The following is a 58,846-nucleotide window of genomic DNA, read 5'->3' as shown; positions in this document are numbered from 1 at the left end:
GGTTAATTGTCATACTTGAAAGGTCAGCTACTTCACAACGCCATCTCCATTTAAGAAATCAACAATTCAAACATTAGAGTGCTCTGCCAACTGACAAAGTTAGGCAAGCATAAGAGTCATCCAAACAAGCAGTAAGTTATGTGAACATCATCTTCATTTCCAAATCTGACAAACTAGTTTATTGCCTAGAGGGGACAATTTCCACATAAGAAAATGCTTTCATTATGTTGGTGAGAAAATAAATTTGTGTAAGGGAATACTGTGTCTTAAATGAAGACCAAAGGTACTTATTCCACTGATTAGCTGATCTGCTTCAATACAACTAAAACCCCCTTGCGATTTACTTAGTGTTAGCTAACATTTTGCTAATCATTGCTAAGTGCTAATGACTAAGGTACCATTAATGTCAGTAACAGGTCATTTGAAAAGCCAGCTCCTTGTCAGTCACTACAACACAGCATTGTATTTTAAACCTGCTTTATATCAAGTGGGTTGTTGATCGACTTAATGTATGACTCCTCTTTTCAAAGATTGAGGGAAGACTGACCAGTGAAGGAGAAGGAATTCCCTGTTGGGGAAGAAAAAAAAAAAGTTACTTGATCATGTATTAGCCAATGTCAATAGTGCAGTAGTTCTTTCTCAACCTTGATACATAGTATAAGGAATGTAACAATACAGAAGATATTTAAGATTGGCAGCATTTGAAATTAATGATTCAGCATTCCTAGAGTTTGAACAGCAAAGGTAAACAGCACCAAACGAGTAGAATGCATATATTTTAAAAAAATTCAGAAGAAAATTTTCCTTGTTACCAGCCTTGAGAGATTCAGAATGCAAGAACATGTTTTTGAAGAGTAGCTGTTAACCAAGTATTAGCATACATCTTGCATCACACTTTTTGCAATAATAATCTCCCTCCAAATTAAAGGCAAGACACATTATGATAAACTTGGAGAAATGGAGCTCCCCTCAGATCCTACAACTTTCTGTGTTCTTAGCAGCTCCGAGCCCCAAATTAGAGGCTGAGCACAAGCCTTCTTGGCTATAGAAGGCAACAGACACCACAATGATTTGTCAAAGCTTGCTTTAGCTGTGTCTGGATGGCCACAGCCTAGGCAAAAAGCTCACTTTCCTGGTGCTAGGAGCATAGGCTGCTTCTGGGATTAAAATTACAGTGAAACCAACACATCAATATGTAGCACTAGAAGTTAGCCTCTTTGGATCAGCTGAGATTTTATATTCTTTTTACATTAGACCTCAAGATACTTTCACAAGCAGTCTTCTGTTGCTCTTTATAGCACAGCCAAGCTTTTCAGCATATAAACAGGTCATGGTAGTTAGGCAGCTCGCTACACCTGCATGCTTCAAGAATCTTTTAAATAGGGATATTTTGAGCAGGTAAGGATCTAACACTTCACTGAAGTCTAATGCCTGTTTATGGCACATGTTCTGTTTGCAATCATAGGCAATATTTGAAAATTAAATCCTCAACTCCTTTTTATATAGCAGCTCTTATTAGATTCTAAAGTATTTTAGACAGGATTTTTTTTTTTTTTCTATTTACAGATGGGGGGGCAGCAAAAAAAACCTTAAAACCATAGGTAAAATCAGCTCAAGACTTCCCTGCAACCAAGTTATTAAAGGCCTCAGAACTCTGGCCAGTGAGTAACACTGCCACTTGGACAACTGAACTGAAACAAGAAGTAAATTAATTTCCATACAATTGAATAAGAAAAACAGTCAGAAAAATTAAAGTTAAAAGGATTTGTGAAAGAATTAACTTTGCACGCAGAAGCAGAAATAGAACTAGACCACACGCGAGTGTTGACTCCAGCCCCATGCATTAGCACAAGCCAAAGAAAAACCCAACACCATTTATAACACTTTGTGGATTCTAGGGTTTTATATAGTTATACCATGTGGTCTTAGCTTAGAGGAATCAATATTTTTTGCTCACTTCATGCAAGATGGGCATTAACAGTCAGGATTAGATGTACAGAATTTTTCAGCACCACACTGGTTATTATCTCCAGCATCACCACAAGTGGTAGTAATAATAGGAATAGGACATGATATGTCCAAGGCATGACCATTTAAGCTTTCCAAGGTGGAAGAGGTTTTTTCTTCTACAGGATTTGAAAGACGAATATTTGCAGAGCCAGGACACAGCACAGGTCGAGGCCTGGAATTTTGAGAGCTCCAGTCAACAGAATTGGAGCGATGAACGTTAACAACACATTTGACAGATCCATTTAGGCTGCACGTAGAAGATGAACAAGCAATCTACAATTAGGAAGGGGTTCAAGAGTTAGTCCAAACAAGAAAAACACCTAAATATCCAAGCTTCGTTGATATTTTTAGTCTATAGTTTTTTCACACCAAAAAAATCCCCACAAAAGCACAGGCCAGTATTTTATTTCAGTACAACAATATGCCTGAATAACAGCTTTGACTCTCTCAGTGGACTCCAGACAGGTTTCCTGCAGCTTTAGTTTCCTACTCAAGAACTGCACTTGAGGGGCTGGAATCCAAACCTCTCTTTTCCCCTCAACCTTATGATTCAACCAAAAAAGGCTTTATGCAAGTTCAGTGGTGTGTGGGATTGGTTAAAAAAACCACACAATCACACACAACATATGCTCTGCTGCCAAGCTGTAGCTTACTACCTCAGAGGTCCAAGAACTCTGGGAAGAATTTGAAATAGGAAAATAGTTTTTACTACTGTAAGCTCCTAGCATTTCGTGGAGAAAAGTGTTTTTGTATGGGGTAGACATACACAGAGAAAAGTGCATGACTTGCGTTTTCATGAGAAGTGAGATACAGTGCTGTATCAAAATGAAGACAGAATATTAGAATTCGAGAACAATTGTTGGGGTAATCGTAACTGAAGGAAGAAAATCTCTACAGAGAACTGGGGTATAGCCACACTGGTAGATTTTTTTTTTAACTATTATTTCTTTCCTCTAAAGAAAGGGAGTCGACTATGATACTTCCTCCCTTATTAATTCATATTTTCTCATGCCCATTTTCTCATGTGGGAGAACAGGGCAATATCTTTATGTTGTACAATTTAATGGCCACTCGAACACACTGAATTACCTCTATATTAAGGTACTGGCATATCAGACAGGATACATGGGAAATCCTCTTCTTGGCCTTCTGTCCTACAAACTACAGACTTTAAAGTAGATGTTTACTCAGCATACAGATTCATTTTTATTCTAGTGTTTGAGTAAAGATGATGAAAAAATTCCTCCAAATCTAGTCTGCTTTACTAGACTGTACTAGGAAATTCAGTTTGCCCTAATGGCAACAGGTAGCCAGGCTTAGCAGAAGAGCTGCAGGATGTAGAACAACATATTGTTTTACCAAGTTTTCTTAAACATGTATAAGGAGATCGTGCTCTTGCCTTTTTAAAATCTCTCAGGCTGCAGCATCTGTATTTCTCTACCCTTCCTTCCCAGTTTATTTCACAGGATGTGGATCATCTCACTACTTTCACCGATACTTTTACCACACTATTCAGGGTTGTACATCACATTTGTATATATTGTCTAAAATCAAAAGCATGAGCCAACATAGGATAGTGTGTTGCAAGTTTCTCACTCTCAGAAGAGGATACATATTCCATCTCTGGCAAAAGAGGTTTCCCCCCCCCCCCCCCCCAACTTAATTGTACAAGGTAACTCCTGGTTTCTAGTACACAGAGCAGACTTTTCTGTATTTTCAGCAAGTAAGCCATCTCATTAAACAACTCTTGCTCAGAAAGTAACACATCTATGAATGCAGTTAAAAATAAGTTTTTCCACTGTGGATCTTGAAATTTTTAAAGTAAGATCAGCACCAGACATTAAAACAACTGCGATCTTAAAAAGGTTACTTATTTGGCCTGCACAGCCAAATCACTTACCGCTAATGACGAGGTACTAGTCAGTCGGCTGCCTATATAACTCTCATTAGCTGAGCTGGGACTTCTTCCTTCTGTTGCGCTATGCGACATTAAAGCCCTTCGAAGAGCTCTCTTTGGTGTTTTTGAGAAAGAAAATGCTCTTGTAACCTGAGGAGTTTGACAAGCAGTTATACACTGACAAAAAAAAAAATCAGGCTGTAGTAACTACTACAATATAGGCTGCCATTCAAATTTTGAACAACTGTAGGATGGATCTCAAATGTTAACATGACTGTATCAAAACTAGCCAAACACACCCAACAAGGTGATCTGACTTTTAAGGCTCCCCATCACCTCTGCTCTTCTCACTCTGTGCAAATATGAAGACAGCATGGTGGGGCAAGAGGGCAGAGATCAGGGAGAAGTCAAAATAGGGTCTAGTCAGCTAGGCTTCCCAACATCCTTTGGGTTCTGCAAATTCAGGCCCCTCTCCTTTAAGTTGCTCTCAATTTAGCCTTCAGCAGCCTCTACAGTTTTCTCTAAGAAACAGTATTATCATTGTGAATATAGTAAGCCTGCTGCAAGGCTGCTGAGAATGGGGAACAGATTCCTCCTTGCTGCATCATTCTGTCACCCCTTCTCACACACCACAGACTGTGGCAGAACTGAATCCAGTACACAGCCAACATGACAGAACAGGCAGGCAGCCTTCCTCCTGCCTCCCAGCCAGGTCCTCTTTGCAGAATAGGGCACAGTTCCTCAGTGCATTAGTTGAGAGCAGCTAAGCCACGCACAAAGGAAAGCGTACACAGGCAGACACCAGCATTCAGCACTTACCTCCTTGCCTTTTCAAAGTCTATTTTATTATCAGGACATGCATACTGTACACCCATCCTATTTTTGAAGGTACTTTAATTTAGATAATTGCATGCAGCTTTAAAACGCCATTCAATATGCTAAAAATAGTTACAGCTGAGGGTTGGGGTTTTTTGTCATGTATTTAAAAGATTCAAAATATTAAACTAAGAATAAGTTCCGTAACAGACTCAAAAATGAGTACATAATACTTAAGACTATACACAGATACTCCAAAAATACTCAGTCAAAACCTCAAACATTCCCCACCTTCTTTCTTTAGAGCTTATACTTAAGAGTTTTAGTTGAGATTAAGTTTTTCCTGTCACTACTGTAAGTACTACAAAACACCTGAAACAGGAATACTAGCACAATTCCCTGACTAAAGTGGGGTTTACTGTAAAGCACTGGTAGTATCTTACCTTTTTTGATGTTTTCTTTATTGCCCTGGATGCTCTGCTTAAAGTACTGTCCATATCTTTAGTATTTATTTCAACTGAATCAGGATCAGCAGTATAAATGAGATTTTCCTGTAGACAAAAATAGCCTTAATAATGGTCAAACATCAGCACTTGTCAAAATATCATTCTCTACTTCATTAGGTCATATTTAGAGTTTAATTGCCATATTACTCCATGTTTAACTCAATATACAGTTAATCAGCTACTTTCTTTCATGCCATTTCATAAGATTAACTGCTGGTGCAATCAGTTTATGAAACCACTTCATCAGTAGTTTGACATTTGGTTTGCTTGCTTCAGTTTCAAGTTCAGGGTTGACCAAAGTAAAGGCAGTAGTTCTGAAGTATACCTGGGGAGCTTCACAACATATACACCCCTTTGTTTCACTGACATTTAGCACTCTTCTGAAATGAAATCTTGATAGCTCCAGCTGTCAAACATTAAGACTAAACTTTTCAGCTTAAGCCCAATAGATGTTTCAGAATAGCCACAGGTTTAGGGGGTTGTGGGGTTTTTTTGGTTGGTTTTTTTTTTTTTGGTTGGGTTTTTTTGGTGGTGGTGGTTCCCCCCCCATGCCTCATTCGTAAACTCTAGCATGTGAAAAGCAATCTCCGACTACCTACTTAGAAAACTTGGCAAAATGTGGGGGCAGGGGGGCAATGCATAGAAGTGGGAAGTTGCTGCGGTTTTGTTGTTGCTGCTGTTGGGGTTTTTATTTTGAGAAAATGTAGTTTACTTAATTTTTTTTTTTTTTTTTTTAAAAAACAATCCTAAGGAGACCAGACAGCAAGCTGTATGGCTATTCCTAGTGCCTACCAAAGAGTAGTTAAAGCCTTTGCTGCCACCATGTGGCAGAGTCAACGCTATCTCATTCTCACACGATGCTACAGAGTTCTTGAAAAGCACGGAAAAGGGGAAGTGTGCTTAAATTGAAGCTCAATTTGACATTTAAGTCAGCAAGAAGAAAGTATTATATAGTTGGTACAAAGCAGTAGTTACAGAAATTATAACTGATGGGGCTCAGCACAGTAGGTTATAATTTGTCAGTGTATGATTCTGAATGTCCTGGGGGCAAGAGGGAATGATCCATTTGTTTTACAAAGATTTAATTTCTATTAAAAAACCCAACATTTTTCCTTCCCTGTGTGTTATACATAACACAAGAGACTGAAGATAGGCAACAGACAGATTAAATTAACACTTCTGAATTGGTACTTTTCCTACTCAGTACCTAAAAAGGAAGGAAAAGCACAAAGCCAAGTCTCTTGTTCATAAGTCCCTAGATGACAAGCCAAACAAAATAAAACTAAGATGCTATTTTGATTACTTAACTACCTCTTCTGAAACAAGCATGTCTAAAAAAAAAAAAAACATAGACAATCAAAGTAAGAGTGCAATGCAGAACATAAAACATTTCTATCTTAAACCCAAGTTGTTTCAGCTATATGTACCGCACACTTTCAGCAAATTTGGGTGACTGATATGCATGCGCTCTTACATAATTAAAACATTAGCTAAAAGTCTCTTGCCCTAATGGAGAGGATCTACTCTTTAAATTAGTAGATTTCTGGCTGTGGAAAGCCCACACATTGAACTTTTAAAAATGAAAGGGAGGCACTGGCCTCCTCAATTTCATTGTTTTCTTTATTTCCTTGATTTACGGTTTTAAGCTTCTGCCTGTAGGAGAAAGATGCTTCATGTCTCTCACATTATGGTGCCCATGCAGATAAGGTGTAGAACAAAGAATTCAACTTAACACAGAGTTAAACCAAAACACATGATTCATAATGCTGGTGTTGTAAACCAAAACAGAGCTGTGAAAGAAGCAAGCCAAAGACAATTCTGTTTAGATCTGCAGTGCAGAGCTTAAATTATAATTAATTAATTAGTGATGGGGGAAGGGCATGATTCTTGATTTTTAAGTACTTATTAGCTTCTGTAGAAGCTAACTTCCAGGCTGTTTCCTTTTCCACCTTTTAACCACTCACTTGCAGACATGCTAGCACAAATGTTTTCTGCTCTATTTCACCTCAAGCACGTCCACTATTAACAAGTTATTTAGCTTCACACGCTTCAAGCCAAAAAGAGAGAAATATTTCCAGTCAGCAACATGGTTCCAGAGTACTTACTGCATCTGCTTTACAAATAGTGTTAGCCACGTGCCGACACAACATCTTCAACCAATCTTCTTTAGGAGGTTCTTCAGTTGTCATCTGGAAACTGAGTAGTTTGTTGTTGAGTTCTGTAGGTGGCCGCACAACTAAGGCAAAAGCTTTATGGCAATCTACAGTTTATAAAAAAAGAGGCAAGGAGTTAAGACAAAGAATAACGATTTTTCATATAATTCAGGGGGGAGTTTTCAGAAAAAGCTAACCCTCCCTCTGCCAGGAGCTAGAGTTAGGAACAATATGATTCGGTGCAAGGATTTTATCTTTATTTGCACAATAGCTGTTGTTACACTTGCAAGAGCACCGAGTTCCATCCACATCCTTCATCAAGAGGCTGCAATCAGCTGTCCATGCAACAGTTGTTTATCCACCAAATAATCTGCATACTATAGTCTGCAGACTAGTCAGTCTTTACTGGATATAGCAGTAAGCATCAATTTCATTCTCTAACTCAACGAATGTTGGACAGATCATTTCTTTATCAAAAGAGAACAAGGAAAACAACATTTACCACACTTCGTAAAGCAGGAAAAAGCAACAAAGACATCAGTACTATATATGACACATTAAAATAGTCAAGTTACAATGGTTTTAACTGTTTAAACTTGACAAAGATTGCTCACTTGATAGCAGAAAATTAATCCATTGCTGATACTCCTTTACAGCAGACACAGCTGAAGCACGCTAAACACAGTTGAGGGGGAAAAAGAAAAAAACTACCCATCGCCAATTCAGAAAAGCAGTCCTGTAAGAGGGTGTAGACAAGAGAGAGTAGCTGACCTCTCCCAAAATCTGCATACTAAAGTTCTTAGCAAATATTAAATGGTATGCTTACAAACAGCTCCCATTGCCCAAGTCCCAAAGTAAACTTGAGCATTGCACAGTAATTCAGAGAGAATTCTTAAAAGAGAAACCCCAAAGTACCTTTTAAAAATGCAGGTAGGCATCATGTTTACTACCTATCCTCTTTGCCATTTCTGGTTTTTATTGATTTTTACTGGGTTTCTATGTTCAGGTGCTTCAGAGAACATAAAGCAGAACAAGTATGATGTGCATACCATCACCTACAGCAAAGTATCAAACCTATCTTTCTAGGGTATAGATCTAGAAACTAGTCTGACTAGACTTCTTTAGAAGTCATTATCAAGGCTGGAACAGCATTGTTGCATGAGTTCTGCAATGCATGACTTCAGTGAAACCCCTACAGTCTCAGTATGGCAAAGCAGCCACAGAAATTAAATCATCTAAATCTTTCTTTTAAGATGCTAAGCACAGCTCCTCCTGAGCATCATTATCACCAGTTAAATGAAGATTTAGTTTCACAGCAACAGCTCTTGCCCCTGGTCAGTCTAATGCTCTGAAGTTTGATTTTTTTTGGTTTTGTTTTGTAAATCCAGAGCTGTCAAGTGTACTCCTCTGTTTAACTTGCACTGCCATTTGGTTGGCTTATGCTAATGCCATCTAGTAGTTCTGCCAAATTCAGCATCCTGCAGCTATTCTTGAAAAGCCAAAAGGTGTCAATGCAAGGAATTCTCAGGCTCGTACAGAGCTTCAAACAGAAGCTTATACTAAAATCACATACCATACAACAAATATACCTTAGCATTCTATCCCACAACAGCAGACCTTCATCCTTTATACTATGAACGACAGATTTCATTAGCTATCACAGCACTTCAAAACATACAGACCTTCTGTCTCCCTGATGTCTAGGACTTTCTTGATCTGGGAGAGAGGCATGAGAACAACATGCTTGAGAGACGCAGGCGGCCTTGTGTGGCCATGCGGACTCTTGAAAGCACCAATAACTTTATGCCGCTTCCTCGCAATCTGCAGTTAAATAGAAGACAAAGAGGTTACAGGTAGAAGCTATTGCCATTGTTTTGTTTCTCTTCTATTCTTTTACCTTCTACTATACAGGAAGGCACAGAAAAATACTCTAAGGAATATTTTACTCTACTTACTCTATCACATAAACCTTTAACAAACACATTTATCTCACTATTCACTGTCTACAGTTCAAGTGGCCCAGCAACACTTGTTACTTAGCATCAACATACTCACCTCAAAAATAAAATGTATTAAAAAAATCAAAAGGGGAAGTAATTTTGCAGTATAGACCTCAGTTCTACCCTGCATAACAAGCAAGAGCCCTTTGAAACCTAGCACAAGGTAGTCTAGATTTAAACAGAAAAGACAACATTTATATGTGTGAACCAACTGTGGTATGTTATGTCCTAGAAATATCACTTGCTGTTGCTTGTGCATGCAGCCATCGAGTGGGTTTTGGCAGTGCAGGTTGGTCAGTCAGTTTTTACTTTACATTAACACATGGGTATCTTACAAGCAAGAAGATACCTTAATTAAAAAAACATGTATCCTGTACAAGAGATAAGCCAAGAAGCTTTAATAAAAAAGTGTTTTCATTTTCCTTTCCTTCCTTTACAAGATGTGATGAAGCAGAGTCAACTTAACTCCCAGGAAGAGTTCATCACTAGTCACAATAGGCTTTTGTCTCCAAGTGCTGCTTAAGACAGCACTAGTTTTGCATTATTTTGGAGTTGGCCTTCTATGAAGACCATGTTCTTTACTGCTGTAGACAGTAACAAGTACTTTCATAAAGTTTCCTTTACAACCTCAGTTTCTCCACATAAGCCTCCAAAACCCAATTAGATTACTTTCCCCTCCTAGTTCTTCCTAACATACTGTTAGTCTAAGGCATCTAATATCTGAAAAATTTTATTTTTTTGTAGCCTAAGCACAGACAGACCTACCCCAGAGGCCCACTATTTACTCACATTAAATATGACTAAACTTTAAAAGGACAAACATCCTGCCAAGCCAAGGACTCCAGCACCTCTTCATCCACTGGTACTACTCAAAGTGCAATTCAGATAAATGCTTATTTCTTAACATATTAAGCTGCTTTTAAATTTGATCCAGCTGCAAGACACTAAAGGGTACATTAACACCTCTCAACCATCCAGAATTGACTAGCTACTTGCATCAGCTTACACAATAGCTAGAAGAAAGGCAACATCAGCATGTGTTGAGCCACCAGCTTTCTGTGACTTAGAATTCTGCCTCAAGGTTTTTAGATTTTACTTGTTTATATTCATATGTAGTGTCAAACCTTTTATAATTCAGTTCATGAGATGTACTTACACAGTCATCTTACCTCTAGGCAATCATTGAACAGAAAGAGTGTGACCTGTTCTCCCCTGTCACAGAGGTCATCACCAAGGGCCACAGTTTCCAAACGCTGAACTAAGCTTCGGTGAGAGGACAAGAGATTGGCCTAAGTGACAGAAGCAAAAAGCTCATGACGCATTTAGTTCAAGGGCTGGATTACCGCTTGCTTACAACTTAACACTGGAAATCTGTTTAAACCAGCACCATTGCATTTTAACCTCACATACTTTTGCAAAGGGAACAAACTAGTGCACAGTCTTTTTACTGGTCTGCAGCTTCAGAGAAATTACTTACTGGGCATCCATCAACTTCATAGACAACGTCAAAGAACTGCCTTTGTGCCTCTGTTTTTCTTTTGTCTTCATTAATATGTCTGAGGGAAGCATATTATATTTATTTTCAATATCAAGCAACAGTAAATGAATGCACTGCATTTAAGACACACAAAAATAATGACGCTAAACATTCAGAGATACAGTTTACACAGCAGCACTGGAAAATACAAAAATCAACCACACTTGCTCATTGAAGTATCCAAATACCATATGCTAAGCACACAGGAAACTTCAGACCATATTCTTGTCATGTTATCAGTAGTTGACACACCATTCAGTTTATATATAATTCCCCTCCCCTGCCTGGTAAGACTTTGAACTAGGGACCAACCAAAATGCAGGCTGTAAAGAACTGCATTGATCCCCCCAAGTCAGGACTGCAGCTCACCAAGAAGCAGATGCAAGAATAATTACAATTTAAAAGTTGTTGTTGTTAAAACTGGACAAACATTTAGACAATTAATACAGGAGGTCTCATTGCTGGAAACATATGCTACACTTCAAAAGAGGTGAGACTTGCAATGTAAACAGCTTCAGCTTTAAGCTAATTAACTTGCAGAATGGTGCCAAGAATAGCTAATACAGGACCAGAAGAGAAACTAATCGTCCACCAATAGCATGTTCTTTCAGTGGATATATGCACGGAAGTAAGATCTAAAGACAAAACACATCTCTCTCCTTCTGGACGGAATAGACAGGAATAAGAGTTGGAACAGAACAGAGGACTCGGCAGGTTCAGCTTCATGCCGAGGCAGAGAGTCAGCAGAGGTTCAGGTAGAAGTGCTGGGTAACACCACCACAGACTCTTTCAAGAGCTCTGGCACAGAATGCCAAAGTGAAAACAGTGGCCAAAGGGAGACTGAAGAACACATACAATTATGTATACTTACATGGAGACTAAAGTTATAGCAATAACACACTAAGAGCAATTTAGACAGAACAGAGAGATCTAAACGTCTAACAGTATGTTTCATAGAACGAGCATCACTTACGTCATCACTTCCTTTAATGATTCAATAGCTCTCTCTAGAGTTATTTTATCTGGGTTCTCTTCTGCTGTATGCTTCTTAATATCTACAATTTAAAAAAAAACCCACATACATTACAGGTGCGTGAAAATAAATATGAAAAATTCAAGTTTAAACTGTAAGTCAGATAAGACGACTGAAGAAATCACAGCTACCCTGGAGTACAAATAGCCTTGATTAAGTGGGGAAGTAGGCTGAGCAGCAATTGTCCATGCATCTCATTAAGAAAAAAACCACCTACAATACAAAACCAAACGCTCAAACTATTAAAAAAAAAATCAACAAGACCATGTGCCATTTTTGTTGAAGTGCAGAGACAAACATCGAAGTCTTTTTCAAACTGAAGCAGAGAGTGGTGGTGTGGGTTTTTTATTAACATAATCATTATTACAGCAAGTGGTTGATACCAGGTAGAACACATGAAGCTGTAAGCCTTATCAATATGAATTGCTCTCTAGTTTATGCTAGCTGCATTTGAATCTCAATTATATTTCTATCTGAAGAGACAAAACTGTTGTCAGAGCAAAGTTTTCCTCTACTTGTATCCTGCAGACAAATACATGAACAAATTAAATTCAGCCAAAAGTATGCTTTCTTCAGTAACTGGTCTTGCTGACTGTCATCAAGCATCATTAACTCCCAGAATGAGGCTTGTTTTATATGAGAAAAGCCGTTGCTAATTAGGACAAAAAGCAGGCACCTTCACAGACAAATTAATAAAAAGATACATCACTAGATTACCATTTAGTAATAGAGCAACACTAGGCAGCCTTTGAACAGGACGGATAAGGAGTTCAGCTAGGCTTTGGCGGCCACATTCAGGTTTAGCTTGGTTTATCTGGGGAAAAGAAAGGGGAGAAAGGAAACAACTCTTACTTTTTTCCACACCCACACACAAAAAAAACCCCATCAAAATCACAAATCAGAAGAAAAAATGTCTTCCTTGAAACTAGCATTGCAGTAAGTTTGAGAATCATTTACCACAGATACTCAGTCATGAACAGTTCATGTTAAAAAACACGTTATATTCAAAGCTGTGCAGTATTTATCACATGATTTACGTTCTCAGAATGTCTGGTTTTAAACTGTCTTTATTACCAACCTCTCAGTCCTTGTTTCAGATGTTAATGCTAATGTGGAGTGGGACAGGGGATAGCCTGTTCTCTTACTCATTTCCCTATTTTTAGATATCAATACTTGCATATAATTCCTGGTACCTCAGAAAACACGAGCTGAAAATTGTCAGTTTGATTACTCCGCTATTTGAGAGACACTTGTTGGATATAGGAGTTCAAGCTATGCTGCACTATTAATCAACTATATACCTTTATCTGAAGAGCTCAAGAGTCTTAAGACTCATCTTCAGATAACTCTTTCTTTGAAGATCATCTTCCTGTTAGATCTCCACCGTTATGCTCCTATTCATTAGTCACAAGAATGTTGAGAGATTCTACCTCCCTGGAACTTCACAGCTGCCGAAAGTGAGTTAAAAGCTATTTCAGAAATACAAGTCTTTTAAACGCAGGGGGGGGACACCAATAAAAAGCAGCAGCTCTAGTTATCTTTACAGAAAAGAGAAGACATGTATTTGGGATAAAGTAATCAGAATGCACTTTTTCCAGCAACAAATGCATATAATAAGCTCCCTTGAAAGCTGTATAACAGAGGAGGAACCTGGACCTCTTTTGAAGAGCTTAAGGGATTGAAGTTCAAATCCTTCCTATTCCTGTCTCACCCAGAGATGTTCACATTCCTCCAAGCTTCCAAAATTCCACATTCTTCCATCTACCGCATTAAGTAGTTTACTTGGTAAAGGTCTCCATTACCTCTCTACTCAAAGACTTAGTTCTGCAGACACTTACCTTTAGGAAGGCATGAAACCTTGGCTTCTGTTTTTCACATCTAGTAATAGTCTCCTTGCTCATTTCGAAGAAATTCACGAATGGAGGGTATGTTTTCAACAAGTCTTTTGACTGAAAGAAACAACTGTTACAGCTCTGCTTCACATATTATGCAGCATTATACATATGTTCATACGCCCTGAGCCATACAAAGCTGCTCAAAGGCACATTTCAATAAAGAATAATAAAAAATGTGTTGTAAACCCATGCATGTTCACAGAACAAGTTAAGACATTTTTGCATGCCAGATGCCCAAGATTCAATGCTGCTGATTAAATGCAGACTGCTCTAAGAAACATCAAGTACACATGTGACAATCTTAGAAGCTGCTGAGCAGCTCAAGTAGAAGGCAGATTCTCACCTAGCAAGATGCTTTTAGTGAGAATTTTGGAAGTTCCAGACACGTATTTTCTCCAGTTACTGCAATCACCTTTAAAAGACACTAAACCACCAGAAGCAATACCTTAGACTGAAAACTTCTGAAAGCCAAACAGTATTTGCCTCAAAATGATCAAGTCAGCAAAAGCACAAGATACCTAACAGACTACTTATGTTAAAATGCATTGAAGTCCCAGACCCAGCTTTCCTGTTCTGTAAGCATTCTGTACATGGGAAAACAAGGAGTCCTTATTCACTTACACATTTCAAGTCTGGAAGAAAGAACACAAGAAGCTTCTGTGAAAAGTTACTTTCCTAGTTATTTACTATTGGTCAGAGGCAACAGATAGCTAAGGTTACAGGAAGAGCCCCTTTTAATGTCCAAGTGAAAAGCACATCTGTAGTGTTGCAAATTACAGTTCTCAAACCGTATCTATTTGGAGTTTTACCCCCTCATACAAGTGGGCAGACACATAAACTTGACATGGATTACCTGTACAAAGTATATCATCTAACTCAACTCAAAAGTCTGAACAGAAAATAGTGATACACGTTAGTGTTCTTTCTCACTCAGTAGCCTTTTGCTTGTGTTTGCTAGCTCCTAAAAATGGATTATTTTTAAGGCAAGATAACAGCTCATAATAGGTCTAATGCATAAAAAAGAAACAGAATCTTACATATTTAAGAATGATATCACCAATACTTTTGCTTTCAGTCCAATTCATCATAAGATCTTCCAGGTCTTCCTAGAATACATGCAGGGATGGGGGGAAGAAAATAAGATGAGAATGAACTGCATAAAGCTGTAAGATGGGATCAGTGTTCTGCCAGACACATATAATCAGCTGTGTCTTCCCATGCTGGCAAAACAGGCAATCCTAAGAGCTGTACAATTTCACATTAAGCCCCTTCAGTCTACTGAGAGGTGAAAGCAAGAGACCTCTGGCTTACTGAATATATAGTTTTGAATCAATGCAAGCAAAGCCTAGCAGTGTATCAGCACTAGCCAACTCGGCAACAAGATGACACTGCTGTGTCCAACACACTACAGAACATATCCCAAATGATTATTAAAAAAAAATGTATACACAGAAGACAGGTGAACCAATTCTAATTAAGACTGCACAACTAATATAGGACTCTTAAGTCCGTAAGATAGGATTGAAATAGAACTAGCATAGATTTCCCTCACTTCCTGCACCAGGGCGTCAAGGAAAGTGAGACCAAGCTGTTAAGCCTATATCAGCTTGATAAGGATCAAGCTTATTCATTGTCAGCCAATTACAGGGACAGGAGGGCACAGCTGAAGGTTCAGGATTCACCTTAAGTGAAAAGGATTCACCATTAACAGTGGTTTGCTGCTGCCACTTATCTTTATTACACCAAAGATGAAGGAAAACCACTACATCCGAGCAACTTTGCTACACAGCACATGCTGCAGGTGAATCCTACTTGACACAGACACACATGCTCTACTTTCATTTCAGTCTCAGTGGGCACATATCACTACCTATCATGATTAACTAGACTGGATCCCAACAGTTGGGGGCGGGGGGGGGGAACCAGACCACAAAAACAAAAACACCCAAACCACTGGGTTACAAGCAGTCTGCAAGTCCCTCTATTTTAAAAGTCTACTGTGAAATGCAGACAGGAACAGACATATGCCATTATTTGAAGGAGATTTTATGACTTCATATGTGAGGAAGACTTGCATCATAGTCTGTTGTGAGACTCAGAGGTTGCTTCAGAGAGCGCTTGCAATCCAGATCAAAATATAAAATAAAGAAAGCCTCAAGAAAACAATCTCATAGGGAATTCTAATCAGCTCTTATTAGGCCTCAGTACCAGGTCAACTGCTTCAGAGGTTGAAGCATGAGCCAGTTTTATGCGCTGGTAGTTTCTGACAATTGGTTCAAAGCCATTTAAGGAGCGATTAGTCTTTCCTACCAAATGATAGAAGTCTCCCTACATGAACATGTCTAAAGCCCAGGAAAACACCAATATTTTTGTTTGTCTAGTTTGGGTTTTGGGGTTTTTGATTTTGTGGGGTTTTTTTGTGTGGTTTTTTTTTTTTTTTTAAATCCATAGCTTTAGCTATCCTTCCAAGAGCCCTTGCTTACTGCTTTAATAGAAACATGTTCACAGGTTCAATCCCTGCTTACTGCAGGGGGGTTGGGCTCGATGATCTCTCAAGGTCCCTTCCAACCCAAAGCATTCTATGATTCTATGTATGTTATCAGCACTTTTGAGAGTTAGACTACTATTTGATACCACTGGCCCTTTTGATCAGTTTTGTGTCAGTTACAGAAAACCTCCTACAGGAAGAGGTATTAAAATGGGAAAAGGAGAAGCCAGCTTGTGAATGGCAATATTAGTTAGGTGCACAATACTCAGATTTCAGATATTTATAAATAAGTGTTAAATCTTAAAGTGTACTTTGGATTTGCACATAATTCCATAGGTTGAACAGTATGTAACAGCACCAGGATTAATCCACACCTATCCAGCAGACACAACTTAAGGTATACAGAAAAGATTCAAAGTCTATATGAAAGCTTCCCCTGCAGGGGAAAAGTTGCAGCTTGCCTTGATTTTAGTATGCACATCAAGAATATCTGGAATGCTGCCAAATATGGTCTTAATCTCTTCCTGTGCAAGGATTGGTCCTCCAAGCTGTCCTTCCTTCTCCAACGGAACTTGAAATAACTGATGAATTAGACAAAAAAAGTTAATGCCCTCCCAACCACCACACATTGTGTTAGAAACAGTTATGAAAGCAAGTGTTCTCCTTCCAGATCATAATTTCCTGTAGTCACAATCTTGAGCTACTCCCATTTACCAAGAGTGGGTTACAGACGAGTGCTTTTAAGATATAAACACTGAGTTCGATAACCCCCTCTCATCTACTTTTCTACTCATACACATCTTATTTCATTCTTTAAGTAGATAATCGGCTGCAATGGAAACAAACTTTCTAGAAATTAAGCTCTTCCTGTAAGCTGTTTGCTCTTCCACTCTTCTTGGAATAACAGAAAAAAAAAGTTTTCCCCTGCCATCTCTCTCTATTCATTAGTATCTTAAAAATCTGAGCCACGAAGATCCTATTTTCCTGAAGTCTGGAATTTCCATACAAACTGTAATTCCACTGCAGATCCCAGATTAGAAATTGTATTTTCCAGCCTTTATTATTAACAGATACTAAACATTTTAATATGCCAGTAAAAGTACATGAGACTGTTTACATTGTCTTTTTTTTTTTATGAACCTTTGATGCACCCAAGCCCTCAAAAGCCTGCAAATAAACAGGTTGAAAATAATCATTGATGTAAACACTAGACATCTTATTACAATTGACCTGTACTTTCTTTAAAGCCAGCTTACCTGAATGATTGTTGTTAAAATATCAACATAGTTACTTTCTGTCTGATACAATTCCTTTGCAACCTGCCATCTTGCAGACTGCTTTACTGGAAGGGGAGTTGAGTTTTTGGAGGGTCTTGCACAGGATTTCGGTGTTTCTGATGAAGAGATAGTCCCAAAAGAAAATAGAGATTTATTACAATAGAGTCCCTAAAAAAAGCTCACCCTCAAAGACAGGAAAAAAGCTTACCAAATTTTTGAGGGAAGATAGGTTTGTGGTTTTTTAAAGGGCTATTCTATAGTTATCAGAGCTCTTTCTAGAAAATGGCTTTCACTATTAGAGCCTTATTATAGAACAACAGTAGTATATTATTCCTCAAAATTAGTAAGCCATTTATGGGCAGGTCAATGACTTAACCTTATTAGATTTAGTAGGAAGTGAGGATTATGTGCTGAACATTATTCATATACACACCACATACAAAAGTGCTTTTCTGCTTTCACTTTGCCACATAAACAATTATCCCAGAATTATTTCGGAAGTCTGTAACAAAACCTGTAAGACTTCCCTACCACTACTGTTACCACTTGTATGCAGAGAGCTCTTAAACATTGCAAGTGTGTCCGAATGCAAGTTTTTAGCTCTACCTCCATTGGTAGTGCTTGATTCTGGAGTGTTAGAAATATCCAGCAAGGACCCAATAGAAAGTGAATGTTCAGCTGATGGGCGTTTCCGAGGAGGGAATGGTGACATGTCCGTTTCTCTGGTCAGTTGTGCAAGAGTTTCTTTCAAACGGCGTCTTTTACGATTGCTGTTTGGAGTATTCAGAGAAAGTAGTGACACAGATTTCTTGAGGCCAGGACTCTCTGACTGTAGTAAAAGAAAGTTTAGTTTAGTGTTTTTACCCACTGTGACCAGCTCAAGTCAGTGCAAAGGTAAGTTAATTGTAGAGCTCAACATACAACACAACTCTTCTTAGGGAAGCAGAGAGAAAACGGGTAAAGCCCCCTCCTTTTTTTTTGTTGGGTTTTTTTTTTTTTCTTTTTAAAACTGGAAACCACAGTAGTATTATGTTTGACTAAAAATCAGTTCAACCTTTGGGAAGCAGAAAAAAGTTTTTTCCAAATTAGTATTCTATGTATAAAATCTATAATGGATTATCTGGAACTTAAATGCTGCTTTAACACATTTCATCTCTGGCCCCTATTGTGCATGCTGATTTTACCACTAAATACATGGTGCACATTATGCCAGAGAGTTCAACGTACCTTCTCAAATAAATACATGGACTCTCCAGCTCTGGCATCCATTTGAATGCTTCCCCAGAACCACTAAAGGAAAAAAGAAAACACACATTAAGAACATATGACAGGGCTTCACCCAAAGTTAAAAATATTCGAAATAATATATATAATAGTAAGGCAGTTTGCATACTAAATGCAAACATGTGGCTTATTCTGAAGGAAAAAAAAATTATGTATCTCACATGAGTATTATATAGCAATATTCTTTCAAGAATTTGTGAGCACTAACCTCTTGCTTCACAACATAAAGTTTTTTTAAAGGTTCAAATGGAAGATCTTTTACTGTACTTTCTTCAACCACTAAGTGCGTACACCTTTCATCACCAACTGGTAAATAATGTCCTCCTAGATAAAAAAAGGCAAGTTAGCAAGACTGAAGAATATTATTTAGAAATCAGTAGCTCACTTGATAGTTCTGTGGCACCTATCATTAATGAGAGAAGAGCCAGAGAGAGAGAGATGAACTCTTCAGTGAGCCAATCAGTTGTCAGGCTTACATAACACCCCAGATATTATGAGCAGATTACAGCTTTTAGGAAATAGTATGTAGCATGCTAGTAAAGTAGACATTGAAAAGCCACGAGTACACAGAGTTCAGAGAGCATTTAAACCTGTCTAGCAATAAATGCAATATTCTTCTGGAAAGTTTTTCTTGTTTCTGGAAGAGCAAGCTAGGAATACCGACCCTAAAGACATCCACAAACTAGAACCTGTGCACATCACAATCTTGTAAGTGGCTTTAGGTAAACAGATTGGGGCAGGGAGCAAATCCAGCCAACTTTCATCTCTCTTGAGAAAGCCTTGCTGTCACAAGCTTGCTCCATTCCCATTTCTACAGTTCTGTTACATGAAACTCTAGGAATATAAGGCTGAAGATGTGCAAGTTATCCATTACATCATCACTGTCAATGTGATTATTAATATTGTATTACACTACTGAAAAATGGAACACTTCCAATCAAGTGTTTTACCAGTGATGATTCATATCAAAGTTGTAAACATTGTAGATGCTTTCTGAATTATGTAAAGATGCATACCGCAAAACTGATTATGAAAACTGAAGCAGAATATACATGTTATGTAGCAAATTTTCCAGGATACCTTCAAGCATCCTCTAATTACTTCTTTTTAAATTGTCTAGTTTCAATCAGCCTAGGAAGTTTGAAGTCTTCAACAGCTACTAGAACTTATGCATGGACTGACATCTAAAGATCAATTTATAGCTCTCCAAGTTGAAGAGTCTTCATGAATGCTTCAGGGTTCACAATCCAGCATTTCAGCTTCCGTGAAGTATGTATCAGCTATAAACCCCATTCTTTCCACAGGTCAACTTTCATAAACAATAACCTTGCATTTCTGTCATTTCTTCCATGTTAGCTTTCTCATCATCAGAGAATCCAAGGAAACTTAACATGCAATCCTGGAAGGGAGGAACCTTGAACTGATTTCTAAAGTCATCATCAGCTGCACAGAAATCACTGGGGGAAAAAAAAAAAAGAAAAGAAAAAAATTACGCACAAAAAGGTCACTAAATCAGTGCTACATCACTATTTAAACAGAAGCTCACAACACTACAAGTGAACAGGATGCAAGGTTAAGGTTGGAGGAAAATAAACACCTACATTTCATTCCTTTTCTCCCAAGCCTTATAAATCCACTCAGCTTTCACGATAGGAGTACCAAGACTTACAGCAATCTACAAAACAGGAAAAGCACAAGTTGTACCAAGTATTTCCATTTAACTCTCTCCCATGCCAAGAAAAATTCATAACCTTGCTTTTACTTTTCAAGACAGATACTGCAAAAAGTGCACATATTCCTTCAAGAATCATGTCCAACTAACTCCCAAGAGTTAGAATGTATTAATTCTCCAGTGACTAGGAGATCAGATTAACAGCTATTTTGACACTTACTCAAAAGTGCATCTGATTTCCTTCATCACTCAAAAACACAAAACCAAGTGTCTGTTCCAGTGGAATATGGGATCTTTTTTCTGCTTCTGGTATTTTGTATGAAGACAAACATCCCAGCTTGCTTTTACCAAAAGGAAAGTGACTATTCCAAAGGTAACTTCCATGACTGCTTGAGAGAGATTGTGAAGTTTTCCTACTTTCTGCCTTTGAGTTGGCAGAAAACAGTGTTTGAACAGAGTTAGAAAGCAGGTCTTCTCTTCCAGCTGGAAGATTAGAAAGATGAACTAGAAGAAAAGCTACAGCGTACTAAGAATTCAAACAAGGGAGAGTCAAGGGACACAGGCATTGCTATGTCATATTCCATGGTACAAAAAACTATAAACTTCTATTTACTTGTCAACTGGACATACATGTCCTGAAGGATTCCCTTTTGGTGTTGCCAGGAAAGAAAAAAACCAAACACATATTTATACATAAAGGAAGATTTGCATGCTTACACATAACAGACATAAAAATAATTTTTAAAAGAAGATGCACACAAATGGAGTAATAAAGTTTTTCCAAGTTACCTGAGGTTTATTGTTTGGACAGAAAAAAAAAAAAGCAGGCATGTTGATATATAAACAGTTGTTCATTGATGAACAGATGTTCATCAATGTCTTAAACACTGATAACATTGGTACTTAAGTACTTAAGAAACATTTTGGTTCTTGTTATTTACTAGTCTATTTAAAAGCCTCTGCACTTAGACAATTTGTATTATTTAGATCTCTAACAGAGACAAAAACTTGTCAAACCTCAACACCAGAGATGAACTTAGGATTACAAGTCATTGTTGTTAGTACAGGAAAAAACCCAGCAACTTATGAGCGGAAGTGTAATTTACAGGCCTAGTCTACAAGAGCTAAATTCTGAAAGTACCAACTCAAGCTTACATACTCTGAATTTGTCTCCATGTGTTGAGTTAGCCACCAGATGTGTAACTTTTGAGCTAAAGTCCCTTCGAATAATTCCACCCATATGATGAACCAAGGTCACTAGCTTAACCTGAAAAATAAAGATGAAGTAAGTTTTCAGTATATCTTTTGAAGCATACAGTGCAGAGTGAGAGCCGTACAAAAATAGCTTACAAAGCAAGCTACAGGAGGTTACATTAAATGTCTAGGAATAGAAATGCTCCAATTTGTTCTTGAAACAACTTGTTCACATCTACAGGGGAAGATATAGCTGACAGAAGAACCATTAACTTTTTTTTTTAAACATTTAATACAGCCTTGCTGTGTAGCTTGAGGAAGACTACCCAAGCCAACAGTACTCTCATCATACATAATGCCTCCACCTTTTCATGCACAATAGATTTGAGGCATGTTATCCTCATTGATTTAGTCAATTCTACCTGAAGGGGCAATTACCAGAATTTACGTAGGATTGCAGTTTGTCCAGTTTGAATCTAGCAGATCAAACCTAACTATCCCTTATACTGGGCAAAGGCTTTTGTTTTGGGTTTTTGGTTTGGTATTTTTTTTTCCAGATGAAGATGTGGAGCCATATTGTTGATTTCCCAGGTGTCCAACAGGGAAATTAGCTGCCAACTGCATCACTGAAATGGAAAAGCAAAGTGCTAGAGTATCAAATCACTTCATACCCTGATATGTCAAGACCAAAGTCCTGATAGCATGATAGCAAGATAGCATTGCAGCAAGATAACATGTCTGCAAATGCTCTGAACAGGGCTACAAAGCTTTACTTGACCACACTACTATCTGTACAAATAAGAGGACACTACTGGGAAAATGGCATCTTATCTGAAACCTAAATGTACAGATCTTTAATCCCTACTGAATTAGAGCTATTTAATGTCATTCAACAAAAAAGTGACCAAAAATGGTATGGACAAAGTGACTCAGAGAAGGAAAGTATCACTTTCACTCAAATATCACTGCCTCTGAGCGTGCAACAAAAGAAGAAACAATTCATTCCCCCCATAGAAGCTGTAGTCATTGCTAAACCCTGTGGGTGATAGAACAGAAGAGTATTTTGAAAATAAACTTAACATAGGTTTACCAATCCAAAGGAAAAAAAGTCTTACCAATTCATCTTTCTTTCTGAATCCTGTAAAGCACAGTACCAAGTTCAACATACTTGCACAGTAGAGTGGACGACAAGAGAAAGGTAAAGGCTGGAAGTAAGAAGCAAGCTTATTAGTCAAAAGCATACTGCTTCCCTTAAAGTTTTAACATTATCTTTAATACAGTAGTATTGTTTTAGTATTAAAATGCATCAGACACTAGTCCAAATCTGTGCATTCACTTATACCTCAGCTCCAGACCTGCCAGCGTTCTGCTAAAGTAACTAGAGCATCCCCAAGTTCCACAGGTATGCTCCATCCTCTTTTTTCCTCCCCAGTCCATCCCCTCTACATGACAACCTTTGGAAATATGAAGTGTCTGCTGGAGAATCATTTGTTTGCTGCCTTTCCTAACAGCACAATCCCAACTAGTGGGTCAACAACTCCCACAACTACTGCAGTAGTTGTAGCCTTACTACTGTCTGCCTGTGCTTTCTCACTACATGCAATATTCTAACACGGTATTAGAAACTGCTTTTCTTAAAATTCTCTTGCTAGGCATATTTATGATTGATTGGCAAAGCAAAATAGATTTTATTTTGAACACTTAATATTTAGAACTCACTGCAACAGAGAACCACTCAGCAGATTTCAACAGAAAGCACATACCTCTCCTTTTTGTGCACAGTGCAGTACTACTGGAGGTCCAATGACACGGCAATCTGCTTTGCAGAGGTTGTTAAAGATAGAATCTTGGAAGTCTGACACAACAAAGATAGTCTCAAATTCTGGGGAATCAGAATCTCCAACCTCTTCTATCGTGTCTGTCTTTATGTAGGGCACTTTAATTTCCTTGATTTATGGGGATGAAGGGGAAAGCATTATTCAGGCAACATACCTACACTAGTGTCAAAATTTAGCTGATTTTTATTTTGGACCATCAGAAAAACGTATGATTCAGATTTCAGAGAGACTCTTAGGATTCATGAAAGCTGCATGAGATGCACTGTTCTCTAGCATAAGAATAGCTATGAACTGCACCTAAAAAATGTCTTAAAGCAATTCCTGCTTCTGAAGAATAAGAATTCTAGTTACTTTAGTAGTTTATGTATCAGTTCACACTGATAATATAGTATTGGAAGTATCTACAGATAGGAAAAAAACCCCAAGCTAAGCACAAAAGAGAAATGAAATTTCAGACTGTCAGAACAGCTTAACGTACTTGCAACAGCAAGCTCAATGCTGCATAAGATCTAAAGAATAGAACCCCATTTTGTTCATTGTTTGATATTTTTAAGGGCTCTAAAAATTTGGTCTGTTCCAATTTCAATCATTAATTCCATATTTTATTTTCTAGGTTTTTCACATCAAGAAATGGAAAGCCATTTCTTATACTTAAGTTTAAATGCAGCTTTCAATTAAAAGAGAAGTCAATTAATCAATTATGAAGTCAGTTCATAGCAAAAACTTATGCGTTGTCTGAATATAAGTATGCAGTTGAATGTCTCCATTGATATTTCTATCCCCCGTTAGAAAACACCACTAATCAAGAGCTGTAGATATTACTTCCATATTTGAGAAAGTGTTTGTAAAAAAAGTGCCAATATTGACAAGCTTTAAGTGATACCATCAGAAACATTAGCATATAGTGTGATCATTATGCCCGATTAATATAAATTAAAGCATGTGCACATTTCAGTCCCAGTGCAGTACAACATGCTGCATGCAATCACATGTGCTTAATTGCATGACATACCATATGAATAATACTTTTTATTAGTTTTTCTTCTGATTTACCAGGACTAGTTTCCTTTATCTTTATCACTGGTACTTCCATTATCTTAATGGTCTGTGGAAGAGGAGAACTTTAGTACAGAACCATATGTGTTACCAGAAGTCTAAAAGCATACCATCTCATTCCAGTGACTGTTTTATCTTAGCCCTACATACCTCCAAGGCTTTCAGAAGCTCCTCATGTTTCCCTGCTTCCTGAACCAAAACGACTCTTGTTTCTATTTGAGGCATTTCTTCTGTTTATAGAGAAACAAGGATAATATTCTTATTTTAATAGAAAAATCCATATTAGGTCTAAAAAGCAATCAATAATGTATAGAAGAATACAGGCAGACTGCATCCTTTCAAGACCCTTTGTTTATCAGGAACAAGCCTGACAATAAATGTTACCTCAAGAAGCCTGTCCTTTAATTAAGGCATACCTAATTGACCCTAGAGCTTAAACTTTCTAGTTTCTGGTGAAACAAGACCTTGTAATTCATGACCAGTTACTTTACAGTTAAAGCAAGAACATGCAAGAAGAGTCAGCAAGAGGGAGGGGGAATCTAAAAAAAAAGAGAGAGAGAGAGAGAGAGAGAGAGAGAGAGAAAGAAAAACAACAAAATTATTGACAATGCTTCTAGCAGAATTAGATACCAAGACCTGCTGGTATCTTTTCTAGTTTCTGTGTTCCTGGCTGACAAGGTCCATTACTTCTTAGTAACCATTCAGTTTCACCAAGGAATATCAGAACTGAAGTTAGATACCTTGTTCTTTTTATCCACGTATTAATAAGCTTTCAAAACACTGGAAGGAAGGGACAAATGTTACCTCCATGTAATCTGCACCAGAAGACTGCCACTGAATTTTGGCTATGGCATTGCAGGAAAACAAAAATACCTTTTTTGTTGTTTTTTAATGTCAAGATTTATTCTTGAATTAATTTCAAGTTTAAGACTATTCATCTCTCTAAGGACTACCTGTAATCCTACACGACAGAGCAGCTGTAGTTTCCAAACACTGATGTTAAAATGGCACCTGGAATTATTTATTCCACAGAAAAGGCATCAAATGGAACTAACAGCTTTCTATACATTACCCAGAAGACTCGTTTGATTTCATGGCTGTAACCCCAAATTTTTATAACAAGATTAATTAAAAATTAAGACAGTCCCTTTGTTGGTAAAAGGATACCAAACCAACACCCTTTTGGATCCCTACATACAATTCTGTAGTTTCAGCAAAGCACTTTTGGTTTTTCAAAACTACCAGATACCTACAAAATAAGCAGTCATTATAAAAATATAGTAGTCTTTAAATAAGCTTCTCCCATTACCTTCAACATCCAAAACAGATCCAGGAAAGACATTCTCCTTAGAGGTTTCTATGATTTTTGAATCAAGAACAGAAGAATCAGCCAAGAGGCTCCTCCCGGTTTCAGACACCAGCGTACTGTTGTCAGCCATCACTAGGTCTTGTTTCTTTCTTCAACAGCTAGAAGAGAGAGGTGCTAAGCTAAGTTACAGCTGCAAAAAGCTCACTGTAAGAGTTCTGTGACTAAGGCAGTCAGAAGTAACTTCAGACTTCTCAAAACAAAACATTTAGACTCTTTAAAATCCCACTGGCACTGATAGAGTAGTTCTGAAAGAGTATTAGGAGGCACATAATTGGTAGAAAGAACTGACAACAAACCTACTACAGAAATGGTTCTGAGCAGGCTGCTTACCACAAAAATAATTAATTTGCACAGAAAGCTGCAGAGAGGGTACTTCAACTCTGAGCAGCAGGGAAGCACTAACTCTAGTGTTAATTTTAAAAAGTTTCATCACAAAACACCAACTAAAAGCACTTGTTTGCTTCAGTGATAAACTATTATAAGCTAGTTTCGAGACCAAGGTCAGCACTGTTCAAGTAAAACATCAGCAGAAGAATTAGGGCACAAAAAGCATCTCGCTAAAATTTGATTTTTCAGGTAAACTGGCTAGAGTTACTGTGGTTACATAAAAGTGACCGCCCAGGGAGCAGAACCAGAAGTATTTACTCAAAGAAAAATCAGGTTTCTCAAAATGCATGACAGTCTCTACAAAGCAAATAAGCATATATACGTCTATCTGCATGATCCAGTTTATTGTCCTACACTAACTATAATATACTAGAAGCATCCATTCATCATCAGATAAAGAGGTCTTCTGTCTTCTCACAGGTAGAATATCTCTGCTCTTCCTGCCCAAACAAACCAACCTGTCACATACAAAAGGAATATGAATTCTGCCTTTCCAGTACTTTGTACAGGTAGCTACCTGAATCTTGTACCAGAAAATTTGTTCTAAGATACCTGCCAAACACTTATCACATTTTCTTTTGTGCGTGAAGCAAGAAGCATGCATTTCCTGTGATTCATCATTCACATAAATTTAAGTATTTGCACAGTGATGTCAGAAGTTAGCTAGAATAACCACTGTATCTGAACTGCTGTAGTATAAAAACCCTCTGTATCGGTTTATCTGAAGTCGTTCTCCTCATGACTGTAAACGCCCCTCTAAAACAGTAGCCACCCAAATAATACATTAAAGCATTGCCTGAAAGAGGACTCACGAGGTAGCAAAACCCCTGGAAAAGAGCACATGCTATTTTTCAAGTTGGGCAATACCCATCCAATTACATAGCAAAGTAAAAATAATTTTAAAAAGTGTTTTGGCACAACAGCAATATAGAAAAGAATTTATCTTCTAGAGTTTAGGAGATCATGTTTGAGGCTCTTGGACAGGATTCATGTCTTCATAACACATCAGGTAAGTTCCTAATATAGCGATGAGCAACAAATCAACACTACAATTCTATCATAATTCTAGGTGTATTCAGTTACCAAAATTGCCACCTCAGTTGCAATTTTAATGTCACACAGAGCTGTACAAGCTCCATGGAATTAAGTTTCCTAGCAGTAAGTCCTAGTCACACAGCTATTTTATCTCAGAATAGCTTGAGACCTAGGCAAGAGGAGGAAGTAACTTTAACCGGAAAGAGTCTTTAGGGATCACCTGTCCAGAAGGTTATAAAGATATCACCAGGAACTGTTACACAATTACCTCTTCTTTGGCAGCAAGGGTGGAGGGAAGCATAAATTTGGAAGATTCAAACCATATTGTTAATAACAATTACCACACAGGCAGTTATATGTAAAATCAGACCAAAAAAAACCCTCCAGTTAAGGGTACCATTAAATTTAATCCTACAGATTATTTTCAAGAAGTCCGAGACATTGATATGATTCCTGTCATGCTGCTGTTGTTATACCTAATAACATTAATATGAGCACACACTTACAGAGAACTTCATAGCATATTCGGGAGAAGCCCTTACTTTGGGCTGGGCATTGATTGTCTTTATGGCTTTTCCAATTTATTTATTTGCAGAGTTCCATTCTGGGTGTATTTAAAAATGTATTCCCTGTTTTAATAGTCACATATTAATTAACAACATAATACTAGTCACTAGATTTACACACTAGAAGTGCCAAGATACAAGAGAGAACAAACAGCACACAGAAGATATGAACATAACAGTTTCCCCCCACATAAAAAAAAGAGCAAAAGGCAGAACACCATCACTACAGCATTAGGGCAGACCTGAAAGCCCTGACAGCACTACACTTACAAATGACCTCCCAATAGTTTGAGGGAAGCCTGAAGGTCACAAAACATCCACACGCTAAAACATGTTTTTTAAAGCAAGGAGACGACATTAAAAAAAAACTTCCCATGTTGCTCATTTCGCTCCCGAGGGACCACCCAGGAGCGTGACCCTGCCGGGAGGAGCCAGAGGCAAGGTTAGGTACCGCCAGCCACTCTCCCCTGAGGAGCCGGCAGGTGCCAGCGGGCCTGGGCCTCCGCTCCGCCCAGCACAGACCGGTAGCGGCCTGACATGGGCCCGGAGCGGCGCTGAGCAGCGGAGCTGCCCCGAGAGGCCCCCGGGTCCCACAGGCGCCCCAGCCGCAACCCCCGGCCCCCCTCAGCCGGCCCCACCCCAGCCACCCGCACCCACCGCCGTCCTCCCCCGGCTCGGCCTGCGCCTGCCCCTGCCCCTGCCCCTGCTCCTGCCCCTGCCCCTGCCCCTGCCCCTGCTCCTGCCCCTGCCCCTGCTCCTGCCCCTGCCCCTGCCCCTGCCCCTGCCCCTGCCCCTGCCCCTGCCCCTGCCCCTGCTCCTGCTCCTGCCCCTGCTCCTGCCCCTGCTCCTGCCCCTGCTCCTGCCCCTGCCCCAGCCCCAGCCCGGCCACGCCGCTCCGCGTCCTCGGCGCCACACACACTCGCCCGCTCCCCGCGCCCAGAGCCGGCTGCCCCCTCACCGCCGATGCCACCCGCCGCCAACCGCAAAGACAGCCTCCGCCATGAGCGGCCGCCACCGCCAATTCAAAAAGCGAGCCGCCGCACTAAGTGCGCCGCACATTGGCTGCCGGCCCCACCGCCCCTCTGTAAGCCGCCACCTCATTCGGCATCTCTCCGCTATGCCCTGCCCCTTCCCCTCCCTTTTTGGACAGTGCTTCGACTCCTTCCCTCTCTGATTGGATACCGCACATGCCGCTCATGGCTGAGCGGTCTCCCATTGGCGGTGGGACGTTTCCTGAGCAGCCGAACGGGCCTTGTTGCGGTACCCGAGAACAGGGTGCTGGACGGGCGGGGGGTGCTCTGCGCTGATTGGCTGCTGGGGGGTTTCGAACGCTTGCAACGGCCGCGGCGCAGAGGCCCGGATGGAGCGGCGGCGGCGGCAGGCGGCCCCGCTCCCGCTCTCGCTCTGAGGCGCTGCCCGGCTGCCGGGCAGGGCAGGCCGCATGGCGGGGAGCGCCAGAGCCGCTTTGACAGATGTGCCGTGGCCGTATGGAGATAGCAGTTAACGGCCCGCAGTGTCTGCGGGGGGGCTCGTCCCTCGGCGGAGACGCGCGGCTCGGCTCCCCTCAGCCCGCCGGGCCTCCCTGTCACGGGTCCCCTCACCGGGTCCTGGTCCCGACCGTGGTGTCCTGGGCTCTGCGGGGCGCAGCGCGTCCAGCCGTCCTTCAGGCCACCTTTGGGCGCTACGCAAAAGGGAGGATAAATATTTACTGTGGCCACCATTAACATGTTAATACTATTAATAATTTAGTAAGCTCTGCCTGCCTTGCCGAGGGTATTAGTGTGCATATATATTCAGATAATTTTATAGGAAACGAGGGAAAATGCTGACAGGAGAAAATACGACTGGTCAAGATGAAAGTCAATCAGGTGACTCAATGGCACCAACCCCAGAACAAATTCATGATACCGAATGCTTTACTGTCCTTTTTAATTTTCTCTAATACTAAAACTTTCTGATCTGGAGAGGAATTCTTACATATGGGCGCAGCATCTCTTGAAACCTGATTTAGCACAATGTCTCACTGGCTCCATGTGAAAAGAATGAGGGAGGTATTTTCTATTTCTAGGATTTTCTATTGTATGCTAAATTCTTATATGCCAAACTGAGTTGTTGGATCTTACTCATTTCTTTATATTACAGACTTCTATTAGTTCAGGCATTTTCATGACTGATCGAGCAGCTGTTAGTACCAGTAAGCATCCATTGACTTTTTATGATTTGGGAGAAAAACACAATAGGAAAAAGCAGAACAAGATGATAGCAGGTGTTGTTTATGTGAGTAAAGATTTGCTTGTGAGGGACACCTAAGCTAGGATTATTTTCTGGAGGAGAAGATTTCAGAATAACAGCCTGGAAACCAAGGAGGTCATTTCAATTTTGACACTTGAGTCAGCCAATTATTATGCGGTCATACAATTACTGTATTTCACATAGAGTAGTTGCAACAATGACTTACAGTCAAAATACAGCCTAACCTGGCGTCGTTTTGTCACCTTGAAGTACCAGTTTGGGCCATCATTTTGCAGTTCCGGGCCAGGCCACCCTTCACTGGCTTTTCCCCTGTTCTCTCCTTTCTTTGCATTCTTACAAAGTCCTTTTCAACCGGGTCTTCAGATTCCCTCACACCCTGAACCAGGGACCAGGTTTCTCCTAGGTTTGGAACAAGTTCTGTGGTATAGTTTCTGGAAAAGATATTGGTGATTGTACCTTAATTTCCACTTGACCTCTAGATCCACAAAAAAGCTATATAAAATGATGCGCCCACAAAGACAGGGGAAGCATATTTATCGGGGCTGAGGATGAACAGGTGATACACATATCACTTCTCAGTTAAAGGCTGAAAAAGAATATAAGTGATACCTAATTGTTCAGTACGGAAATATAGGCTCACTATGCATATGGCGAATGGCTTGGGCATTAGCCATTTTTTTAATATACTTGAAAAGCTAGAATTACAATCTTATTAAGCAGCTAGGACATTCTGATGAAACATCTTAAGCTATCCTTCCTGGGACTGACAGGACATAGCCAAATTTTAGGTAGAAATCACTTAAGAAAAGTGGCTAAGATTTGTTTTTAATCAAGTGCATTTATTCTCACTAATGTTTAGATCAGGACTGATGCCAAAAATAATTACTATTCTTTACATGTCTGACGTTTAAAAGCTTTTCTTATAAAAGGCTCTGAAATAGAAACACCTATTATTTTTTGTTGTGCAAAATGTAACATGCAGTTGCAACTTGTTGTTCCTTCCAGCTATCTAGGCATCAGTAATCCATGAGTATAACATTTATTTAATAGTTGTTTACTCTTGCATTTAACACTCACAGGGAGAAGCTTTCAGGAGGTTAAACCATGAAATGAGTCCTGTCACATCAGCTTTGTGGGAGCTTCACATCGGAAGAGTTGAGGGGACCCCGAGAGGCCTGGGGAGACCTTGGTGCCCTGCCTCGTCTCTGGAAGTTGGCGGTCTAGCAACCATTTCTCGGCTTCAGAGGGTGAGTTTACGTAGGTAGACTTGCTTGTGCCCTAGATATCTTGCAAGCATTTTGGGGTTTAATTTATCTATTTATTCTTTTTTAAAGAAAGCAGTCTTTCTCAGACCACAGTGTTTTATTTTTTCAACCAACTGACTTCTTTATAAGTGTCTGGAAAAAGACAGATTCCTCAAAGAGCTGTTGACACAGTTTAGCCAGAGCAGTAGTTTTCGAAATGCGAGGAAGGGGGGAGATCAAGCACAAGATGTGTGTGGGGGTCAGTGGGAGCATGAGAAACCTCAGAAAAATTCCATCCAGCCTTTTTATCTCTTTTGCGAAGAGATAAGTAGATGAGAGAGGAGTGGGACTGGGTCTAGACCCAGTTTTGCCACAGGTTTAGGAACAATGATTTTTGTTGAAAGCGACAGGTACAAATTACTACACTCAAAGATCCTGGGTGTGGACTTCAGAGGCAGCTGCTTGGGAAAGCAAGGGAATGTGAGTATGCAAAGCGAAGGAGGCAGAGGAGCAGGGCACAAGGTAGAAGAGAAGGTGTGAGCACAAAATAATACAGAAAGGGACAATTCGGTATAAAAAGCTCGAGACCTCGGGAACCTCACCTTGTGCTGCTTTCTTGACAAAGCTTGTTTCCTAACAGCCCTTTCGCATCCGTAGTCCACTCAAAATTGACTGTGAAAATTACAGAAACCCCATCTGCTGTTATTATGAAAAAAGGTTAAAGATGCTTGAGAGTCTTATTTCCTGACAAATTCCAGAAACTTTCTTCTGCAGCCTTTAGAATCAGCGAGGTTTTACTTCAATTCCAGTAAAGCTGGCTTAAAAGCTGACCTCCTACTTCTTAGAAACCTATTTTCCTTTTATTACCTTTTCACATCAGTTTTTAAAGGAAACTTGTCCTTTCCAGGACTCTACTTACATTTCTATGTGACTTTTTAGTATTAGGAATTAATTTTTAAAAGCAATGTTATTGTTAAAATTAGTGCTCATTCTTTTTTCTGCATTAGATTCATAATGCATACGAATCTGGCTATTTAAATAAATACTTTCATTTGCTGAGGATAGCTCTGTGACTAAGTCTTAAGTGGTCATTTGTGTCAAGGCTGAACTCCGTTGTATTTATATTTCCTGCATGTTGCAAAGAGAGGGGTTTTATCTGACGAGAAAGTGCTTATGGAGAGAAAAAAGACCTATTTAGAAAATTTTGTTGTCTTAGGTACAAGAAATGTTCCTGCATTAAACCAAAATTTGTTACTGACCAAGGTTAATAAAAAAAACCTTCCCAGTCCAAAATAAAATTACAAAATAAAAACACTTTAAAAAAAAAATCTCCTTTCTGGAATTGGTTTGTGATGTGTTAAATGGGAAACAGTACAGTTTCTTCAGCTAAAAAAGGAAAACCGGTGGGGTTTGCACCTGGGTTGGGTTGCGCATTGTTGGGTTTGCACGTGGGTCAGGTTTGCACGTGGGTCGGGTTTGAGCGTGGCTGGGTTTGCGCGTGGGTCAGCTTCGCGCATGGGTCAGGTTTGCACACGGGTCAGGTTTGTGCATGGCTGGGTTTGTGCGTGGGTTGGGTTTGAGCATGGCTGGGTTTGTGCGTGGGTCAGGTTTGCGGGTGGGTCAGGTTTGCACATGGGTTGGGTTTGAGCATGGCTGGGTTTGCGCGTGGTTGGGTTTGCGCATCGGTCAGGTTTGCGTGTGGGTCAGGTTTGCGTGTAGGTGGGTTTGCACATGGGTGGGTTTGCGCGTGGGTCAGGTTTGTGTGTAGGTGGGTTTGCGCGTGGGTCAGGTTTGCGTGTAGGTGGGTTTGCACATGGGTGGGTTTGCGGGTGGGTCAGGTTTGCGTGTAGGTGGGTTTGCACATGGGTGGGTTTGCGCGTGGGTCAGGTTTGCGTGTAGGTGGGTTTGCACATGGGTGGGTTTGCGCGTGGGTCAGGTTTGCGTGTAGGTGGGTTTGCACATGGGTGGGTTTGTGGGTGGGTCAGGTTTGCGTGTAGGTGGGTTGGTTTGCACATGGGTGGGTTTGCGTGTGGGTCAGGTTTGCGTGTAGGTGGGTTTGCACATGGGTGGGTTTGTGCGGGTCAGGCTGGCTGCCGCCTGGTCTGCCCCCGCAGCATCACCCAGATGCGTTTCTGGGCCCAGGGTGGGCAGAAGGTTGCGGGCCTGGGTGTGGGTAAGGGGAGGCAGGAGGCAGTGCAGCTTTTGGTGGCCTTCGGTGGCCTTCGGTGGCCCAGCGCGCGGTGCCGGAGCCCTCTCCAGCCTCGCGTGGCTCGGCGGGGCGAGGCCCCGCTGGCGAGGCCGGGCCCGGCCCCTTCCCCCGAGGGTCCCCGGCGGCCCCGCGGCCCGCAGCCCGCCGGCCCCCGGCCGCCGCTTCCCTCGGGGGCGGCAGAAGCCAGGCGTCCCCGGCCAGCCCGCCCGGCGTGAGCGGCCTCCCCGGCGGGCGGGCCCCGCGGCGGGCGGGGCGGCGCGGAGCGGAGGCGCGGCGCAGATAAGGCCGCCGGCGGCCGGTGCTGGCAGACAGCCGGCGGGCCGGGCACGGAAACGCCGGGACTTCCTCCGGGGGAGGCCGGCCGGCCCCGGGGCGGTGCGCTCCGCTCCCCTCCCCGCGGGGAGCCGGGGCGATGCGGGCCGCCTGGGTGCTGCTGACGGCGCTGGCCGCCCTGGCCGCCTACTACGTGTACCTGCCGCTGCCCGGCAGCGTGTCGGAGCCCTGGAAGCTGATGCTGATGGATGCCACCTTCCGGGCGGTGCAGCAGACGGTAAGGCGGTGCGGCCCCGCCGGCCTTACGGCCCCGGCTCCGGGCACCCCCCGCCGGGCTCGCTCCGCGCCCCGGGGCCGGAGGCGGCTGCAGGCGGCGGGGGAGCGCGCCCGGGGCATGGGCGGCGCGGGGGCCCGGGGGGGACCCGGCGCACCCCGCGGTCCGTGGTGAGAGCCGAGGGCGGAGGCGTCTGCGTCGCTGACAGCCGCCTCTGCACCGGGCCCGTCCCCGCGGCACCGGGCCGGCCCGCGGCCGGGAGCAGACCCTGGCGCGGGGCTGGATTAACGCTGTGCCCGCCCGGCTGGAAGCAGCTCCGGGCAGGGTCGCCCCAGGCTGCTCGTTGTTTTGTCCTGATGAGGAAATCAGGCGTGCACATGGCACCAGAGCTGGCACTCGGGCTTCTCTTCTGGGTTTCGTGGTTTCTGGTTAGATGTGGGTCAGCCTGCTTTCCAACTTGCAGGTTTTTGGACAAAAGAAAAAAAAAAAAAAAACCCAAACCGGTTATTATTCTGATGCATTAACTACGCCTTAGGGAAAGAAGACATAGGGGAGCTCTTCCAAATATTAAACCGCCTCGATGCGGAATCGTATCGCTAAACACAGCTGTCTGAATGCTCGATTTCGTCGCAAGACACACGAGAGCTGTGTCGCTTCGTGATGTCGCCCTCGTTTTCTGCCAATGGTTTTTATGCTGATGCGAAACAGATTGGAGGTCGCAAACTTTCTGGTAATGGCTTTAGCTGTGAACTTTTATTTTCTTCTAGGGTGGTCTGATCTTTTACAAGCACTGATCAGTCATGGTCGGGCCTGATGTAAGGTACTATGTATGTGAAAGGTTTGTTGTTTCTTTTTTTTTTTTTTTCCAAATTTCCTAGCAGCATTTCAGTTTATTGAGTTGGTTCTGAAATGTACAAAAAAATTGCACTTTGAGTAAACGAGAGCATCAGCATATTCAAAAATGCTGGGATTAAATGAATTAATGGACAGAGGGCCTGTAAATGGGTACCAAAAGGACTAGATGGGAATGTACCTTTTATGTTCCTCATTGCGGATGCTTGGAAGGATGAGGAGAGTGGACCACAGAGCGTCCAGACTTGTATATTCTGCCTGAATAGCTTCTCTGGTTGCTGCTGTTGGAGGCAGAGTCTGGGAGTAGATAGACTGCTCATCTGAGCCACTGGGCCATCTTCTCATGGTCCAAATGTATCGCTGAATCAAAGCATATCCCTAGGATGAAAGGATAGAACCTGTTTGCTTGTATACCCTCCCATATGTCTGCTATGGAAACTCTGGAGACGTGGCCTACAATAGCTTCATTCTTCAGTAAAATCTATGGCTTGACGTTCACTTGCTCCATGTTGTTAAGTAACTGAACAGCAAGCGCTCAGCTTGACCAAATTCATTGATAGTACGGACAGAAGGGGCATGATGCCCCCCCAGCATGCTGCCTGCAGAACACAGTGTAACAGAGCAGCCAGAACACCTGAATCAAATCCATAACCTCGAGCTGAAGGAGACCTATCTTTAGAAAATCATATGACTGGGACTATATATATATGTATATTGCTATTGGCTGATGTACACGTTCAGTTTGTTTATGTGGTACGTTGGGCATAGTCAGGTGAATTCTGGTGCCTCTAGCTTGGAGGCTGAAGGGTATCTCTCTCTTTTGGGGTATTCTAGAGGTCGTAATCCCAAGAGGAGCTGGCAGGACAAAGCCTGACGGGTGGCGGCTGGAGCAAACTGGCAGGCAGGGCTGAGGTGCCCGCATCTGTCCCCGCTCTCTGGCGTGGGGAAGTCCCTCTTAGGGTAAAGTGGTGGTTTCTTCGTTGTTTAAATCTCTGACCTTAGAAATAAGAACTTCCCTAGTGAGAAAAATTACTAACAAGTAACAGCACCTGTAATGTAGCTTACAACCCAAAGGAAGGAACAAGTGAGTTTTACACAGAAGAATAAAAGCAGCGAGGCATTAGGGGTGCCCTGAAGCACACAACAGGTGAGCCTTGGGATATTCGTCTCCAGAGAGAAAGAGAAGGTGCTTTCCAAGTGTTCCGAAGCCTTTCCAACACCGAGACACAGCACAAAGTCGGGAATAAATGACTGCCATTGAGAAGGCACTGTGTGAACCAAAGCTAGGATTGTAAAAGTTACACTTGGGTATTTACTTTGTTAGACAACTTTTGTGTGTGTATCTAAAATAAAGCGTATGCCCTTTGGTAGAGTTCAGCTTCTCCTTTCTTCCTCTACTGGCTACTGCGAGACCAAATGGTTTAGCTATGAGAGCTTAGCCCTCCAGTGACCATATTTTTCACATCTACAGAAACCTTCCCTGATAGTTTCTCCCACTCTCCTTGTCTCATCTTAACCATATTGGTTTTTCCTCAAAACTCAATTAACTTTTTGTAATCCCATACAGATACCATTTTACAAGTCCTGTCCATTTATCTGTTGTTTCTTCTGTTTCTTTCTCTGATAGTGTGGCAACTTGGAATTGCTAGAGTATTTGGAAATCTGTCAGAAATACTGTTTGGTTAGGCTTGCTGGCAGAAGAAAATCTGGAATTACAACACTTCTCCAAATGTGACCATTGAACTTTCACCCACTTCTCAGTATATTTTCAGCTTGCTATTTATTACTGTCCTTTGTAGGTTTGATAACAGACAGAAGTACCTTTCTGATCTTAAAATGTCTGAAATGTACTGTAATCCTTTTTACCAAGAGCATGAAACAAACTTCATGTGCTTCAATCACAGTTGATTGTCTTCTGCTTATTTTGAAATAGATTTGTGAAGACTCTGACAATTAGTATAACAATTTCTTGCTAGCATAATGTGTTTGTTTTCTCAGTGCATTAATAATCCCACCAATAAAACGTAATTAGACTGCCACTGGCTTTCAGTGTACTAATCATAAGGTTTTGCATTTCCGTGTAGAGTTTTGTCCCAGTCAGCTATAAATTTATTTTACAAGCTTGGGACTGACTCAGTGCCCTGGATCAGCATGAGACATTTCAACAAACATTCAAGTATAATCACATGGTTAAAAAAAAAAAATGCATAATGCTTATAGTGCTGTTTCTGTAAGTGGATTTCAAAACATACTACAGAAGCGGACTGATACTGTTACCCTAATCTTAAATTGGGGGGAACAGAGATAGGAAGAGAAGGAGCACCTTATCTGAGGGCACAGAGGTTCCGGTGGTGGAGCTGGAAACCGAGCTGGTTTTTCGGAGTCTTGTTCCTGCGCCCTCTTTAATGTCCTGTGCTGCCCCAGAATAAAAACAGAGAAACTTGGACTTTAATAATATTAATGAATTGATGTGCAAGTGCTTAACTGAGAATGAGAGTAATTTGCTGCTCTCGCCTGTCTCAAAATGGGACATGGTAACATTTTTACAGAAAACTGTGATGTAACACAACTGTAGGTGAGAAATGAAAAACTATGTACATAACATGTATACAGGTATGTCAGAACTTGGCTTTGCTGAGATTTGGACAACCACACAAAATTAATTAGGGGCTTGAGCCATGGATTAAACCATAATTATCGCTTTACTTCATGTCTCTGAAGTGCCTATAGCAATGTTTCATAATTCTGCTGTTAACAGCAGGATTGGTAGAGGCGGTTTTCACTTCTTCCCCTAACCACTCTCCCTTATCGGAGTAAAGAGAGCAGCATATGGTTATTTAATAAGCCCTTTGAAATAAGTTATTTCTGAACACCACTGTCAAGACACTTGCTATTCTGGTGCATGGCAAGCGAGAAGGGATTCTTTGGAACCGGGACAACTGCTAGCAGAGGTTTGGAAGGACAAACGGGATGGCATAGAGGCCATCAGATAGACGCATATGGAAGAAGGTAGGCAGCAGTACAGGGGAGAAAACTATCCTCACATTTGTCCTCGGCAGCCAAGTGATTCCATTGTGCTTCTCTGCCACTCCCTTGCTTTCGGGATAAAATCTAGGGCATAGGATATCAACACTCAGGATTAGAGAAAACGGTAATTAGTTCTTTCTAACACTTGAATATCTATCTACCCATATATTTCAGAGTACGTGACTTCTGGACAGATGCAAATCATAGTTGTAGCCAGCCAAGTAAGTTGTTGATGTTTTTGCGTTGCAAGAACACAGTCTCGGAATTGGTTTACAGTAAACCAAGCTGTTAGTTGTGGCAGGTAGGTCTCACAGCAGTGGCACCTGAGCAGAAACTGAACCACGCTGGAAGTCCTATTTGCAGTAACAGGTAACTTTTGGCTCTGTCTAGTATAAAAGCAGATCATCATGGATGAATAGGTATAGGCACAAAGCCTTACATTAAAATGTAATCTAGTTTCTGCTTCTAATTAGTAAACTGTAAACCAGTCGTCTTCAGTTCTAAAGGAAATTCACAAAACTAAGAGCACTTGTCTTTGAGGACTGTCTTTATGTAACAGCGTTAAAAATACATGTTCTTTACTGGGCAATAATGCACCTGCATTAAGAAATGATTCTGTGAAATAAAAGAAAATAGACATTCACCTTTAAACAGGATAAACTGCCTGAAATGCATAAAACCCAATATGTTCTGTGCACAGCTAAATGAGGAAATGATCCTGTTTATTTTTCACTAATCTCTGTTATTGACTACAGATACTGTAGTTGGCATTTTGGACATGTAGAAATGTGTTCTGCAAAGTGATGCCAGAATTGAGGATCACGTCTGCATCTTTTAAGGTAGGAAGTTCAGGCTTAGACAGTTCAGCTGCCCAGTCCCGATATCATTACTCATTTGAGTCATGAGTGAGATTTGGCTCAGTCCCGAGTAGCATTGCATGAAAAAAGAGCCTTAGCTGTTTGCTTAATTCCTGATCCCGCTGAGGCCCGAAAGGTCAGTGCAGGACCTTGGGGCTGCCCAGCTGCGAAGGCAGTAGAGGAAGCAGCTGATGCATTCAGCTTGGCTTTAGAGGCGCGCTGCCTTTGTGCGCTGTCTGAATGCGACCTGCTGCAATAATTTCACGGCTAAAGGTCAGAGATGTGAAGCCGGACAGTGTCAGCTATGGAAGGCATACGAGGACGAAGAATCCCAATGTGCTGAGTACTGTTAGAGGTTAATAGACATTAGCAACTGAAAAACCTTTCTGGATTTTTTTTATAATACAGAACACATGATTAATACAGAGTACAAGTCCATGAGGGAGGGAAGCATAGTAGCAGTGAGCATTTAAGATTCTTCATGAAATTACCAGCTAAGGAGCCAACAGCAGAATCCTGATAGTTTAGGGACAGGAATTGGTGATTAAATGTAAAGTAATGATGCCTCTCTGGAGCAGTTCTTTGTTCATTCTGTCTGCTTTTCATCACAACCCTGACTCCTTTCTTCACTTGTTGAAAATTTTCTCCTATATCAATTAAATCTTGCAATATCTGGTATCCCTCACCAAAGAATTTACCAGGAGGAAGGTGGCAGTCTTGAAGAGTTTGGTCTCTGGGGGGTCCCTGGGTTGTCCCTACTTGAAAACCCCTGTTATGGGGATGTCCTGGTAAAAGAGAAGATTGTGGCTGTCGCGGTTGCTTTGCCTGACTTGTTGGAGAGCTGGGGAGCGTTGCAGTGTGAGTGTAAATCACACTGCTGCCGAGGCAGCCGTGGGTCATGGGGAGCCAACGGCCCCGAGACAAAAACCTGCAATCAGAAATGAGCAATAGCTTGTCAGTAGGGCTCCTGTAACATGTCCACAGTGGTTGTTTGCTGAATTGGCTCAAACGCCAGCAAAATACCCACGTTTGCCTCGCTAGGCTGTCTAGCCCTCCTCTCCCGGGGTCCTCCTGCTCATCCAGCTCTGCCTCGCTTCCCGGCACCCAGCTCTCTCGGTGCGCGTCAGCCCATTGCTCGGGCCAGCCCATAATGCCGTGAAGTTCACCCGCCACATTTCCCCGGAGTTACCTGTTCAGCAAACAAAAGCGTTTACTCGGATGGATGCATAAAACCAGTCGTTACATGGGAAAACTTGGGCTGTGACCCAGACTGAGTGATGTGCCATGGCTGTGGTTGGCACAGCAATTTGGGGCTAATGACCCACAGGGCTTTCATCTTTATACTATCTCCTCTTTCCTATGAGTTTGTCTTTACTTTTTTCTGCAGTCTCATAATTCCCCCCTTGTCCTTTTGCTTTCTCTTCCCTTGCACTAGCTTTTATTAGTACAGCACTGTCTTCTCTCCCTTTTCACCAGAGAACTTCACTGTTTCTCTCTTCTCTTCCACATGCATATACACATACATATGTAATTCCCAAATATATTGAAGTGCTATATTTGACAGCCTGCAACAGTCCTGCATGTTATCACAGAAGGGTGGTAAAAATCATGAATACCAGAAAAGAACAGACTAATTATTGCTCACATGAGATGACTGGGTACAGGTTTTTTTAATGGATTTAAGCCAATCCAACTGTGGACTGCTACCGAAAGGGCTGGTCCCATCCTTTCCCCCACTCCCTCTTTCTTGCCTTGGGTTATTAGTAACATGGTGACCTGCCTAAAGTTTACTGTTGTTTCTCTGGTTTTGCTGGGTTCGTATTGAGCTGGTGCAGCAAGGTGATACTCTGAGGCTTCACGTTATTTAGAGCCAACGCAAGGAAGGTGCCAGGGAGGCAGAGCCAACAGGATGGGCAGGTCTGCCCTTTGGGTGGCAACACAGTCCTAGAAGAGAGTTAGCCAACCATTAAGTGCATATTATTCTGCCAGTAGTTATATTACAGAGTGACAAGATACTCTATATCTATTTTAAATGTTTATTTATATAGAAAAAAAAATCTAAGAATTTAATTTGTAAGAACTTTGGACAAGACTAGCTCTTTGCCGGCAAAAAGTGCAATCCTGATGCCTTATAAATGACAACCAAATAGGCTGATTAGATAGATATACTTACAGAGAATCTGTCTGATAAGTGCTTGGCAAAAATCTGCCTATGCCTAACAAAAAAATTTGGACTCTTGCTTTTGTGCCCTGATGTACAAAGCATCTCTTCCAGGTTTTTGGATTCTAAGAAAGAGTGTCTATTATAGAGGGGGGGGGGAAAAAGGCATGAAAGCATGTGATAACCTGCAGATGGCCACAGTGCTCTGTGGTTGTCTTGGTTTCGGCTGGGATAGAGTTAATTTTCTTCCTTCCTAGTAGCAGGCACAGTGCTGTGTTTTGGATTTAGGATGAGAAGAATGTTGATACACACTGATGTTTTAGTTGTTGCTCAGTACTGCTTATGCCAGTCAAGGACTTTTCAGCTTCCCATGCTCTGCCAGGGGCACAAGAAGCTGGGAGGGGGCACAGCCAGAATAGTTGATCCAAACTGCCCCAAGGGCTATTCCATACCATACGGCGTCATGGGCAGTATAGAAACTGGGGGGGGTTGGCTGGGGAGCAGCGATCGCTGCTCGGGAACTGGCTGGGTATCGGTTGGCGGGTGGTGAGCAATTGCATTGTGCATCACTCGCTTTGTATATTATTATTGTTATTATTATAGTGTTATTATTATCATTACTATGTTACTTTATTTCAATTATTAAACTGTTCTTATCTCACCCCAGGAGTGTTTCTCACTCTCACTCCTCCGATTCTCTCCCCCATCCCATCGGGGCAGGGGCAGTGAGCGAGCGGCTGCGTGGTGCCGAGCTGCTGGCTGGGGCTGAGCCCCGACAGTGGTTTAAAGAACAGGGCAAAACGCTTCTTGGTAAACAACACTAACCAGCCTTGAAAATAAAACATTTCTGATTCCAGGGAACATGTGGTAATCTCGTCTACAAAGAATGTGAACTAAAGTGGGGAAAAAACTAAAATGGGACGTCTACTGCAGCACAGTGAGGCTAAAAAAAAATCTACAAAACCATTGTTTTTCCTGGCAGTATTTCTGAAATTGATTCCCAGTGGTTACCTTCCCTGGGAGCCTCCATGGGGTACACGGAGGATCAGATCTTTAGCTGGTTACATCAGTGGCAGCCCAACAAGTTGTCTGCCAAATTATTAATAGATGTATTGCTCTTCAGATTTCAAACTCGAACTGGGGTTTCCTGTGGGAATTTTTAAGTAACGGTGGGAGAAAAGCACGATCTGAAATTCAGAGATACAAACAGCCTTGTGAATTCAGCATTTCTTCCCACCGGGTGGATACTTTGTGTTCTTCTCCCAGAAAAAAAGCCTTGCAGTATAAAGAAATTATATTCCATCCAAAAAGCAGCAAACATTTTAAAATTTGGATTCCCTCCAAACTATCTCAGCAGGGTGATGTTACCACAAGCTAAAGCAAGAAAATAAAGTAATTTTTGTAAATTCTTGGTTTGGAAGTGGATTCCTCTCCCTGCTCGCATAGCAGCCCATTGTACTCGGCATAGTCTTTTTTTGGGAAAAATGTCAAAAATTGTCTTTTTCTACAGCAGTCTGCAGTGGTGGGGCTGTGCAGGGCCTTTTCTATACAGCAGCTGACTGAAAGCAAATAGTTGGGGTTTGTTTTTTTTTTTTTTTTTTTTAAACATCCAGACTAATGATGAGGGATTAAAAAGGTACATGTAAGGAGCTGGGGCTGTAGACCTCAGGGGACAGATCTTTGGCGTGGATGCTGCTGAATGTGTTAAAATTTGTTTTTCTTCTGGATGTGTGTGTTTGCTTCCTTTAGCCGTTCCTTCACCGTTGGGCAAACGCTCCTGGCAGAGAGGCTGAAACTTAGCACTGAAAGTGGCTGCAAAAACAGTACTGCAGAAGTATCGTAAAGAAACCCAAGTCAAGAAAACGAAATAGCCGTCCTCGTGAACAACAGGAACCAGAAAGAGACCGTGAAATTCTTATTTGCAAAATCACGTCTGTCACGAGGAAGCAGGCTTAGGTGCCACTTGGTTTTTGTACAGGTTGAAGTACGGCAACTGTCCGCTCCTCACCACGTGAGCGCAGCCAGAGCGGGGCCTGGGTGACCCCGCTCTCGGGCGTCAGCATCTTTAGTTCGTACCAGCAGGCTTGCGCTCCACTGGTGGTACCGGCAGAATTAAAACAGTAAAACAGTTGTGTGTAGACGAGCTGCATGGCTCCTAACAGTATGCTTTTTCTTCTAAGTATCCGTTACCTATACGTAAAATAAGAGGTCACAGCTGACAGATTGCTTTATGGTAGTGGTCCTACAGATATACATTAGGCACATGTATTAATTTTATTCCCAGCTTCATTGCCTCGACTGAGAAAGTTGTACAAAAGGCTTAGCTGATTATCCAATTTCCTTCATCACTAGGATAGAGATTAACTTTGCAAAAGGGGAAATACCCCCCCACTACTTTTTAATGGCCAGTCTCAACATCGTAGTCCCTGCAGTCCCTTGGCTCACCCTTCGCCACCCCTTTTGCAGCAGCTAGGGAATGGGAACACGTATGCATTACAAATAGCGTGCAGGTCATACATGGGGAGCAGCTCGTGACCATTTACGCTGGAGGAGTGCCTTGGATCCCAGGACTGTTTGCTGAGAGAAACGGGTTTTTAATCTATTCAGGGCAAAGTTTAAAAAATAAACACGAAAATAAAAATCCTGGATAACCAAAGGAGAAAAAGTCTCTCTCTCCTCATAAGGGGACAGAAAGATCAGCTCATTCTTCATTTTTGTAGTGTTTTACACACCCCACAAAAAAAAGTAATGCACTTTAGTCTCTGGGGTTGGGGGGGGTGTGTGGAAATCACTAACCTGCCGTGGTTCTTGGATAGTGTTTCAGATCCTTCTCAATTCAGCAGGTAAATACAGGGCAAGCCAATAAATGAGCATTATATTCCTTTGAGACCATTCCTGTTTTCAAATTTCTTTGCAATCCTTGAGAACTTTCTTAATTTGGAAGTGGAAGGACTTAGGCTTTGGGGTGGAACAAGAGAAATACTTTGCATTTTGGGTACCTTAGCACCACAAAAATTTTGCCTGTGTGGTATTGCCCTCTGCTGGCACTGGTCTGAGGAGCTTCACAAGTCTCAGTGGAGCACGCTGGTAAGGCTTATCTCTTTTTTGGAGGTGTCTTTCAAAGGCAAGGATCTGAGTGCTCATTCACAGTTGTCTTGGTCCACGTAGTGCCCGTGGTTTGATTTATTTTGACAACAGAGAATCTTTTATGGACAGGGTTTTGTTTTAATACAGCTTTAAAAGCATTAGAGGTCTTTGATCAGCATTCATTTTCCAGTGAATATTCTAACAATCCATATCCATTTTCATATAGGACCTGCCCTTTGAAGACGGTTGCATTAAACATCAATGCAGTATCATATGATATGCTCTGAAGTAACAGAAATTTCCTTTTTTCTTCTTTTTTTTTTTCCCCCTAGTGTCACCTCATTCACTATCTGAGACTCAGCCATCACTTGATAGCTTTGAATTATTTCATTTGTACCTTTGACAAGCTGAAGTCTGTCTCCTCTGAAGACATTAACATCACGGACGCTGTTTTTGACGGTGTGGAAGTCAGAGTGTTTGAACCTCCTGGGAAGCGAGATGAAAGGCTCAAGCGCAGTGTTGTTTACATCCACGGAGGGGGCTGGGCCTTGGCAAGTGCAAGTATGTGTCTGCTAATAATTAAATAGGATTCTGGTCTGGTTTTCTCCTAGCAGGAGAAGCCACAAGCTGTTTTTCCTGCCGGGGGTGACAATTTTGCTAAGATGTACCTGAGTTCAGTAGTAACTGTCTCCACTCTGGTCGATCAGCTCTAAGGAGGGAGGGGGAAAAATATTGTGACACACAGCAAAAATGCATATCTTATCTGCACATGAGCTGTAAAAGGACCAAAAGGTTAATTTTGTTGCATCCTGAGAGGACAGAATAACTTATTGTTTAAATTCCTGGGGTGCCTGGATGGGCTGTTTGGGCCAGTCTCCCTTTTTATACGGTCACGTGCAAATGTCAACCCTTGGTGATCAGGATCCAGTGTAAGGGTTTTGCCCCATTTTCATGCAATAATTAGCAGAAGAGTGGGCTGAACAACACCACATGTAACAGCGTTGCTAATGTTTGGCTCTTAAATAAAGTGTACGTGGGAATACATGCTGCTGATCATGGACAACGGACAGCGTGATGAAGGAAACGTGTAGAGGTCAGTTCCCGTCCCATGGTTTCACCCCCTTTCTTAGGGGACCACTGCCACCACTAGCAGAAATTACCTTGGAAATTAATGCTGTTTACTCCAGTTAACTTGGAAGCCACAAACGTGATCAGAGAAAGGTATAGCTATAGACAACGATAAGTTAGCCACTGATCCTTCCACGTCGTACAGGAGGAGAAAAGCCTTGGGAGGAGAAAGGGTGTGCGGTTCTCGTGACTGCCCCATGATCCAGATCCGATAGGAGTCTTCCCCCGTTTCCTTCCCCATTGCTCCTGAGACGCCATGAAGTCCCTACAGCCCTGATGCATTCTGTGGCCTCGTCTATAGAAGAAGAACATTGATGGGGTTTTCTGAAATGTTCCAAAACAAAGACTGTATTGATTGCATTTGGACTATGCATGTAGTATGTATGTATGACTTACCACTCAGACCATGATTTAAGGGAGATCTAGGTTCCTAAATAACTTTAAAATCTGTCCTTCATGTGCCCTTGGAAATCCCAGTCTCTTTGTCCTATGGTCCTGTAGCAGTTACAAATTTTGCTCCTCTTCCTACAGAGGAATTGTGCTTTGAGATGGGTTTTCTTAGGCCTGCCTAAGGGATGTTTGTTAGCGTCCTGCCCACCGCATTTGTTCTGTTAACAGTTTGCATATGACTTGTTGTGCAAAAGTTTATGTTAAATTACTGCGCTTTGTTTGGATTATTATAACTCAGCTATGTCAGATGCTATCCTCAAGTCCAAGATGCAGAAGTTAATGGCACAAACGTTACAGCTAAATATTAAATTCTAAGACTAGATACTTTAGAAAATGCTTAGTGTCTTAGTATATTTTATAGTACTGGGAACCGACGATTAAGTAACTGGAAAGGAACAAAATTAAAGAAAATCAGTCCACTGATAAAAAGGATAGCTGTGATTAATCCTCCCTCAAATGAGTAGTTCAGTTGATGTTAATAGGGCAACTCATTTGAATCAAAGCAATGCGTTCTATAATAAAATGAACAACAAACAGTGACTCATACAGTGATAACTGTCTCTGGATGCTAATGCCCCCAAGCCACCGGGTCCCTTAATTTTTGCCCACTGAGAGAATTGTGATAGGTGGATGAAATGACATGCCCCAAGTCACCAAGAAACAGATGAGAAAGAAAGCGTTAGACTGCAGGACTCCTCAAGGCGTGAATTAGGCTCCTTCTGCTACAATATGTATTTGGCGCTTTATGCATTGCAAGCTGATCTCATTTACTTTGCTTAAATTTGTATCACATCATTATATTTTCTGAAAAGGCTTACGTATGGCTTTGCAGCTATTGACATAAATGGACTCGTGTCCCTACCACTATGTCCTTTCGTTCCAGGAACAAGCCTTTATAACAATCTCTGCAGAATCATGGCTGAATCTCTCAACGCTGTCGTTGTCTCAGTTGAGTGAGTAATCTAAAAGTAATCAAGTAATTTTAATGTATTAGAAATATGTAATGTAGTTCTTTTGGCTTTTCCCTTGTTACTGGCTTGTGTACAAAGCTTTAACTTGGACAATAATTCTCTTTACCGGTCTGATATTTTTACTCTCTTAAAATTACAACAAATTGGAATGGTATCAAAAATTCATTTGGGTTTCCAGTTATTTCAGAGGTCATTTTAGAAGGCAGAAATGTGGGAAAAGAGAGTAGCACTTAAATCAGTTGGACAAGTACTAAAATGCAAATTTTAATGCATTGTCCAGTTGCATCCACACGTAAGGAGTGCAGCTAAAACCTGAGAACACTCAAGTGCCCAGTTATGATTCTGTAAATACTGGTGAACTTTTCAAACAATCAAACAAGAAAACCAAACGCATTTGGGCATGATATATACCTGAAGGAAGGCTGAACCACATCTCTGTGCCTCCTCATGTAGCAAGAGGGACTTTTCCCATCCTCGGTGGCCACTCCCACTGCTGCAAGGTATATTTTTTATAAATATATAAAAATAATTTTAATATATATAATATTAAAATACATATATTAACACCCCCAAAGTCTGTCTGTAAACCACAGTTTCTAAGTCATATTGAGCAAGGGTCTGCAATGTAAAAATTATCAACTCATTTTAGCCCTGCTCATTAACCAGAATACACCGAGGAGCCTGGCAGTTTCCTGCTGCTCTCTCAAGCTCCCACTGTTCCAGTCATCTCATTTAAGCCTTGTACTCCACTCAAGAGCAGAGGATTGCCAGGGTGCCAGACAACAGAGAAGCAGGGCTCCTTCTTTAACTTGCTGAACAATTCCAAGGTAAACAAACCTCTCAACTAGCTAACTACGTTACCTAGATGACTCCAGTTTGATTGGTACTTTTCCCCTCCTTACTGTCAACTTCAATATTTTCTTTTGCAAACCCAATCACTAGATAGAACTACTCAAGTTTCCCACCTACAGTTGATTACATACCAAGCTCTGTGATCTAATTGCAGCTTAATTATATGGAGTTGATGCTACTCATTCAATACTTATAGCATACTTTAAAGGGCCGCTTTTTTTTTACTTCTTTGTTGTTTATTAGTAGAAACAACCAACAGCTGCTTTTTTACTTTTCATTATTCCAGGTGAGCAGGGATCACAGTATTGAAGAGTTCCTTATTATTACTTTTCTGATTTGTGGTGGTATAATTCTGCCTGTTCCTCTGAGTTATTGTTTACCTCTTCTCCTTAGCCATTGTATTTTTCAGTAAAGGCGTTTGTACTCAATTAGTGAAGACTAATTAGATTTCTCATTGGTTTAATTGCACATCTCGCTTTCATGATATACGGCACCGTCTGTCATCCAGTTTTGCGAGGAGTTCCCAAAGGACTCTCTCATATTCCTTTGTAGTTGATGCAATATATAATTGCCTTCTGAAAGCAGGTCAGATTGGGAGTTTGAAACACTTTTTGTGTAACCTAAGTTTAAAATTTATTCTGCGTATGAAACTTTTTTTAGCTTAGCTTCTGAGGAAAATGTTTGGAATCAGAAAACTGGATTTTGTTTTGCTTGTTCTGCTCGGCTCTACTGAGAATATGTAAAATCTGTTGATTGAAAAGCTGCAAACAGAAGACATGCTTTGTACCATAAGGCCTAGTAACAACTCTTAGATTACAAATTGTTCAGTAAATATGAACAGACTTCTCCTGCGCTGTTATTTAGAAACTGAGAAAATCTCATGAACGGGACTCAGCTGCTGACTGTTCCTGAGCAGACTGTTTGCTCTCTGTGCCTCAGTCTCTTCACCTGCGCAATGGGTATATTCCTGCTCCACTCCTCGGTACAGGAGAGGACTTACTGAATCTGTTGCATTGGAGTAGATTGGTATTCACTGCTTGGCTATTGCTCATTTCATGGCACAGAGGTATAGCGAGGTTCATTCTCTCCTGAGCATAGGTAAAAATGCAGGAAACAGAACTGCTTAGGTGTTTGGCATAATGGCATCTGTTGGGCGTATATGACTTAGTCTCCCTTGTGCTAGGTAAGGTGGGGATTTGGATCAAAACCAGCCTGAATGTAATGACTCCCTTGCGAAGGGTGTTTTAAATATTCATTCATTTTTATAACGTAAGATGAAATCCTCCATTGGAAAATCCTAGGAAAGTGCTGCACAATTTGTTACTATCTTGGTATTATTCATATCTAGTATGTTCATGTTAATCTTTCATAATTAGAGCCTTAATTATAAGATTAAGTCTTACACAAGTTTTACACACCTCATTTTTCCCATAATACCCTAATGGAATAGTTATTTGCCATTAAGGAATACCTGATATCACCTATTAATCCTGAAAGAGCGGTACATTGATGGTAATAGTTGTCTCTCATCTCTTTTCTTTGTAGATACAGGCTGGTGCCAGAGGTGTGCTTCCCCGAGCAATTCCATGATGCTCTTCGTGCTACTAAGCATTTTTTGCAGCCTGATGTCTTAGCTGAGTATTCAGTTGACCCAAGTCGAATTGCAATCTCTGGCGATAGTGCAGGAGGAAATTTGGCAGCTGCTGTGTGTCAGCAGGTAACATGCAGTGTCTATTATATATTACGCTACGACAGTCCCTAATTCAGTGATGCGTATAGGTTGACAGATTCTTTGTGCTGCGTCATCACAAGGTGATGTGCCAACCCTAAAGACAGAATGGTGGAAAGCCAGCATCTAGTCACTTTACAGAAGAAAAATGAGCCAATTGCAATATGAATCACATAGCTTGCAATGTCCTACTACAGATAGGAGTTGTTATGGGCCAGATTTTAAGAGCAAGTACCTAAATGACTTTTTTTGCCCCTTTTGCTGGCAAATTCTTTATTTTTCTAAGTAGGTAACTAGGTACATGCACAATTTATCAATTTAGTTTCCTATTTTTAGATGCTTGTCTCTGAAAACATGTTTTTATTTCTTTCAAATACAAATGAAGGACAAAATATACAATAAATGAAGCTTAATTCTTTTGTTAAATTGTCTTCCTGTAGCATTTTGTAATTTTAAAGAAATGTCTTTTGTGTATCTGCAGTTTAAATGTAATCTGAATTTAATCTAGTAAAGATTTCAAAGGCAGCCTGGGGCAAGTAATAATATTTTTCATGGTTGAATGAAATATTATTATTAGCTTTTTTGTATTGCCATAACCATTGGTGATAAGAAAGCGGTTACCATGTGCAGGCAACTAATTATCATGACAACCTTGCAATATTGAATTAGGATGAAAAAAATTAATAAGGGACAATTACACTAAAAGTTTCAAAATCAACGACTGATAAACATGATAGTACCATGTTTTGGAAGCAGCATTCCTAATTCGTTTCTCTGATGCATAATTCTTTTTAAATCAGTGATGTATGACTGTTTCAGGGAGAGGTTAATTACAGTAAGATTCTTCAGCCTGAAAAAGAGACAGACAAGATGAGATATGATAGAGAACTGTGTAGCTTGTGGTAGAAGATGAAGCAAAACAAGTGTTTGCTGATTCTTCCAGAAAAAGATTAGGGGGCACCAAATGTATCATTGGTAAGCTCAAATCAAATGCAGATGGCAGGTTCAAGTCAAACACAGAGAGGTGCTTCTGTACGTGGTGAGCCTTTGCTAGATAAAACTGTAGATGCCAACAGTTTGCATATGCTCAAAAAAACAATGAGATAAATTCATGGAAGAAAGACCCATGGAAAACTGCTAAAAGCAAGAATAGCTCCTTTGATTCAGGAAATCCTTCAGTTGCAAATTGTTAAACTGGGAACTGCATTAGCTAAATGCCACTTTACAATTTTTTTTTCTTTTTTTCTTACACCTTTCAACTTCTGCCACTGATTTCTGTTGGAGACAGCATACTGGGTCTGCCTGAATGGCCATGCTTACAAGAGAAGAAAAAGATCAGGCTGCTAATATTTCAGACAAAAGAGTGACATTAACTGCATAAGAGCAGAATTCAGCCTAAAAATTGTCAAATGCGTGGTGGCTTGTATGAGCTTAAGGTTGATATTGTAATGTTTATTTTCTTTGTAATCCCAGTTCTATCCTATATTCTTCCCACAGCTTAGCAAAGATGAGCATTTGACCATCAGACCAAAACTGCAGGCCTTAATTTATCCAGTCCTTCAGGCATTTGACTTCAATACGCCTTCTTATCAGCAGAACATGAATATGCCCGTTCTTCCTCGTTATGTCATGATCAACTATTGGATAGATTATTTCAATGGTAATTATGACTTCGCTCACTCACTGCTGATTAACAACCACACTGCTCTTGACGTTGGCCAAGCTCTCTCTTTCAGAGGACGTCTGAACTGGACATCTCTACTGCCTTCATCGTTCAAAAAGAACTACAAGCCTGTAATACAAACCGCAGGCAAAGCTGAAATCATCCAGAAGATACCAGCGCTGCTCGATGTACGAGCAGTCCCACTCCTTGCAGAAAATGAAACTCTGCAGCTGCAGCCAAAGACTTACATCCTGACCTGTGAGAATGACGTCCTGCGAGATGATGGGGTGATGTACGCCAAGCGCTTGGAGAATGCCGGCGTGGAAGTCACGCTCGATCACTTCGATGACTGCTTTCATGGCTGTATGATATTCACCGTTTGGCCTACTGATTTCTATGCGGGCATTCAGACCAGGAACAGCTATATAAAATGGCTGGATGAAAACCTCTGAAGAGAGAGTCTCTATAGAAGACACAGGGTGCGCAACTCTGGTGTCTGTTCTTGCTAAAAAACGATAAAAAAGTGCACTTTTCCAAATTCAGACTTCTTCCGTTCAGCTGCAGCTGCTGGGGGTTGCAGACCACTAACTACAGCATTCATTAGCTCGATTGGCCTTGCCCAGCAAAGTATTTTGAGAAATACTTTTTCAAACTCTGATTTCCTCCCCCACCCTTTTTTCAGATGACAAATGCCAAACATAAACAAATGTTGAGCAGGGAGATCAGCATTCCTGTAGCATTCTTAACTGGCTTTGACTTTCAAGCTTTGACTCTTCATTAGGTACAAAGGCCACGATTTTCAAATGATATGAAGTAAAGCCAAACACCCACATCTACATCTGAATATGTAAAAATGGGAGCTAGTTTCCAACAGTGGTGAGCACTTGATGTCAAAGAAAGTGTGAGCACTCTCGCCTTTGAGAGCAGAGGCATGCATTTGAATGTCAGGCATGGATTTAGGTGTTGGCTTGTAGGCAAATAGACGAATGACTCATTTAAATTTAAAAAAAAAAAAAAAAAAGCTCTTCTAGGCAGTTAAGATGATGCTAGACAAGTCTCCTAGCCAAACATGTAATTCAGCTTTGGCATTTCATCTTTATTGCCTTTTAGTGATTTATATTTTATAAAAGCACAGGACTAAATATATTTTCAACAAAAAGTATTACGGCATACATACAAATATATACGATAAAATGCTATGTGTAGCAGCAGAATCCAGGTTGTTCATGTGAGTGAGCTTCAAAGCTGGCTACTTATTTGGCTAAAGAATGTGACTTCATCTGTGTTTAAAGCCTCAGCTTCATAACCTCATTACAGAAAATACTGAGCATACTAAAAAAAATCTACTGTGTGGTTTGCACTAATGTGTGTAATAATAGTGGGGTTTGTTCACTGACTTTTCTTTTGTGCTTATAGTGTTTATTGTATTTCATGCTTCCTGGAAGGAGGGAAGCAAGTAAATAGAAGTGGGCTCTAATCTATACGGAAGATTTAAATCTGAGCTTTGCAGCTAAACTCTCTCTGTCCTGTAGACTGACCCAAAATGCTAGGTAAGATGATCTCGCTGTTGTGCAGCAAATCTCTACAGTTTGAGCCAGTCTGTAAAAGTCAGGCAGGACAGGGAAGTGAAACCACTTGCGACAGTGTATATTGTCCAGGATGTTTACTGCTTGCAGAAATGAAGGTTGTGTCAAAAGCCCACTGTTTCTAGGCAAAGAGGAGAGAATGGCTGCCCTGTCAGTAAACTAGCGGATTAAATTCATCCTCAGCTTTACCACAGACTTCCTGTGGGACCCCAAGAGAACAACTTAATCTCCTTATGCCTCACTTTCTTCTTCTGCAAGAGAGGGAGCGGTAATTTCCTACCTCACAAAGGAGCTGTGAAGCTGAATCCACGGGCGTTGGTGAAGCACGCGGGTGTGACGGTGACTGGCAGGCACTGAGCAGCTCCCGTAGCTTTTGACTTTCCACTCTTCTCTACTCACTGGCTTGGACCAGCCTGCCCCATGATGGGTGCTGCTGCTAGGCTGCAGGTCCTCCTGGGCAGTTGGCTCATCTCTGTCCTGGCTCCTGTGAAAGTACCATAAGGTGAGCCTTCTTGGCTGTCAGGAGATCATGACAAAAGCAATTTTATTAGAACTTCTCTTATGGCAGGATTCTGAAAAGTTTTTTACACACACACAAAAAAAAAAAAAAAGGCACGGGTAGATCAAACTGCCTTCTGTCTTTTAAAATATATACAGACCAGTCCATTCTTGCTGGTATTTAAATTAAATAAGAGAATGGCTTTGCTGAATCATTGCTTCCCAGAAACATCAGGTTGTTAATGTGGTTGCATGGATTAAGAAAAGCTATTAATGAGACAAGGCCTCGATGCAGGCTCAGCCATGCAGGCTGAAGCTCATTTCTGGACATAGGTTTGCACGGAGGTCACAAGCCAAAGCTTTTTCAACAGTGGCTGAGATTTTTCTGCCATTTAGATCGTTACAAAGACTCAGTGGAATTAGAGCAGCTGAGTGACAATCTGAATCAGAATAAATTTTGGTCAAGATACCGAATTAACACTGCAAAAGAATTCAGACTTTTTTCCTGGATTTAAACCCTCTTTCCTCCATAAACACAACTTCAGTAGTTCTAATTTACAGTTGAAACAGACAGCAACCAAAGTTATGTCCATTCTAAAGACAAATTACTAATCTTGAAGAAGGGTCTGCTCCAGTGTCCTTTCTGCCGTATAGAGATAGCTCCATTTACTTGACTTTAGACCATGACTTAGAGAGTCAAAAAATACCATTACACTGAGTTGTAACAACAGGCTTCTTCCTGGCTTTCCCACTTAAATAGTAAACCCATGTCAGAAAAGATGTAATTTATATCCACCTGCCATCATTAAAAGATAGTAGTAACTGTAGTACTGGGAAAAAAGTGGTTAATATTCCTATAAATTCTATAATAATTTGCCTGAGAGCTGTCTGCAAAGCTTTAGATCAGCATTTGTTTATAGCTGTTATAAATATCTGCTATGAAGCTATAATATAATTACTGCTTTTTTTTTTTTTTTTCAACTGAAATGAAATGGAGAATGGAGAGCTGGAATATATGTTCATGGAGTCAGTTGTAAATTTCCTTCATGCACTGAAGCACATTAAAGTCTTTAAAACATTGTTTTGTAGTGTTTGGGCCTCTGTATTTTTTCATTAGGTGCATCATGGGTATATTTTTTAATTTCTTACTAAACTTTATTAGAAGCTTTTTCAAATAAACAGAAGTAGGTTAACCTGTCTTAAACCTTTTAAGCTGCTATGATCTGTAACAAGGCTGTTAAAAAAAGCAAAACCAGCTGGTTTAATGTTGTCTTATTTATGATGTCCAGAACCCCAAAGTACAACATACTTGATGTGAATGCATTCAATATCTTATGCATGATCCTTTTTTGCTTCTTTCCCAGCGCAGGGGAAAGATCTTGTAAGATCTAATTAGCATCTGTGATTGAAATGTGCTATCAAACAGAAGAACAAATAAATATAGTGAAATATATATTTGTGATGATTTTTTTTTTTTCCCCCTCAGGACCACCAATTGTTTGGGTTTTTTTTCCCAGATGTCCCACATCTCCAATTTGAGTTTTCACCTAGCAGAGGTCAGTGAAACAAAACGGGAGACCTCAGAGCTCCTGAAGAAATGCTGAACCAAAGCCAAGGCGGTTGTTTTCAAGGCAGGAAACCTTGCCTATGTGTCCATGCTCTGCGAGGGTGATCTCCTCTTACTTCATTTCTGCCAAACGATTAATGGTGACCGCATTTGGTGGCGTTGAGTAGCGGATGATACCTGCGCTACTGCTGTTCCTCTTTCAAGATAGACAGCGGAGCTCGTGTTCTCCATTCTGAGCTATAAACACATTTGTATGTTTGTTTATGTTTGAAATCTGGAAAGGCCTAGCTCCTTTTTCATTCCTATTTGCCTTCCTTTCACATTCTTTCTTTCTGAACTGTTACCCATTTTCATCCCCTGCCCTCATTTATTAATGGTCACACCACACCAGCATTACTTTTGAAATATCCTAATGTGGGGGTTTGCCATTTTGTCCAGCAGGGTCCTGTGATTTTCACAGAATATAAAGCTTTTCTCCTGCTGAAAAAAGTGCTGGGGAAAAAAAAGCTTCAAAGTACTTACAAGCCTATTTTTAAGTCAGCAGGAGTCATACCCTTGCTTGCATTAAATTGAATGCATTAAAACCAGGCTGCGCCCCATAAAGCATTTTTTTTTCCCAGTTATGTTTTCTTAGCTTTAGTAAGCAAAGGGCTTGGCAAGGCCAGGGCAGTGCTCCCCGGGCCGGGTGCGGCCGTGCACACCATCCCCGCCGGGTGCTGCCGCGGGAGGATGCTCAGCGAGCGCCCGCTGAAGGACGCGCGGCTGACAGAGCGCCTGGCACGAAAAGCCTCAGCAGCACCTTCAAATGGCACTAGCTGAGTGTGCGAGGCACCTTAATTCAAGCGTTCACCTGCCATAGACACAGCACACTCTTTTTTTTTTTGTTTTCGCAGCACTATGGTGCTGTTGCATGTCAGCCATCCACGTGGGGCTGGCTGACAGGTCAAAACTCGTGGGATGCACCGGATGCCTCCATGGCGCTGGAGCTGTATGGAATACTGGAATAATGGATTTAAACTAAAGAAGAACAGATTTAGGCTGGATATAAGGAAGAAATGTTTTACAGTGAGGGTGGTGAAGCACTGGCACAGGTTGCCCAGAGGCAGTGGAGGCCCCATCCCTGGGAACATCCCAGGCCAGGCTGGACGGGGCTGTGAGCACCCTGGGCTGGGTAAAGCTGTCCCTGCTCGCTGCAGGGGCTGGGCTGGGTGGGCTCTGAAGGTCCCTTCCCACCCGAAGCATTCCATGACTATGATTCCCATGACGCTATGATTCCCATTGCAGCACCCTGTTTCCCACCTCCACCCTCAGCTGCGGGCCGGAGCAGCAGCGGGTGCGTGCTGGGGCTGCGCCGCCTGCGTCCCTCCAGCCCACGCAGCCTCGGGCCTCTGCGTCCCGAAATCCCGCCCTTCACCCGCATCCCTCCTGGCTGGGCGCTGCTCCTCGCCTCACACTGAAAAAACTCTTTGGGGCTGGGCCGCATTTTATTTTGGTCATCCCCAGGGGAGGCACACATTTTCTTCTTGTTCTGAATTCCATTTTTTCTGGCACTAATCTAACAGCATTTATTTCTTTCATAAATGTTGTTTAAATAGCTGGCAGCACATCATTAATATAAGACTAAGGTTTACCCCTAATGTAAAGTCAATAATTTTTCACAATGATTTTCTTACAGCATTTTAAAGCATTTATCAACTGTTCAAAAGGAAGACAGGCAAAAGAAAACAAACAAAAAAAAACCCTTGCAATGGCTTCTTTAAAACTTGTTTTTACAAAAACTGTATTTTAAATAACTCTTTATGGGTTTATATAAGCAAGAGAACACTGAATATTTCTATCACAAGCCCTTGTTCTTTTCTGAGGCAGAATCTCTACAAACCACAGCACTTCCCCATCATAAGACAGTCTAGGGATATAGAAGAGGCAGAGTTTGTTAAAGGAGAGAATATATTTTATATTAAGAGATGTAAAACAGCAATAATAATTGGTGTTATAGGAAACTACTCCTGCAAACACTGTGCCAGTATCAGGAGAGGTGCAGTACACTCAGTGCCATCGAGATGTGGGATCCAGGGTATTGTGGAGGAATAAAGGGAATTGTTACTGTTAACCTAGTAATTTCACGACAATCAAATTTTAGGCTGAGGGTTTTAATTAAAATATAATCATTCACCCTGTAGCCAGCAGAGGGAGCATTTAAAACAGACTCGTTTGAAAAGGTCCAGCAGGTTTCTAAAAACACACTGTAAAACCGAAAGCATTACTGCGGAAACCGCACCAAAACGTTTGGGGCAACCCAGCCCCTGACTTGTGAATTCACGCATGGACAAGGCGTAAAACTCACGCTAATGGGAAATTACTCAGATTTCTTGAAAAAAAAAACCCACCCAAACAAAAAACCTCCAAACCATTCCTCAGCATGAATTGTTTTCAGTCCTTGGCACGCCATGAGGATTTTTTTTCCGGCAGTCTAGCTGCTATCAGTTTAGATTTTGCAAACCGGCTGGGGTGTGCGCGGTTATTCAGGTCTCGCCGTAGGTGCCTGTGCGCGTCCCTCGTCTGCAGATCCGCAAGGCTGAGGGAGCGCGCCGAGGGGAAGTCTGCCTGGCTGTGCCGAGGCACGGCTACCTGCTCGTGGAGGGCTGCGTTTTCAGGGCTGTCTCCATTGCCTTCATATACATCTGGCTTTGTACGCCTCCATGCATCTCCAAAAATCTGTGGAGCGCTGTGAGTGCCCCTGGAAATGGTTGCATTTCAACCCCCAAGGGTAATACCTGGAGAAGCGGGGCTATTTCTGCCCCCGTGCCATGGCATTTCTGCTCTTTTAATGGTGCACGAGGCAACTTGTTGTACGAAAAAGGCGATTTTTACAGGCCTTGTACACCCTGCTCTGATGCTGGGAGGAGGAGAGGGCCTTTCCGAGAGCCCCGCTGGCAAAGCAGCCCTGACGCTCCGCTCTGGGGCCCGTGGGAGCCAGTGTTACTTGGCATAGTCAGCAGCTGCGCTTTGGGTTATTTTAGCGATCAGATGAGTTACCGTTGACGTTTTTCCCCACCGGGCCACATGCACACGCTCCACGCTGCGTTAGCTGCCGTTCGCATCATCTGCTCCAGCGCTTTCATCCCCGTGATGCAAACGTGCCGTGGGTTATGAAACACTGCAAAGTAAGAAAGGCACAGCAAAGCAGCAGCCTACGTTTAGTATGACTGTATCTACTTCTGAGGGTTTTTTTCCTCCTCCTAAAAAAACCATGCTGAAAAGCATGCAAAGGCAGGAGTCAGAAATGTCGCCTCCCCTCCCTGACGCAGCTGGAGAGGCCAGCTATGAGGGGTCAGGGGCTGCGCCCAGCGCCGGGGCTCCAAAAACTTCTGTATTTCTTTTTGCATTCCCATTTTGCATTGCCATTTTATCTGCAGAAGTGGAACAGAGCTTACCAGACTTTCAAAATGTCGTACCATTACATCTCAAATCCTGCTTTTGATCATCTGTGTGGATGGTCAAGGGAGGGAAGATGCTATTTGTTATTTTACAGTCACTGCAATGCATTGGGGAGGCACAGCCTAAGCTTGGTTTTGAGCACAAAGAGCCAGCTTCTTAGTTCAGGTCCTGTACAATCTGCTCAGATTCCAGGCGATTAATCAGAGCTCACATCATGGATTTGTATTTAATGTTAAAGCCCAGAGCGGTTAGCATGCACAGGGCATCTTGTACATAAGGACTCTCTTTGGACACAGACGACTTGATTGGGTGTTGTCCAACTGCACAGTAGAATTATGAAAATCAAAGACAGGGCTACAAATGTGAAAATGGCCTATGCAATTGCATGGCTCACCGTGAGCGATACGGTAAAGCTGGTGAAACAAAAGCTTTTAGCCTGAGCCAAACTGTATCTTTAAGCACACTCGAAGGAACTGCTTATTATAAATTGTATTCCTAGATATATTTACACACTTACATATGCATCTATGTATGTTGCAATAGTACAAACCTAGAACCACTTCATTAAGATTACAGACTGACTCGAGGCTTATAATGGTATTTTTATTCAGACTAAAATGCTGCTATTCATGCTATTGGTATGAATTTGGGCTTAGGCCTTCTATTTTAATGAGTGTCATTGTCTTGATTTCTTGGGCGGTCATCTTCTCACCT

The 58,846-nt window shown here is 41.5% G+C and overlaps 2 protein-coding genes across 6 annotated transcripts; one reads left to right on the top strand and one right to left on the bottom strand.

Moving 5' to 3' along the window:
* Positions 1 to 478: 478 nt before the first annotated feature.
* Positions 479 to 26,095, bottom strand: ECT2 (epithelial cell transforming 2). 5 transcript variants are annotated; one of them, XM_075717150.1, is made up of 24 exons: positions 25,966 to 26,095; positions 24,807 to 24,886; positions 24,613 to 24,705; positions 23,526 to 23,708; positions 22,878 to 22,967; positions 21,728 to 21,835; positions 20,498 to 20,571; positions 20,223 to 20,353; positions 19,105 to 19,220; positions 18,840 to 18,902; positions 18,219 to 18,441; positions 17,592 to 17,728; positions 16,797 to 16,916; positions 14,885 to 14,953; positions 13,791 to 13,901; positions 12,670 to 12,766; positions 11,893 to 11,974; positions 10,860 to 10,938; positions 10,552 to 10,671; positions 9,065 to 9,203; positions 7,335 to 7,489; positions 5,167 to 5,274; positions 3,911 to 4,057; positions 479 to 568 (listed from the first exon to the last, which is right to left on the bottom strand). In XM_075717150.1, the coding sequence occupies exons 1-24, from the start codon at positions 26,093 to 26,095 to the stop codon at positions 479 to 481; spliced, it is 2,745 nt and encodes a 914-aa protein (XP_075573265.1). The 5 variants fall into 5 exon arrangements, with proteins under 5 accessions (XP_075573265.1, XP_075573266.1, XP_075573268.1 ...); XM_075717149.1 differs by lacking the exon at positions 479 to 568 and adding an exon at positions 1,975 to 2,283; XM_075717151.1 differs by lacking the exon at positions 24,613 to 24,705.
* Positions 26,096 to 34,131: 8,036 nt separating this feature from the next.
* On the top strand, positions 34,132 to 54,580 carry NCEH1 (neutral cholesterol ester hydrolase 1). The gene is made up of 5 exons (XM_075716448.1): positions 34,132 to 34,269; positions 44,583 to 44,811; positions 46,712 to 46,781; positions 49,197 to 49,368; positions 50,878 to 54,580. The coding sequence occupies exons 1-5, from the start codon at positions 34,132 to 34,134 to the stop codon at positions 51,493 to 51,495; spliced, it is 1,227 nt and encodes a 408-aa protein (XP_075572563.1). The 3' UTR covers positions 51,496 to 54,580.
* The last annotated feature ends 4,266 nt before the right edge of the window (positions 54,581 to 58,846 follow it).

This window comes from Pelecanus crispus, chromosome 9 (assembly GCF_030463565.1).
Source record: "Pelecanus crispus isolate bPelCri1 chromosome 9, bPelCri1.pri, whole genome shotgun sequence".
NCBI classification, from domain to species: domain Eukaryota; kingdom Metazoa; phylum Chordata; class Aves; order Pelecaniformes; family Pelecanidae; genus Pelecanus; species Pelecanus crispus.
The sequence above is the reverse complement of the archived record's forward strand: the minus strand, read 5'-3'. Positions and strand labels throughout refer to the sequence as shown.

What these genes read in the sequence shown, in the direction of transcription:
- NCEH1 (XM_075716448.1), top strand. Translation starts at nt 34,132, where the DNA reads ATGCGGGCCGCCTGGGTGCTGCTGACGGCGCTGGCCGCCCTGGCCGCC. An exon ending in CTGGGCCTTGGCAAGTGCAA is followed by an intron (nt 44,812 to 46,711) that starts GTATGTGTCTGC and finishes CTTTCGTTCCAG; the next exon opens with GAACAAGCCTTTATAACAAT. An exon ending in CAGCTGCTGTGTGTCAGCAG is followed by an intron (nt 49,369 to 50,877) that starts GTAACATGCAGT and finishes TTCTTCCCACAG; the next exon opens with CTTAGCAAAGATGAGCATTT.
- ECT2 (XM_075717149.1), bottom strand. Translation starts at nt 26,095, where the DNA reads ATGGCTGACAACAGTACGCTGGTGTCTGAAACCGGGAGGAGCCTCTTG. An exon ending in TTTATGTTGTGAAGCAAGAG is followed by an intron (nt 18,903 to 19,104) that starts GTTAGTGCTCAC and finishes TTTTTCCTTTAG; the next exon opens with TGGTTCTGGGGAAGCATTCA. An exon ending in ATCAAGCACTACCAATGGAG is followed by an intron (nt 17,729 to 18,218) that starts GTAGAGCTAAAA and finishes TCTCTTCATCAG; the next exon opens with AAACACCGAAATCCTGTGCA.